This window comes from Zootoca vivipara, chromosome 6 (genome assembly GCF_963506605.1).
Source record: "Zootoca vivipara chromosome 6, rZooViv1.1, whole genome shotgun sequence".
In the NCBI taxonomy this organism is placed as follows: Eukaryota; Metazoa; Chordata; class Lepidosauria; order Squamata; family Lacertidae; genus Zootoca; species Zootoca vivipara.
In genome coordinates this window covers 94,470,782-94,542,006 of record NC_083281.1, presented here as the reverse complement: position 1 = coordinate 94,542,006, position 71,225 = coordinate 94,470,782, and the positions used below count along the sequence as shown (strand labels likewise).

Below are 71,225 nucleotides of genomic sequence, written 5' to 3'. Positions count from 1 at the left end.
GGTTCATGCCAACAGTCCTTGTAGCTCAGCATCCAGTTCTCACAAGGACCACCCAGATGCCTTCGGGAAGCCACAAGCCACACCTAAGTGTAACAGCAGCACTCTCCCCACTTGGGATCCCCAGCGACTGGGATTTAGAGGCACACTGTGGGCAGCCAGGATAAGGAGGTGGCACCAGGGGTGGAGGAAGCCGCTCTGGCACTCGGAGCGGCACCTGGGGGCGGGGCATTGCCACGTAGCGTGCATGTGCGATGTCACCATGCACAACGCATGCATGCTGCACAGCAGCGGCGCCGGCAAACCGCTCCAACGCCATGTGGGGACGGCACTGGGGCCTTTTGGTTGCGGCAGCAGCCACAAGCACAGGACCTCGGCACTATCCCCGCACGGCACTGGAGCGGCGTCGCATCGCCTCGCTTGCTACGCCTCTGGGCAGTAGTCCATTCTTGCTGAATTTTTGGGGAGACTGATTATGAAGCTGGAGGGTACCATTCAGCAGGCAGATGTGGAAATATTAATCAACTGGATACTTTTCCTGGTATGGAAATTAAGTTATTGGGCGAGAGGCCAGCTGCACCTGCTTAATGTTTTGACATTTCTGGTGGCAGTTAAAGGCCAGGAGCTGGCCCAAACAAGAAAAGGTGGCAACGCACGGCAGAGAATGTGCAATGCTCAAGACTTAGCAACCCATAGAAGGTCAGATTTATCATCACAAGCAATCCATGGGGACGTTCTCCTGCACAAGCCTAACTGAAATGAACAAGAACTAAATGGGAGCCTTCCCTGATTTTAATTTGCTTCCCTAAATTGCTACTGCCTGTTAAGTGAATGCAGCTTAAATTAGTGTTAAAGTAACAGAAGCAGGGGCCTTGTAAAAAAAGAGAAAGTTGGTAACCCGGTCCACATTTGCACCAAGAGTTGTTGCCTTTTTTATTGACTCTAGTCATCTTCTACTTCTGACACCCAGAAATTTAAGAGGTGAAACTTTCTGTTTTCTCATGATCTCCTAGCAAATTAAAGCTTACCAAACTACTGTATGAAAGGCACCAGAACAGGGATCATAGAATTGTAGTGTTGGAAGGAACCATGAGGGTCATCTAGCCCTGCCCCCAGAGTGCTGGGGCAACCCGATCAGATGGGTGGCATATAAGTACATCATCATCATTATTATTATTATTGGAATCTTTTGTCCAATGTGGGGCTTGAGATTGAGAGTCTCATACTCTACCAGCTGAGCAGAAGCCGTAAAAAAGGTTGGCAACCCAATATGAGTGGGTTTTAAAGTAAGCAAAGGCAAATTTGCACCACCTCCACACCTAGCTCCCTCCCAGTCTTGCCTTGGGCCTTTTGGGCCCATAACTGAAAGGAGAGCATCCATTTGACTCATCAGGAGTTTCAGAGGGGAACTTGCCCCTTTTGATACCAAAAACATGCTTTCTTCGCACACTGGGGCTTGACTCAAATCAGAGTGCCTAGTCAGAGTGAAAGAGAAATTTCATTTGCAAATAACCACAGATTTCAACCCCGCTCGAAATTAAAGGAAGGAAGACCAAATATTTACAGGAGGGTTTCTGTGTGGCCATTGAGTGGCTGTCGAGGTTGCCAACTTTTCCAGGCAGGGCTTGTGTGGCCATTAGGATGAAAATACAGTGGTACCTTGGGTTACAGACACTTCAGGTTACAAACGCTTCAGGTTACAGACTCCATAAATCTAGAAATAGTACCTCAGGTTAAGAATTTTGCTTCAGGATGAGAACAGAAATTGTGCGGCAACAGCAGGAGGCCCCATTAGCTAAAGTGGTACCTCAGGTTAAGAACAGTTTCAGGTTAAGAACGGACCTCCCTGCTCCCCCCCCTTACACTGCAGCGTAAAGATGCAATGATGGACAGGAATTTATTCCAAACAGCTGGACTAAATTGTGGAAGGCCTGATTTCTCAATGCATACACACACCCTGCAACTCTCCATGGCTCTATGGCTTTTCAAACAGCCCCTGTTTTTGCATCTTTAGCAGTGCCTTGTTTTGCAGACAATAGCAATAGAGAGTATTTGTCTCAGTAGGTCCCAAAGTGGGCGATATTTCCCCCTGAGGAGTTGTGGGATTACTTGGGGGGCACTGAGGCAAGGGGGCAGCAAAGGGAGGGGTATTGTAAATTGTTATCATGCTTTGAAAAGCTGGCATCAGTACCGGGTAGATAAAGTTCATCAATTTTGTTGATTTTGAATAAATGCAATTAATTGTTGCTGTTCTGAATTTAATTGTGTTATTATCTTCCTTAGTGGGTTGTGCAAACTGCTATTCTGAATGCTTTTTATAGGGTAGGGGGCAGAGGGAACCAAGGGGGCGATGGACTGAAAAGGTTTGGGAACCACTGAATTATCAGAATGCTGTGAAAAGCTTGCCTGGCTAGTTTCGACATATCAAGCTGCTGTTAAAGGCACAAGAGCTGAGTGGTGAAGGTTTCTGGTCAGCTAGCAACCTGGCCTGCTCCTCTGACCCCAATGCCTCACCATTGCAATGCTGCTATTTGCTTTAGTTTGAAAAGTGCCTTAGTCTTCCACTTCAAAAACAACGAATAAAAAGTAAATAAAAATTTTAAAAATTGCATTAACGGCTTGCATGTTTTATCTACATATCTCACTGACTCATGAATCACCTTTCTGTTAAATAACATTCTGAAAGCACACCATCACCCACTCATTTTGCAGATGGAAAGACTGAGGCTGAGAGAAAGCAGTTTGCCTAAAGCTGTCCAGCAAATTCCGAGCAGAAGTGAAATTTGAACCCAGGACTCCTACCTGTAACTTTACCTGAGAATTATGATCATCTAGTGAGTTCAGTACAGTATCTCCAAATCTGGAAGAGTTGTGTAAACCAAATGAAAAACAACAAAGCCAGTGGACCAGATGGGATACCTGCCAAAATCTTCAAAGTGGGTGGAATTGAACTTACACAACAACTTCACAAGCTCATCGAAAAAATCTGGGAAAGAGAAGAGATCCCAGCAGACTTTAGGGATGCCAAAATTATCAATCTCTTTTTAAAAGGTGACAGAACTGATTGTGGAAACTATCAAGGCATCTCTCTATTAGCTGCGGCCGGCAAAATTCTTGCAAGGATCTTAGCAAACCGTCTGGTAACAATATCCGAGGTGACACTTCCTGAATCCCAAAATGGTTTTCGGCCTTCTAGGGGGACAGTGGACATGATTTTAAACACCACTCGACAGCTTCAAGAAAAATGCAGAGAGCAAAACCAACCCCTGTATATGGCATTTATTGACCTGACTAAGACTTTCGTAATGCCCTGTGGACTGTCTTTCTGAAAATTGGCTGCCCAGATAAATTTGTAAGCATCATTCGGCTCCTCCATGATAATATGACAGCAACAATCACATATAACAATGGCTCTCAAAGTGAACCATTCACAGTGGGATCAGGTGTTAAACAGGGTTGTGTTATCTTATGCACAGGCATCAGTCAGCACCAAATGTCAGTCACACACAACTTGTTCAGTTCACACACCATGCATTTCCCGCCAAGTCACACACATTTTGATTCCATGCGTTCACAATGTGCGGCAGATTTCACACTTAAAGAAACAGCCACCAATGATCACTACAAGACAAGCAGGAGTGCTCATAAATTTGAATCCATCTCATGCTGGGGAGTTTCCTGCTGGATTGTGCTCCAGGTTAATTAGCATGTTGGGGTGTGTGTGTGTGTGTGTGTGTGTGTGTGTGTCCTGTTTGGATTTTCAGACCCTGAAACAATCCAGACCAGACTCTTCTCCTATAAGTGGTTATGTTTCATTTTGAGCTTAGACAACTATAGCTGTTTCCCCCAGAGGAAGTGGTCACACGAACTGTGTTTTAAACCTGAAACTATCAATGACAACCGAAAAGCATATTTTGGTCTCTCACTGTACTGGCCAAGGCCACAAACAGGAAACTTAAACTAATAATAATCTCATTTTGTTGTTGTTTAGTCGTTTAGTCGTGTCCAACTCTTCGTGACCCCATGGACCATAGCACGCCAGGCACTCCTGTCTTGCACTGCCTCCCGCAGTTTGGTCAAACTCATGTCCGTAGCTTCGAGAACACTGTCCAACCATCTTGTCCTCTGTCGTCCCCTTCTCCTAGTGCCCTCCATCTTTCCCAACATCAGGGTCTTTTCTAAGGATTCTTCTCTTCTCATGAGGTGGCCAAAGTATTGGAGCCTCAGCTTCACGAACTGTCCTTCCAGGGAGCACTCAGGGCTGATTTCCTTAAGAATGGATAGGTTTGATCTTCTTGCAGTCCATGGGACTCTCAAGAGTCTCCTCCAGCACCATAATTCAAAAGCATCAATTCTTCGGCGATCAGCCTTCTTTATGGTCCAGCTCTCACTTCCATACATCACTACTGGGAAAACCATAGTTTTAACTATACGGACCTTTGTCGGCAAGGTGATGTCTCTGCTTTTTAAGATGCTGTCTAGGTTTGTCATTGCTTTTCTCCCAAGAAGCAGGCGTCTTTTAATTTCGTGACTGCTGTCACCATCTGCAGTGATCAAGGAGCCCAAGAAAGTAAAATCTCTCACTGCCTCCATTTCTTCCCCTTCTATTTGCCAGGAGGTGATGGGACCAGTGGCCATGATCTTGGTTTTTTTGATGTTGAGCTTCAGACCATATTTTGCGCTGTCCTCTTTCACCCTCATTAAAAGGTTCTTTAATTCCTCCTCACTTTCTGCCATCAAGGTTGTGTCATCTGCATATCTGAGGTTGTTGATATTTCTTCCGGCAATCTTAATTCCGGCTTGGGATTCATCTAGTCCAGCCTTTCGCATGATGAATTCTGCATATAAGTTAAATAAGCAGGGAGACAATATACAACCTTGTCGTACTCCTTTCCCAATTTTGAACCAATCAGTTGTTCCATATCCAGTTCTAACTGTAGCTTCTTGTCCCACATAGAGATTTCTCAGGAGACAGATGAGGTGATCAGGCACTCCCATTTCTTTAAGAACTTGCCAAAGTTTGCTGTGGTCGACACAGTCAAAGGCTTTTGCATAGTCAATGAAGCAGAAGTAGACGTTTTTCTGGAACTCTCTAGCTTTCTCCATAATCCAGCGCATGTTTGCTATTTGGTCTCTGGTTCCTCTGCCCTTTCGAAATCCAGCTTGCACTTCTGGGAGTTCTCGGTCCACATACTGCCTAAGCCTGCCTTGTAGAATTTTAAGCATAACCTTGCTAGCGTGTGAAATGAGCGCAATTGTGCGGTAGTTGGAGCATTCTTTGGCACTGCCCTTCTTTGGAATTATAATCTCATAATAATACCCAATGAGAGAGAGAGAAAGAGAGAGAGCAGAACAGCCCTGCTGTTGAATTTTTCTTGTACTGTTTTCAACCCTTTTTTCTATAAAGATAGCAAAGGGGAAGTTCCAGAGCCCAGAATAAGCAGGATATTGAGCATCAACAACACCAAACTCCGAAATCAGGGCCCCGGCTACACTGCTCGCTTCCTCCAATGCAGATTACATTTCCCCATAATGTGCTCCTGGAAAGCTGGGCAGAATCCCTCTGGCAAATGCTTTGCTTGTGGACTCTGCCTCCCTCTGGTGGCAAAGAGCTCAATAACTTGAGAAATTAAAGTGACACATACAGGCTGCAGGCAAAAAAGTAACAGCTGAAGGTGAAGAAGATCAACGTAGCATTTTTTACATATTGGTGTGTGTACTGGTGCACCTGGCAAAAGTCTGAAAGCGTCTTTGCTGTTCTGGAATATTACACCTATATTTTAATATCCTGGAGTAAGCAACAACATTAACAGTCGTTAACAGTCATCAACAGGTTTACCACTCCTATCAGCCCATCACCCATTCCCACCCACCCCCACCACCCTCTGAATATACATAAGGGTCTGGTGACTTCTGTTTCAGTGTATCTGATGAAGTGTGCATGCACACGAAAGCTCATACCAAAATAAAAACTTAGTTGGTCTTTAAGGTGCTACTGAAGGAATTTTTTTATTTTGTTTCGACTCAGACCAACACGGCTACCTACCTGTAACTACAACAAAATAAAAACACAGTTCTGCATGCCAGGGGAAAGTCCACTGTTATCAGTGGCTATTGCTTAGTGCCAGTGTCGTTATAAATAATCCATTTGCTCCCTCACTCACCCTGCCCACTTCCAGGAGCAGTCTTCCCAAATATTTACAAATTCCAAAACTGCAAATATTTCCCAAATATTTACAATTTATTTAAGCAGGAGGAATAAAGAGAAAATCGGAAATATTGATGGTAGGACTGCAACATTCAGTTAATTGTAAATGATGTTGGTGGATGTTGCTTTTGCTTTGTTTCAACTGATCCCAGCTCTCGCTTTCCTCCCAATGCAAACAGTAGCCTTGGTCATGGGTGCATTATTGGATCCCAACAGTGTGGAAGGCATAAATTTCCCCCTCCTGGCCCACAAATCTGCATGGGGAGGGGTACACTGTGTTCTGAGGGGGGGGCTGCTCCTTTTCCTTATGGGATACCCAAGAACCCATACAGAGTCTTTTTGTAGGTTCTCTATTGGTAGGGGGACCCAGGTGGCGCTGTGGGTTAAACCACTGAGCCTAGGGCTTGCTGATCAGAAGGTCGACGGTTCGAATCCCTGTGGCGGGGTGAGCTCCTGTTGCTCGGTCCCAGCTCCTGCCAACCTAACAGTTCGAAAGCACATCAAAATGCAAGTAGATAAATAGGAACCGCTACAGCGGGAAGGTAAACGGCGTTTCCATGTGCTGCTCTGGTTTGCCAGAAGCGGCTTTGTCATGCTGGCCACATGACCTGGAAGCTATACGCCGGCTCCCTCGACCAATAACGCGAGATGAGCGCCGCAACTCCAGAGGCGGTCACGACTGGACCTAATGGTCAGGGGTCCCTTTACCTTTACTTTACTATTGGTAGGAGAAAATAACAGATACCAACCAGAGTATATTGAGAAGCATAGCAGCTAGTAAGCCTGATCTTTATTAAAGTTGTTGCAACAGATGCTCCCAACGCACACAGGAGGGGGGAGGGACCCCGAACCATGCACACAAGCCCTTATACAGTGGTGCCTCAGGTTAAGAACTTAATTCGTTCCGGAGGTCTGTTCTTAATCTGAAACTGTTCTTAACCTGAGGTACCACTTTAGCTAATGGGGCCTCCTGCTGCTGCTGCGCCGCCAGAGCACGATTTCTGTTCTCATCCTGAAGCAAAGTTCTTAACCCGAGGTACTATTTCTGGGTTAGTGGAGTCTGTAACCTGAAGCATTTGTAACCCGAGGTACCACTGTACAGTGGAACCTCGGTTTATGAACACCTCGGTTTATGAATTTTCGGTTTATGAACGCCGCGGACCCATCTGGAACGGATTAATTCACTTTCCATTACTTTTAATGGGAAAGTTCGCTTCAGTTTATGAACGCTTCAGTTTATGAACAGACTTCCGGAAACAATTACACCCATGTTTCAGTTTATGAACGCTTCAGTTTAAGTACTCCGCGGACCCGTCTGGAACGGATTAATCCACTTTCCATTACTTTCAATGGGAAGGTTCGCTTCAGTTTATGAACGGTTACTTCGCGGACCGTCTGGAACGGATTAATCCACTTTCCATTACTTTCAATGGGAAAGTTCGCTTCAGTTTATGAACGCTTCAGTTTATGAACAGACTTCCGGAACCAATTGTGTTCATAAACCGAGGTACCACTGTATAGACATTTTAAATGGCCCACCCTGGAGCCCAAGACCACCACCCCAATACATCATAAATACACCACAGAAGAGAAGAAGCTGTCTACAGCATAAAACCTGTCTGCCAGGTTACCTGAGAATGATAACGGATTACATTATTTGGGCAGTCTGGCCCCATTCCTTTGTAATGGTAAATACTCAGTTCCTGAGTCCAGGTCACAGGCTTGTTGTTGTTTAGTCGTTTAGTCGTGTCCGACTCTTCGTGACCCCATGGACCAGAGCACGCCAGGCACTCCTGTCTTGCACTGCCTCCCGCAGTTTGGTCAGACTCATGTTGGTAGCTTCAAGAACACTGTCCAACCATCTCGTCCTCTGCCGTCCCCTTCTCCTAGTGCCCTCCATCTTTCCCAACATCAGGGTCTTTTCCAGGGAGTCTTCTCTTCTCATGATGTGGCCAAAGTATTGGAGCCTCAGCTTCACGATCTGTCCTTCCAGTGAGCACTCAGGGCTGATTTCCTTCAGAATCTAATAATGCGCTGCTCTTTAAAGGTATTTCCAATCCAATGTCTGGTGCATCAGGGAGGCCTCTCTGAATCCAATGTTGAGGGACCCCCCCCCCAGGGCTCTGGGTTGACACCTGATGAAGAATTGCTGGAACTGTCAGAGGAGGAAGTGGACACGACAGCAATTTTAGTTGCAATCCATGAAAATTTGGGGGGGTTTGCTCAAAAGCCATTTCTTTCTGCTAGTGCAGGTTCAGTTTCCAATTTCCAGTGAGAACTCTGGCCACTTAGAGCAAATGACTATTATCACTTTCATTTTCGAACTAAAGAATGTTGACTGATTCACTTAGGAGAAACCAGCTGTATTCCTGGAAATGCAGTTAGAGGTGGAGGGATCCAATCCAACAACAGATATGGCATGAGCAGCACAAGTCAGGTCAGTTTCCAAAACATAAATTCAAAATGCCATCACTGCCTGGGGGATAAAATCTATTAATAGCCAGATTCACTGCAATATACTGGCCAGATCTTGTGCTGTGCCTGCTGCAATCATGCCTGTTTTCCAGGGAGGTTTTCAAACTCTGCGATAAATAGTGGCACAGGTCCTCCACACAGGGTTGCCCACACCGACAAAGTCTGTCTGCATAATGTACTTTGCTGTAGCGTCCATCCAACACCGCCGAGGGCATCAATTGGGATCGTAATTCTGTGAAAGCAATTCTAAGCACGGCAAGTGGGAGCTTTGACAGGTAACTGGCCCGGTTATGCTCCGTTTTAATAAGTGGGAACCATGGCAAGCTCTTGGTAGAAGCCATCATGGTTAGATCCCTTTCTGCATCGGACCTAAAGAGACAATCTCTTAAGTGCCTCTTGTCCATCTTCTTTGTCACCTGAAAATCTTGTAATTGGTAATACAGTACCAGAAATATTGGAATGGAGATCTAAGCTGTATGAGTATATGACAATGGCAAAATTAAAATTAACAGCAATAATAAAGGGGCGGGGGCTCCATTCAAAAACTGAAGGAAGAATGGAAAATTGTAGAAGTGTATATGGCAAAATATGGAAAGGAAAATTAAATAAGTGTGAGCAGAAATGAGTAATGCTCGCAAGGAGAAAAATGTAAAATAGAAAGGGAAATTATATTATACAGTAACACATATAACGCAACAGAAAACTTATACGTAAGATTAAAAGAGATCGTACATGGGTGAGGGAAGTTAGGAGAGGGAGAGACTAGTAGGGGAGGAGGGAAAGGGAGGGGGGAAAGGATTAGGTTGAGATAAAGTGGCAGTACTGGGATTAGTTCTCTTTGATTCTCATTTATCAATGGCTGTATATCATTTTGTGGAATATCCTGCTATTCTGTTTGCTCTGTTTATTTTGTTTATTATATTTTGGAATACTTTGGGGATATTTTGGAGCATTTTGTAAAATTATAAGAACTGCAATAAAATAAAGTGAAATTCAAAAAAGAGAAAAGAAAATCTTGAAATTGGTATTGGGACAAGAGGCGTTGGATAGTCCTTCCAGCATTTGGTCTGTTTCGGTTCTGTGTGTGGCATAGCGGGGAATCTCTCCTCTGAAAGAAATTGAAGTCTTTTCACATAATTTAAGCACAGGTAATCAATTCTAGCCCGTATTGTCACGTCCATTTCCACGCAGAGAAGAGCAGCTGGGGTCCCATTGGGGAGCGAGAGCACTTTCCTGAGGAATTTGTTCTGCACTATTTCTAAGGCTTTGTTGGCATTTGGGTCCTTGCCCCATAACCCTACTCCATGAAGCATCTGGCAAAGATTTTCAGCACAGGTTCCAATAGCTGACCACCCGCCATAAAATAGAATTTCATCAATGCCCCACAAGTTTCTGCACTTTGAGTTTTGTAGCCTCGATGTGCCCCTTCCATGATAGTGTCTCAGTGAAAAGGATTCCCAGATATCTGAAGCATATTTGCTCCACGTTCTGCTGATCCATTTTCCATTTGAATCTGGGACTATGCTTCCTAAAGACCATAATTTTGGTCTTGGAGTAATTCACGATGAAAGCAGATTGTTAAGACCTAATTAAGAGAGTGATAGAAGCACCACATCATCGGCGTACAGCAGGCAAGATATCTTCCTATTACTAATTGATGGGGCAGGGGATTGCTAGCTGTGGCACCCTATCATTTATATAAAAGTTAAAAAGTGTGGGAGCCAATATGCAGCCTTGTTTCACGCTTCTTGATGTCTTGAATGGTTCTGAGAGACCTCCCTTTAAGCCCACTCTGACTCGTGTTTTGGTACCACTATACAGTTCACAAATTAATAATAAGAGCCATGGGTCTCATTTCTCCCACAGCCTATTACGATTGAATCGAAAGCAGCAGATAGGTCAATTAAGGCAGTGAACAGGTTACATTTGCTTTGATTGATATATTTGTTAATATTATGAGACAATGTAAAGCACTGGTCAGTAGTGCTATATCCAGCTCTGAACCCTGCTTGTTCCTCATGTAAGGTATTATTTTCACTTAGCCAATCTGTTAATTTGGTGAGCGGATGACGAGCATAGAGTTTAGAGGGAATGTCCAACAAACTAATGGGGCCGTAATTTTGGAGGAGGGTTTTATACCCTTTTTTTGTAAATTGGCACAATGATATTCAATTTCCAGCTGGCTGGCATTTGAGCTGTAGGTATTTATGTGGGTGTAGAGCTTTGCCAGGATGAGTTGCCACCAGTCCATATGAGTCTTAAATAGTTCTGGCAGCATCATATCCTCACCTGGTGCTTCATTTAGTTTTAGTCTCTCTGCCAGAGATTTTATCTCTACAGGGGTCACCGCTTGCCACTCAGGAAAACCATTTGGAAGTACATTCAAACCAATTTATATGTCATATGGATACCCAATATGAACTACAACATATGACTGAATACATTGAACTGATGTTGGATTGAATCACGAGTGATATTATGTTTATGGTTGTGTTATTTAAGTTATTCTGTGTTATATGTTTATAAATTAGTGATTATAGCTGCCGGTTATGCTTGTTGTATAATTGATACTTGCTACTCGTAACCTAGGTTTTTGTGGTGTGTGGTACACTCAGGAAAACCCAACAGGTTGATGGTCACCTCAGCATCAAGTGAATGCCCTGTCTGTTCTCCATAAAGTTCCACCTAGTAATCCACCCAACGTTGTGCTGATATAGTGGCTTCTGGTGTTGATCTTGATTCATTCATGCCCCGAGACACCAGAAGCCAAAACTTGTCCTCTCTTCGCTCAGCCACTGCCAGCAAATGTGTGAAAAATTGCATAGCAACATGTTCTGCATAGAAGCATATTTAGAGAAATTTGCACTAAAATGCTGGTGAATTGTCATAAAGACTTTGAAAAAAAAACTTATGTGGAGAACTGACTTTAATACTGGGAAAAGATGAGAAACTAAGAGAAACTGAAATTGTCACATTTGTCCACAGCTTTATACAAATGTGAAGTAATATTAAGATTTGACAATGAAAGCTATCAAGTACACTGAAACAGTGCAAAGTACGGTAAACTTATTGGGTCAACAGGAAAGAGGAACGGGTGGAGTCTTGCTAGCATGGGCTGGAAGCCAGGACACAGAAGTCATGGATGTGGTCCTGGGGGTGTGGCCCTGGCCCTGGCTCAAGTTACGTCCACACACACAATAGACTGGAAATTCCCCTAGCACAAAGCAAGGTGCATCTTGTGATAATGTGAAAGGAAACCACACACAAGCCCCACACTTCCATGATTAATGTTTAACTCCCGGGAGTGCCCCAGGCAGCTCAGTAAAAACAGCTCGCTTCCCTGGCATGGCAACATAAACTCCAGCCTATCACCCAGCGCGCGGCACCAAAGTCTTCAGCCTTATTGACAAAGGAAGGGAGAGGAAGAGAGGAACAGCAGCCTCCTGGCAAGTGATGGGGGCCTGCATTTGCCCCTTGGAGGGTAAGAACTGGCTGGGGGTTTCGAGGAAGGGCCCTGGGTGAAAATGCAAAGGTGTTTCTGGTGGGTCAAGGTCAGGTGATGGAGGACACCTCAGGTATGGGACTTGTTACCTGAAGCTTAACTGAAGAACTGCTTCAGTTTTGACAGGGGGCTGCCTTGCTGCTCATTATGCTCAAAGGCTATGGCTGAGGTCTGGATCTGTGTCAGGGAAGAGCTCTGAAAAACGTTCTCCTTTCCAGGGTGCAGTCCTGAAGGAAAATGTTCAGAAAAACCAAGTGTGCCTCTGAATGTACACATCACTGTGTGCATCTCCCTCAGCATGGAGAAACAACTGTCAGCCTCAGCACAACGAGGAATTAATGGATGGAATTCACTGCCACAAGTTGTGGGGGCAAGCACCGGACTACTGTACAGTGCTTTTATAAAATTGATGTTGGTTTATATATATTAGCAACTGTGCCTTAATGTAACATTTTAATATGTAACTGGGTTTTTGTAATATTTTGTTTAAATTGTCTGTTGTTGCTTCAGTTTTCTGTACACTGCTTAGAGATCATTTAAATATATTAAGTGGTAAAGGAATTAAATAATCAATCAATCAATCATGTGTACTCCAGGATGTAAAGACATCTGAGGTGGCTGCTCCAAGCTCAGACTTTTTGCAAAGCCATCCTTGTGTCCCTATACAAATAATTTAAGAACTTTCACCACTTTGAATCTTACCTAAGTTTTGCTGCCTGTGATTTCTGAATGCTGTATGGAAAAGCACATGAAACTGACCTTTGAAGAGTTTGTAAATAAGCCATTTTAAACTTACCAAATGCCTGGTCTTTTTCTATGTTAAGTCGAGTAGAAGGGAAGGAATATTTTAAAGGTCTAACAGCTTATATTTCCACGCTTTACTTTGCTGCATGTTTTGTGTCTACTGGGGTTCTCTCACCCTGAAACCTGAATCTTGGCATCCAGGGAAATCTTTTACATATCATTTTTATTAAGTGTTTATGGGGATGGTATGGGGGTGGTTTTGGAGGTTGTTGTATGATAAAAATTCTCCAAAAGGCAACAGTGAACAAAGCATGCCATTCATTGCTCCTCTGCCAAAATTTCTGCTTTGAATGGTCTCCAAGACCACATTTATTTTCTCACTGAAACTCTGGATAAGAACTTAATCATGAATGTTCTTTGAGTCTAGCGTAGCACAGTGTTCTTCTAATGGAGAGCAGGGGCTTTGAGCTGGGAAGCCTCTTGTTTGGACCTTACTTTAGGCATCAAGTGGCTTCTTGGTGGCCCCAGCAGGATGCCAACACTACGGCCTTTTCCCAGGCATTTTATAATGCAACACAGTAATAGCACAAGGTCTCAAACTTTTACATTTTCACCCAGACATAAAGTAACGCCACAGAAATCTTTTCCAAAGCACAAAGCATAGACAGAGTGACATACACATAGCATTTCCTCAGAGAGCTCAAGGTGCCTCACACTTAGCCTGAGAGATAGTGACTGAGCCAAATTCATCCAGCTTGCTTCATGATTAAGCGGGAATTTGAACCCTGGTCAACTTTACTTTTCTTTTAAAGAAATATTTTTACCAGATCCACTCTGGCTCTCCAACAAGTGAATTTACCGCACACAAATAACAATCTACTGAATGTCAAACGCTCAAGATCATTTAAAGAGAAAGCGTCAGAAAACAATTATGGATTGTCTAAGGAAAAGGCAATATGCTGAAATATTTTTCTTCAGGGTTCAGGATTTCTCCTTCTGTCCCTCTCCAACCTGTCATTTCAGTGCCCCTATCAGAACAATAAAGGATTGTGGCGATGATGTTCTGATAACAGTAACCGCCAACTGCTCAAATGACATCTGGGATCAGGGACTGAAAGAGAAGCTGTTTTCTTCGTAAACTATAGCCCATTTTCACATACAGTCAGGGGCGTACCCAGGATCAAAATTAGGGGGGGGCAAGGGGCGGGGGCAAGGGGCGGGAGGGGAGGGGCCACAGTGGGAATATGGGCGGGGCTACGTGGCCTGCGTCCTCCCAGCTCTTCTGAGGAGGCAGCCCCAGGCTCTTGTTCCCGGCGCGAAGCTCCAGAGGCGCGCGGGGAACGCAAGCCTGGGGCTGCCTCCTCCGCACCTCCCAGGTCTTCCGAGGAGGCGGCCCCAAGCTCCCGTTCCCGGCGCGAAGCTCCAGAGGTGCGCGGGGAACGCGAGCCTGTGGCTGCCTCCTCCACTTACACTCCCCGCTCCCGCTTAGCGCTCCTCCGCTTACGCTCCCCTCGCGCCTCTGGAGCTTTGCGCTGGGAGCCGGAGCCTGGGGCTGCCACGCTGCGCCCCTTAGCCTTTTGCTTCTGGGGGGGGGCAATTGCCCCCTCCTGCCCCCCTGCCCACGGCACTGGTCGCCCCTCTGGGCAGCTCGCCCCATCCCCCGGGTGCGCTGTTTCCCTCCGTCTCTTACGTTTACACCCCACCGCTTTTGCAGCTCGATAGTGGGAGGGGGAGAGGAGAAAGTGCGATGGGTTATGGAAAGGGGAAAGGGCAGCTGGCTTCTAGAGTAGGGCAGCTGCCCTAACTTGCCCCGTGGTGGGTACGCCCTTGCATACAGTTTAGCTCTCACACACAGACACACACACCAAAGAAAGCAAACAACCCTCATGAAGGCAGTTAGGCAGAGCAATGGTGGCAGGACCAATGAAACCTCACTCTAAATTGGTTGAATGGATTTTATGTGTGAGGAGGCAGAGCACAGGCTCATCAGATGAGGCCAGATGATCATGAAATGGACTTTATGCCTACATGATTTTAGGGGTATACAAAGTTCAGGGCCTTTTTTCAGCTGGAACTTGCCGGAACTCAGTTCTGGCCCCTCTCAGGTGGGTGCCATTGCCATTATAACAGGACCAGGGAAGGGTTCATAGTGAGTTCCAGCACCTCTTTTTCTTAAAAAAAAAATAGCACTGACAAAGTTGATATCTAAGCTTGGAGCTTATTTATCTGTACAAAATATTTCTATACCACGATAAGTTGCAGGAGTTCAGCTGGGAGCCAGTTGTGGGGGCGCCTGGTTGTGCCCCTCTCAGGATTTTGCACCCAGGGCCACCGCCCCCCCCCCCATCTACGCCACTGCACACAGTTTTCCAACGTCTGTGAATTAAATGCATTAACATTAACCTGAGACATTTGCAGTCCAGTTGTCCTATAGTAGCATATATAACTGATTTATGTAATTGATCAACTTTTTGTAATTCATATTTCTTGGGCATAGCTGAATCCAGTTTAATAAACTGGAATATTTATGTTCTATATATATCTGATGTAAAACTATAGGGAAGTTATTTTTGCAAATTATATTTCTAGTTGCTTAAACAAAAAACCACAAACCTGCATATGGTTCAGTCATTTGAAGAACTGTTGCCTCTTGTAGACTGAGGGGTTTCAGTTTTGTATGCAGGAGATGTTACTACTGCATGATAAATGGAAAGCAAACCCAACCAGGATCTTGTCCTGCCGGTAGTGACACCTAATGGTAGTCTCACATTTTGCGGGATCTTGAGCAACATGCTAAGCGTGCTTCTTTGTGGTAGAGAAAGTCAGAGCAGAACATGGATGTCATTAAAAGCACAGTGTGTACATAATGTTAGGCACAGAATTCCACTTCCTGAGAATCCTGCCACGGTGACTGGGGAGATGAGCAGCGTTTCTCATCATTCCTGTCATGAGACCTTTTGCAAGGAAAGTGCCTTTTGCAAGGAAACTGTAGCGTGCACCCTTATAATTTTATTAATCATGGTGTCCCTTATGTCTCCCACAGGTTCAGATGGCCCAAGCCAGCCTCCCAATGGTCCCCTCTTTTTCCACCCTTACCTCAAAGGCTCCCAGGTAATTATGGACGAGTCCCACTGCATAGCGAGCAGAACAGCCACATTTTGCAACGGCATTGTCTTCTCCAGCCGGCCTATTGAACTTTATGAGAAGGTGACTTTGAAAATCTTAAAGGAAGAAAGCAGGTGGACTGGGGGCCTAAGGGTGGGCTTCACTTGGCAGGATCCCTCCCTCCTGGAGCCCAGTGTGCTGCCTCCCTATATTTGCCCAGACCTGGTAAACCAAGGGAGGTGTCGTGCAGGTGTCTTACCGGAAGAATGTGAAGCAGAAGGCACCATTGTCAGCTTCTGGGTGGACAACCAAGGCTATGTTTACTGCAGCACCAATGAGAAGCCAGAGGGTTTCCTGGTGATAAGTGGCGTCTTGGTCACAAGCCCTCTCTGGGCTGTTGTGGACATCTATGGAAGGACCAAGGCACTCCAGCTTTTGGGTAAGCAACTGAAGCATCTAAACTCAGGGGTGGGGGAATCTTGTTCAGCATGAGGGCCACATTCCCTCATAAGCAGCCTTCTGTGGGCCACAGGCTGGTAATGAGGTGGACCAATAGCAAAGAGTGGGAGGGGTGATTGACTGTTTTCGTGCAGCAGCCTACATCTCAGCCATACAAAAGGTCAAGATTTCTCCACCCACCCTTCTCTCCAGCCAGGCACATTATCACAGTTCAGGTATGCTTTCCAGCTGGGGAAAGCCCTTGAGCATGGTGTATGGTGTGGCCTGGCAAGAAGGCATGGGCTGTTGATGGGTAAAGGCCGCACTTGAGATGCAGCATCCTCAAGTCTCTCTCGTTCCCTTTCAGATCCCTCCAGCCTACCAACAAATGCTGATGAGCTCAGCCTTCTTCAGCAGAGTGGTGAGTATCTAGAAAAGCTGTGAGTTGCCCTCAATTTCCTCTCATTATTTCCTCCCAGAAACAAGCCCTTCCAGGGCGCTTCAGTGGCCACTGAAGTGCAAATTTCACTTTTATTGTTTTGTTGTTTTTTGTTTTGAAAAAAAATATAGCTTCAATGGAGCTGTTATTTTGTATTTCATCCTTTGTATTTTGTCTTATTGGTCCATTGACCACAATCAACATCTAACTGACTAAATACATACTACAAAAAGACACCATACTTTTTTGTTTTTCTCCCACAAGGGCACAGACCCTGCACAGGTCACCTTTGGAACTCCCTATCACAGTGCTTGTCAACCTTTTTGAGTCCACGGCTCCCTTGACCAACCATATTCTTTCTGTGGCTCCCCTGTGGAAGCCACTTACCCTGGGGTTCCGTTACAGGGTGTGAGTAAGTGGGGATTTGCCCATTCCGCCCTGCCCCTTGTCAGTGCTGCTTTCGTCCTTGTAAGTGGGAGCACACTGCTCTGTAGGGCTGAGCTGATGCACTCCATATGGCAGCCACAGCCTACTTTTCCCCAAATCAGCATGCACATGATGTTGGGGGGGGGAGTGGAGAGGGAAAATGAGATTAAGATCCAAAGCAAAAATACTTTGTGTGAGGGACAGGGGATATCGCGAAGTCCCTCCCCTCCTGAGTTCAAGCCCGTCCCCGAGCAAAGGGGAAAGCAGGGAGAGTTCCGATTCCAGTGGGGAAGCAGGAAGTCGTGTCCGAGGCTCAGGCAAGGTAGAGGAGCCAGGGTCCCAGGTGGGACAGGAAGGGGCAAGCAAGGGGGGAAGACCCATCCCTCCAACTCCAGAATTACGCAGGAAGAGGAGGGGCAAGAGGATGGGTCTGCCAAAGCTTTTGTGTTGGAGAAAGACGCGCCAAAAGCCATTAGGAGGTTCTGAAACCGACTGACAACATCGCTCCGTGTAAATAGCAATGACTTGAGCACTGTAAATACGCAGCACCAATAAAAGAATAAAATGCAGAGCTGCGTAGCGTCGTTACTCTGAAGTAGTCCACTCCGGCCACTGTGACAGCAACCTCCTAATCATTTTTGGGCTACTTCGGAGTTGCCGGGATGAGCGTGTCCGAGGCGGAGAAGTGGCGGCAGATCGCTGAGCAAGCCCAGCTAGAACTGCAACAGCTGTCGCTGCAGGCGCAGGGAGAATTGAAGGCAGCTAAAGAGGAGACTAAGAAGGTCCAGGACGACCGGCTACAACTTGCGGAACAGGTGAGAGAGCTCCAGGAAAAAGAGCAGCATTTAAGGGCGGTGGCGGTAGACCTCCAAAACAAGCTGGATGCAGAGAAAAACAAGGCGGGAGGGGCTCCCCAAGTCCAAGTGCTGCCAGGAAGGAGAGCAGGGACCCTTGTAAGCAAGTTCAATGGAGACCCGAAGGAGTTTCAGGGCTTTGAGACTGAGATCGTGTATGCTCTTGAGCTGCACCAGAATGAGTTCCCCGATGATGAGCACAGAGTAGCGTTTATTGTGGAACATCTCACCGGAGCAGCCAGGGAGTGGCTAAGACCATTAATCGCAACCAAGAATCCTTGCATGAAAAATGTCCAACAATTTCTAGAAGGTTTGAGGACGATGTATTCGTCCGATAGTCATTTGGACCAGACTAAGGAGGAACTGCATAATTTACGCCAAGGAAATATGACAGTTCGCGCATATTGGGCGAAATTCACCATGCTGGTGCACAGACTGGGGTGGGTTTTGGATTCGCCTCCCATGCAAGCTGCGTTTTACTTGGGTTTGAGCGAGGAGGTGAAGGATGAACTCTCGAGAGGTCCAAAGCCCAGTACTATGGATCAGCTGAGCAAAGCAGCTCTGGCGGTGGGGGTGAGGCAGGAATCCCGGTGGAACGACAAGCAAGCGACGCGCGCAAAGCGGGCTTGGTTCCCACGGTCGCAGGAGAAGCCACTCCCTCAACAACCATTTCAGGCCACGCCTGGAGCCAGCCAGGACCAGGAGCCCATGCAGATTGATAGCGCGCGCGCGCGGGCTTTTCAAACCCCAGCGGCGCCAAGACGCAAGGAGGGAAGGGGCGGGAATTGCTTTCTCTGCAACTCACCCCAGCATCTCGTCAGAGACTGCCCACATCGCAGGGAGTGGCAAGGAAAGGCGGGAACGGTTGTGCCCTCCCCCACTGACGCAGCACCACAGCAGGGAAACGGGAAAGCCTGGCTGCAGGAGACAAGGGGCAGCAGCCAGGCACAGTCAGCAGACAACAGCCCCAGCCCGCCCACCCGCACAGAGAGGTGCAGAGCCAGCCCACCCCTCCCAGAGCAGGAGTGGTTCTAGAAGTGACGCTAACGCTCCCAAATGGCTATCCCCTGACGGTCCTCGCCTTAATTGACAGTGGGGCGTCCGCCAACTTCTTCTCGAGAAGCTTTGCAGAAGAGCACCAAATCCAGCTTTTGCAGTTGGATTTTCCTCTGCACGTAGCAACCATTGACGGCAGGGAGCTGCTGGGAGGGGCCATCACACATCAAACCCCCCCCATGAGAATGACGGTGGGAAGGCACTCAGAGACACTGGCGTTCAACGTCACCACCATCTCAGACCCCCCCATCGTCTTGGGCATGAGCTGGCTGGCGCGCCACGACCCCTCCATCAGTTGGCACCAGAGGTGCATCACGTTTGGGTCAGACTTTTGTCTGGAACATTGCATGCAGCACCAACCAGGGGAGGGGCCTCCGATAGCCACGGTGGCCACCATGCATATCAAAGGGGGTGAGGCAATACCCAAGCAGTACTGGGACCTGCAGGAGGTCTTCAGCGAAGCGGAGTCCGACCACCTACCCCCGCACAGGCCTTTTGACTGCCAGATCAACCTGGTGCCAGGGGCGACGATACCCCCAGCCAAGCTGTACGCCATGTCAGACCAGGAGCTGGAGGATCTGCGCGCTTTCATCGACAAGAACCTCAAGCGGGGGTTCATAAGGGAAAGTAAGGCAGCAGGGGGCAGCCCGGTCTTCTGGGTGGACAAGAAAGACACGCAACAGCGCCGTCTTGTGGTGGACTTTAGACGGCTGAATTCGGTGACAGAGCCCGTGGCTTTCCCCATGCCCAGAGTGGATGATCTCCTGACAGCGGCACGCAGGGGCAAGATTTTCACCAAGCTGGACCTAAGGGGGGCGTACAACTTGATCAGGATCCGGGAAGGAGATGAATGGAAAACCACGATGTTCACGCCTCTGGGCTCTTTTGAATATCTGGTGATGCCCTTCGGTTTGCAAGGGGGCTCAGCATGCTTCCAGGCCTTCATGCACCACGTCCTGGGGTCCCTCCTCTTCAGGAAATGCTTGGTCTTCCTAGATGACATCCTTATCTACTCGAATGACCCAGTGCAGCATGTGAAAGATGTCAGAGAGGTGTTGCAACGCCTGAAGGAGCACCACCTGTATGTGAAGCTGGAGAAGTGCAAGTTTCACACCAAAGAGGTGGACTTCCTGGGCTACAAGCTGTCAGACAAGGGGCTGGCGATGGACAAGGACAAGGTGCAGGCCATCCTGGACTGGCACAGCCCCAGGACGCGCAAAGATGCCCAACGCCTACTAGGCTTCGCTAACTTCTACAGGAAGTTCATCAAGAACTTCTCTCGCGTTACGGCTCCCATCACGGACTGCCTGAGAGGCAAGCAGAAGTTCAAGTGGACACCAGAGGCGCAAGCAGCGTTCGAAAGCCTCAAGAGAGTGTTCGCCTCAGACCAAAACCTGTTCCATGTGGTGCAGGACGCGCCCCTACGCATTGAGACAGATGCTTCTGAAAAAGCTGTGGGCGCAATTTTGTTGCAACTGGACGCCAACAGGGAGTGGAGACCCTGTGCCTTCTTCTCCAGGAAGCTGACACAGCCTGAACGCAACTACACAGTGTTTGATAGGGAACTTCTTGCGATCTACGCTGCGTTCCAGCACTGGCGACACTTCCTGGTGGGCGCGAAGCACCCCATCCAGGTGTGCACAGACCACAAGAACCTGGAGTTCTGGAGAACTGCCAGGGTGCTCAACCAGCGGCAGATACGGTGGGCAGAGTTCTTCTCGAACTTCAACTTCTCCATCCACTACATCCCGGGGGAGCAGAATGTCAGGGCGGATGCCCTCTCCCGCAAGCCAGAGTACATGGAGGAGGAGGCGCCACCAGCCCCAAGGCACATTTTCCCCCCGTCGGCATGGTCCTGCGGAGCAGCTGTGGTGAGCGAGGCAGAACTCACAGCACTGACGGCAGCGGATGAATTTGCCAACCGCATCTTCAGAGAACTGAGAGGGGGGAGGGAGCAGGCAAAAGACTTTGCAGAACGCAGAGGGCTGCTTTTCTACAAGGGTGCGCTGTACCTACCCACCACCCAGCTTCGACGTACGGTCCTCAAGCAGATGCACGACAACCCTACAGCGGGGCATTTTGGAAGGGACAAAACCGCTCACCTAGTCATGAGACACTTCTGGTGGCCAGGGGTGCGGGAAGATGTTCGAGACTATGTAAGGGGCTGTACCACCTGCCAGCGGGCGAAGGTGGTCAGAGCAGCGCCACCAGGGTTGCTGGAGCCCTTAGCCACACCACACAGGCCGTGGGAAGTGGTGTCCATGGACTTCATCACAGATCTGCCTTCGTCCAGGGGTAAGACTGCAGTGTTGGTGGTGGTGGACCTCATGTCCAAAATGTGTCACTTTATACCGTGTGCCAGGGCAGTCTCGGCAGAAGAGACAGCCAAACTGTTTGTTGATCACATTTTCAGACTGCATGGATTACCTTTAAGGGTTATTTCGGATCGTGGCCGCCAATTTGTTTCCAGGTTCTGGCGGCGGCTCATGAACCTCCTGCAGGTGGAGGTCAGCTTGTCGACGGCTAGACACCCGCAGACCAACGGACAAGCGGAGAGGGTCAACGCCATTCTGCAGCAGTACCTGAGATGCTACGTCAGCCAGCGGCAAACGGACTGGGTGGATCGCTTGCCACTAGCAGAATTTGCCTACAACAATGCAGTGCACGTCTCCACAGGGGTGTCGCCCTTTAAGGCCAATTACGGGCGCGACCTCAGATCTTTCCCAGAGAGGGAGAGGGAGGAGGAGGAGGAGGAGGGCCCACAGGCTGAGGATTGGGCAGAGGAACTGGAGACGGTGCACCAGCAGCTCAGAGAACACTTGGAGAGGGCCAAGGAAGCGTACAAAAAGGGGGCAGATCGCCACAGGCGACAAGGGGAGGTCATCAGGGTGGGGGACAAGGTGTGGTTGTCCTCGGAGGGCCTTCCCACCAGAGGGAGGTGCAAAAAGCTGGCACCCAAAAGGCTGGGCCCCTTCACGGTCACGCAACAGGTAAACCCGGTGGCATACAGGCTGGCACTGCCAGAGGACATGAGGGTGCATCCAGTGTTTCATAGATCGCTGCTGTCGCCGTACAGGGAAAGCAGCAGGCTCCGAGACAGCGAACAAACCCCCGAGGGAGGGGGGGAGAGGGAAGGCAGGGAGCAACTCAATGAGGCCACGGCCATCCTGGATTCAAGGTGGGGGGTGGGGGGACTGGAGTACCTCATGGCATGGGAGGATGCTCCACCGTCCCAGAATGAATGGGTCCCAGCCACTCAGATACAGGAGGAATTCTTGGTGGAAGAATTTCACGCCCTCTTTCCCCACAGACCCAAGCCCTGGCACATGGAAAGGGAGGGGGAGGAGGAGGAGGCACGGGAGAGCAGCTCACCATGGCGCTGGGAAGCGGAGTTTGAGGAACCAGAGGATGAGGTATGGGTGTCACCGAGATCCACCCAGTCAGAGGAAGGAGCAGATTGGCAGAACGTTTTTACCCCCACCAGCTCTGACGCCACGGACTTTTTGGGATTCCCGTCCGCCCAGGCGGAAGGGGGGGGCTCGCAGGACTGGGGGGAGGTATTCACACCAACGGGCTCGGAGAGCACTGAGTTCTTAGGCTTCCAGTCGTCACCGACACATGGGGGGGGCCTGGGGAGGGGTGAAGGAGAGCTTGGGAGGGGGGTGGATGTGAGGGACAGGGGATATCGCGAAGTCCCTCCCCTCCTGAGTTCAAGCCCGTCCCCGAGCAAAGGGGAAAGCAGGGAGAGTTCCGATTCCAGTGGGGAAGCAGGAAGTCGTGTCCGAGGCTCAGGCAAGGTAGAGGAGCCAGGGTCCCAGGTGGGACAGGAAGGGGCAAGCAAGGGGGGAAGACCCATCCCTCCAACTCCAGAATTACGCAGGAAGAGGAGGGGCAAGAGGATGGGTCTGCCAAAGCTTTTGTGTTGGAGAAAGACGCGCCAAAAGCCATTAGGAGGTTCTGAAACCGACTGACAACATCGCTCCGTGTAAATAGCAATGACTTGAGCACTGTAAATACGCAGCACCAATAAAAGAATAAAATGCAGAGCTGCGTAGCGTCGTTACTCTGAAGTAGTCCACTCCGGCCACTGTGACACTTTGCTATTGCAGGGAAGGAATAACACACATGCAGGACACACATGCAGACATGGTCCTTCCCTGATGGGTCCTCTTTGTCCCCATAAAGCTGGGTGACTGTTAAAGAGCAGGAGGGCTGCCTGGGGGGAGAGGTGGAGAAAACGAGAGGGGAGGGATGTTAGGGGTAGCAGGACAGGGAAACACGGAAGATACTCCTCACTTTCAGGGTTATTTTTTAATCCCTCCTTACAGAGCACACACGTCCAGGCAGTGGTGTAGCGAGCCGCCGTGACACCCGGGGCGGCAAATTGCCATGCACCGGGGGGGGGGCGCCGCCGCTACGTAACGACGCATGCGTTGTTACGTAGCGGGGTATTGCTGCCGCCGCCCCCCCAGCGACTCCAAAGCCACGTGCCTCCAGCTTCAAACTCCAGGTAAAACTCCTGGAGTTTGGAGTTGGAGGAGCGTGGCTTTGGAAGCGCGGGGGGCAGCAATACCCCGCCACGTAACGGTGTATACGCATACCCAGTAAAAAGTCTGCTCCGGCCAGAGTGCGCTGGTGAGCGGGTCGGATTTTAGGAGCTCCGAGAGACGGGAGACTCCTGTGTGCTGCACGCGAGCTGGTGGGGGTGAGCAGCGCTAATTTTAACCCCCTGAAGCAGCCAAACGCGGGGTTCGGCTGAGAGGAATAAGAAGCGGCGCCTGAAGGCAGAACTCCGGGCTTGCACCCCCCTCCTTTTTGGGGGTGTAAGCGGAGGAGAGGAGCCGGCGCAAAACTAATCAGCGGAGCAGCAGAAGCGCCCCAAAACCTGCCCAGCGAGCACTCAGACCCCTCGGCTAAAGGGGGCTTTGAAGGGAAAACGGCTTGGCGAGACAAAGAGTTTAAGAGGGAGAGAAACAGACGCGAGCCGGGCAAAGAGGGCCGTGGACTATTTCATGCACCGTGGAAGAACTTGCGGAGTAAGCCTGCTTTTATTGTCACTTCGATCTTTTGATTAAAGAGACTGCATAGAATATAAAGTAAACTTTTCACCAGGGGAAGGAGAAGTTTTATTCTGATCGGAATTGTCTATTAGAAGTTTAAAATAATCTCCCTTACTCAGCCAGCACGTCTAAGTGGAGGCTGAAGAGATAATTTATAACAACAATTCTTTATGAACGTTTTATTAGACACCCGTGTAGAGGAAATAAAGATTGTTTTACTTACCTTCTAAATTGGAATTTAAATTGGAAAAGAGGGTGAGGACCAAGAAAATGGAGGATTGATTTTGCAGAGTCACCAGAGACTGCCAGCTTCCCCTTTCTTCACGGAAGTGAGAGAAACAAAAGGGAATAGGAGAAAGGAGCATAACTGACTGTGGGGTGGTGCGCTGACACCTAGTGGCTAAAATAGAAATTGCGCCCAGAATTAATAAATAAAGGGTAAATAGAAGAAAACAGAGGAAAGACCATTCTGAACTGACACCTAAGTGAACCAGATGAGTCTGTAATAACTCCGGGGGGGCTCCCAGAAAGAAAGAGAAACCTCAGAAGTGAAACCATTCAGAGAGAAGAGAGATAAGTAATGACAGGATCTAGGACTTCATCAAGAAGAGCACAAGCAACAATGGCGGCAAATTCAACAAACAACCAAAAGAGACTGTCAATAGCGCCAGAGAATGACTCACTGACAGACATCAAGGATCTCATAACCGAAATGGGTAAATCCCTAAATGAGAAATTGGACTCAGGCAATAAATCTCTAAATGAGAAATTAGATTTAATGGGATCAAAGATAGAACAAAACTCCAGAGTAATAACAGAGATGTCTGATCAAATTAAAGAACTCAGTGGCAAAAATAAAGAACTGGACAGAGCCGTGAAAGAAATGAATGCAAAATTGAATAAACAGGAGGAATCATTAAAAACAATAGTGGCAGAAAATAAAGAGATGCAAAAAGAACAAAGGAAGGAGGAAAAAGAAAGAGATGAGATGAAGAAATTACATGAAGATTTAGCAGACCAGATCGCGATGCTTGAATTGAAAACAAATGCTCTGACCCTTCGCTTGAGAGGCGTGCCAGAGAGATCTAATGAGCGGGTGGATGAGAAAATCGTGAATGAGCTAGCTGCCTGGCTGCAAGTAGAGGCGGACGACCTGTGGCTGGACGTGGACAGGATTTATAGAATAAGAATTGACAAAAAGAAGAATGATAAAGCGATAGGAGATTGTATGGTGCATTTGAATTCTGCCCTACTCAAAGACAAAATACTTCAGATGAAAAAACGAAAAGAACTTGTAATAGAAGGGCGAACAGTGGACATCTACAAAGAACTGCCCAAGAGAATCCGGCTGAAAAGGCAGAGATACAAGATGTTGACCGATATTCTGAGGAAAAAGAAAGCATGGTATGTGTGGGAGTATCCGGAGGGACTTTCTTTTATTTTCAAAGGGAAGAAGAAAACTATAAAATCATCAGAAGAGGCGGAAAAGTTCAGTAAAAGGAACTGGAAAGAATTGTTAGGAGAGAAGGGAGAAAACAGTGGAGAGGAAGAGCTGGCAGCGGCGGGAGACGAGTAAGAAGACAGTAGAGACTTGTGTGTTTAATTTTGGGGTTTTTTTTCTTTTCTTTTCTTTTTCTATTTTCTGTTCTTGGAAGATCTCTCTCTATTCATTAATCTATTTGATTGTGTAAGTTGTTGGGGAATTTAGTTCTTATTTTAAAACTGACGAAGGCTACGGCCAGGTTAAAGCTTAATAAATCAAATATAGTAGTAAAGAAATGAATCTTAATGTAATCTCATGGAACATCAATGGTCTGAATAATAAGCTTAAAAGGAATAAGGTGGAGCATGTCTTGAAAAAGGGTGGATGGAAAATAATTTGTCTCCAAGAGACCCACATATCGAAAAAACATGAAAGAATATTGAATAACAAGCGTTTGGGTAATGAATATGCCTCCTCAAATGAGAAAAAAAAGAAGGGAGTAGTGACATACATTGATCCTAAAATCAGAGCAGAAAAAATCTTCCAAGATGATGAAGGAAGAGTAGTGGCGGTAAAGTTATATCTATCTGAGGGAAATGTGGTAGTGGTAAATATATATGCTCCAAACGGAGGTAAAACAGATTTTTTTAAGAAACTATGGAGTCAATTAGGTGAATGGGTTGAAGATGAAGAAATCATACTAGCTGGAGACTTTAACGGAGTAGTGAAACCGGACTTAGATAGATCGAACAAAGGGAAAAAATACGAGGGGAAGTTGCCTGAGCTGTTTTTTAGATTAACAGAAAGTTATGGATTACAAGATTGCTGGAGGCTAAGGAACCCGGAGGAGAAAAAATATACATTCTACTCAGAAGTACAGAAATCGGCAGCAAGAATTGACAATATATGGCTTACATATAAATTATTAATCAAATTAGAGAAGTGTGAAATTATGATAAAATCATTAACAGACCACAATCCAGTAATGCTAAGTTTAAAGGAGGGCTATAAGAGAAAGACTAGATGGAGGCTGGATGAGGGGATTCTTAACGATGAAGAATTTGTAAGTAAGGTTAAAAATTCGATAAAAGAATTTTTCCAAATAAACAAGACGGGAGAAATAGGGGTGGAAGTAACGTGGGACGCTAGCAAAGCCTTTATACGAGGTCTATATATTCAACAGAAAAATAAAATAAAGAGACAACGAGAAAATAGCCAAAACATGATAAAAAAGAAAATTGAAGAAAAGGAAAAAGAATTGGCAAAAAATCCCAAAGATTCAAAAATAGTATCTGAGCTTAAAATTTTACAAACGGAATTATCAATGCTATTGGGACAAGAAATTGAAAAGAAAATTAAATGGGCCAAACAAAAAACCTTTGAGATGGGAGGAAGAGTAGGTAAAATGCTGGCGTGGCAGTTGAAAAAGAAACAAGATGAAAGAATAATCACAAATATTAGGATGGATGGGAAAAATTGGGCAAAAAAAGAGGATATATATAAGTGCTTTGTTAAATATTATGAGAAATTATACAAGGGAGACCAAATTGACAGGGAGGAATTAGATAAGTACATTGCAGGCCACAAATTAGATAAAATAGATGATAGAGAAAAAGAGTTGTTAAACAAACCAATTTCACTGCAGGAGGTATATGAAGTCATAGGTAAGTTAAAATCGGGGAAATCTCCGGGTACGGATGGCCTCACTAGCCAACATTACAAATTGTTTAAGGAAGAGCTAGGAGAAGTGTATGTTGAATTAGTAAACAAAATAATGGAAAAAGAAATTATACCCAAATCATGGCAAGAAGCCTTTATAACCCTTATACCAAAAGGAGATAAGAAATTAGACCAAGTTGAAAATTTTAGACCCATTTCTTTGCTAAATATCGATTACAAAATATTCGCAGGAATTATGGCCAGTAGATTAAAAATTGTATTGAATAGGTTGATAGGAAGTGAACAACAGGGTTTTCTCCCTAAAAGAAAAATGAATACCAATGTCAGGATTTTGATAAATTTGATAGAATATCTAGACTGGAACCCCGGCCGAGGAACTGCCCTGATATTCCTAGATGCCGAGAAGGCTTTCGATAACGTGAATTGGGACTTTATGAAAAGGATGGTGAGAGAATTGGGCATAGAAGGAAAATTTTTTAAAGGTATAAACGCAATATATCAAAAGCAAAAAGGAATATTGATTGTAAACGGGGACCTCTCTGGAGAGATAGAGATATCGAGGGGCACTCGGCAGGGGTGTCCACTTTCGCCACTCCTATTTATTTTGACAATTGAAAGTCTGTTAAAAGAGATAAAGGAGGATAAAAAGATTAAAGGAATAAAAGTAGGAGAAAACACATATAAAGCACGAGCCTTTGCAGACGATGTGGTCATAATATTGGAGGACCCCCTAGAAAACATGCACTATTTGAAAGAAATTCTGAATAATTATAGGAAAATATCGGGCTTTAAAATAAACAAGGGGAAAACTAAAATCATTACAAAAAATTTAAGGGAAAAAGATAAGAAGGAATTAGAGGAAAAAACAGGATGGGAAATAGCGAGAAAGGTTAAATATTTAGGAATTGAAATAACAGCTAAAAATGTAAATTTGTTTGGAAATAATTATGAAAAGAAATGGAAAGAAATAGAAAAAGATTTAGAAAGGTGGAACAATCTGCATCTGACAATGTCCGCGAGAATAGCGGCAATCAAAATGACAATATTGCCTAAATTATTGTTCCTATTTCAGATGCTACCAATCATTGACAAGAAGGAATGTTTTGAGAAATGGAGGAAAAGCCTAAGTAAATTTATATGGGAAAAAAAAAACACCAAGGATACAGTATAGATTACTGACGGATATAAAAGATAGAGGTGGATGGGGAGTACCGGACCTAAAACTTTATTATGATGCTGCGGGCTTGTGCTGGATAAAAGACTGGGTCGAATTGAGAAACAAAGAAATTTTAGATCTAGAGGGTTTCAATAATATCCGGGGCTGGCATAATTACTTATTAGAAGAAAAGAAAGGGGGATATAAAGAAATAACAAATCATGTTTTTAAGAAATCTTTATTAAAAATATGGGCCCAACACAAAAACATTCTGGAGCCGAAAACGCCCTGGTGGGCATCTCCCATAGAAATGACCATGATGATCAAAGATAGCAGACGAAAAATCTGGCCGATTTATTCAGATATTCTGGAAAAAAATGGAGAACAAATAAAGTTAAAATCATATCAACAGATGAAACAGGAATGTACAAGCTGGCTACACTATAATCAAATCCAAAGCATCTTCGAAAAACATAAAAAAATTGGCTTTCTGGGGAATAAATCAAAGCTGCAAGAATTATTAATGGAAAATGGGGATAAGGTAATGTCTAAATTATACAACTACCTCCTCGAATGGGAACTTAAAGATGAGGTGGTAAAGGTTACAATGGTGAGATGGGCCCAAGATATAGGAAGGCCTATATATAGTTGCCAATGGGAAAAAATGTGGAAGGAAGGGTTGAGATTCACGGCGTGCGCAAGTATAAAAGAAAATATATTAAAGCTGTTTTACAGATGGCACCTAACACCGGCTAAAATTGCGAAAATTAGCAAAAAGAATTCTAATATATGCTGGAAATGTAATAAAGAAATTGGCACCTATTACCACTGTTGGTGGGAATGCGATGAAATTCGAAAGTTCTGGAACAATGTCTATGAAAAATTGAAAAAGATGTTAAAGCTAACATTTGAAAAAAGACCTGAATTATTTCTATTGAATATGGTTCCGAATAATATCCCAGAAGAGAAAAAGAATGTATTGTTGTATGCAATTGTAGCAGCTAGACTACTTATAGCCCAGAACTGGAAAGGAGGGAAAGTACCATCAATTTATGAATGGCAGGAAAAATTAGTAGAGCTTATGAATTTGGCCAAGATGACTGCGGCAATTAGAAATATCCCTAAACAAAAATATATAATTGAATGGAAATGTGTAGAGGAGTATTTCAAAAAAGAAAAATTTAATACCGATTTGGTGATTTGCTTAAATTGAAAAAGAAGCAGGAAATTTTATTAGCTATAATGATGTAACTGATGAAATAAAGAGTGAGATGTAAGTTAAAGCAAGAATAGAGGGAAAGAAAAAAAGGAAAGCGATGCATGAATAGTAGGAAGTATTTCCGTTGTATTTTATTTTCTTCTTTGTGTATTTTGTGTTTTATATATGTAAGTATTTTAGCCTTATTTTTGTTTCTTTATTAATTTATTAGTTTATTAGTTTACTTAAGTCTTATTTGAAGTACCGAAATTATGATTTGAGTTATGGGTTGGACTAAGTTAAGTCAAATTATGTTAATTTTCTACTTGGTTAATTTTGTTAATTTGTTAAATTGTTATTCTGTTAATTTACTTATTGATTTGTTAATTTGCTTATTGTTTATTTGATTTTTTGCTTTGTTTACTTTGAATTGTTTGCAGAACCGAAATAAAGTTTTTTTTTAAATAAAAAAAAAAGTCTGCTCTGGGGAGGCTGGAGGCTCGGCTTGGGAGTCACAGGGGTGGGGGTGCCAAGTGGCACCCCCCCCGAGAGTGGAACCCGGGGCGAACCGCCCCCTCATTGCAATTCCCTTGCATCCAGGAAGACAAACCACCAAGCTACTTTGCTATTTTCTTGCATTTCTCAAGCCCTCTGTGTAAAACTAAGGAACTGTTAGTTACTAAAGCTGGGAAGGGTTTTTGTTTGTGGGGGGTGGAGAGAGATTAAGAAGATAAACAGTCATGAAAAAGTGTTTCCCCACTTTCTTACTGCTATTTTATTTTGGGAAGATAATGGGCTGCAAGTTAAAGTTGTCTGCTCTTCTGAACGTTCCTCAGAGAAAGACAGAGAGATATGGACTTCAAGCTAATGAAAGGATGGTCCCCCAGGGCTCCCCTGAACATTTCTCAAATCACACCAGGGTGCCACAGCACACTGGTTGAAAACCAGTGCTCAATCATATAAAGATATTGGGATGAGCCAACTACGGGCAGAGGATAAATTCTGTTTAGTTCACATTTTATTGTAAATCTACCCAATTCACACTTCCTGAAACAGCAGGTGAATTGTTCCATTCAAAATTTGTGCAGTTCTCCAACCTCCAAAAAAGGTTTTAAATGCGCAAGACAAGCCACTCACCAACCCCCACCAGCTCCCCCTAGACTCACTCACTCTAGTCCAGTAGCTGAATCAGCAACAGAACAGATTAATTCTTATTAATAAATGCAGCTGAAAACAAGATTGCCGTGTGGACAGTGAGTGCAAGCAAAGTACTGTCCAAGCCTTTACTTTGTCCCTCTAGCAGCATTCCCTCCATCCTCAGAGAACACAAATGGCATGTGATAAGTCCAAAGGCTACTGCTGCTTCCTCACCTGGCTGGCTTTAGAACTATGGCTAGGCTCTTTGTGCACAAAAAGAGGCTCCCGTGGACATGTGCAGAGTGCCATTCCCTCCCCCGTTGGGTCAAGGGTAGTCAGTGGTGGGAGAGCCAGGTAGACAGAGCAGAGAGCTAGGCAGGGCTTCCTCTTCTGCTCAATTCTGGCTGCTGTCATTCTGATCACCCCCTACTGGTGCTCATCTAGTACAGAGAGAAAAGTTGGCGAGTGCTCAGAACTCATTACAGTATTTTTTAAAAAAATTGCAAGCTGATGTGGAAACATGACAAAGTGAAGCTAAGCTTGCAAAACCAAAATTGACAGACTTGTCCATATTAAAGTCTGCCCATCCCTGCCCCCTTGTGTTTAGATAGCGTAAGTAGGAAGAAGAGTGTGCTGAAGAAGGATTTCTATGTTTCTTATTCCGTGTCTTTTGTGCATCTCCAGAGTCCACCTGTGGGGATTTCCTTGCCCTTCCTGAGGAATGCGCTGTATGCTTCGGGCAAAAAGCCAACACAGTGATGCTTCCTTGCTGTCATGCCAACTTCTGCTCCCACTGCTCACTGGAAATTTTCCATACCACCCGTTGCTGCCCATTGTGCCGGCAGGAAGTAAAGAAAATTATTCCCATCTCTGTTTTGGCAAAAGGAGAGAGCCCAGAAGTCTGGCTGGAATAAGCAAAGAATAGCCAGCCCCTGTGGTGTCAAAAGTATGTACTATCAAAGCTCCTGAAATATTTCAAATCTTGATGGGAACCTGCTGAGGTGGAGAAGACAAAGGCTGACTTTAAAAGAGAGATGCACAACGAAGAGATCACTGTGGCAGAGAAGAGGGGCTGCTGAGATCTTTCTCTCTCACTCTCCATAGCCCGAGAGGGAGGTGTATAAAAAGGACTCTCCGTAATAAGACACTTTTGCCTTTAAAAAGCAGAGAACCATGGTGCTAGATTTAGAACATTGGCATCTAAATTCAACAGTAGGACTGAAGCGTGTTAAGGAGAAAGGGGCTTGTGGCTTGAGGGATCAAGCAGATGTTGAAAATATCCAAGGGGGAAGTGAAGACTGCACTGGGAGCAGAGTGAAGAATACCCTTTATTAACCACACATTTCAGCAGTAATTTTCTCTCCCATGCAATATCAGTGTTACAGTTTAACCAACGCCATTGTAAACTGCTTTTCATGCACACCTCAATCTCACAGCCATGCAATATCTTTTAGGCTGTTAGATAGGAACAAGCAGATGACAGGTAAACCAAGGCAGGTGCAAAGTTTATGTCCCTTGAGAGAGAGACTCTCCAAACAGGGCAAAATGGATGGAATTTTCAAAGGGCAGGAGAAACACAACCCTATCATGAATTGATAGGAGTCAAAAGTGCTGGGAAGCTGGTTAGGAGATTCCAAAAGGGGCAGGGTCACATGGGCAGTAGGAGCAGCATAAAGCAGCCTTCTGCCCTCCAGGTGTTTTGTAGTACAATGCCCATTAAGCCAAGGGGTGGCTGGGGTTGGTGAGGGTTGTAGAGTTGTCTGGAGGGCACCAGGTTGGAGAAGCCTTGCATCATCAGCATCATAAACTTTATTGCACTAGCCAAAGGCCATGGCATCATTCACAAAAGAAACAAAAACACCCAACTCTGTCATTGAGACAACCAATGACTCTTCTTTTGGGGAAGGTAACACATTCCAGTAAGGCTGTTTGATCATGCAAGTATCAGACAAGAACTAACAATGTTTGATTACCTATCTGAAAATACAAGAACTGCTTCCTATCCAGGGCTATCTGCATCTGTTAGCTGCTATTATTCCGCAGGTACTACGGGTTTTCATCATTCCACTTTATGTGTTTGTTTTTATATATTTTTCTATGCCTTTGTAAACTATTTTTCTTTATATAATAAAAACATTTTCTATAAAATTTTGTGCATTTCTTTGTTGTAGGTTGGTTCAACTGTGTGGGGAATAGTCTCATATTTATAGGCACATTTATAGGGTTTTGTGCCAATCCTATTCAAAAATACATTCTGTACTGTACTGATCTAAAGAGACTAACAGAAAGAGTCTCATGCAACACAACCAAAAGGTCTCTTGTCATCCAGCATTCTTTTCCACTTATGCCTAGATGTTTTGGGGAAGCCCCTAAGCTGGGCATAAAGACATGTTTGTCGTAATTACGGTAATTTAGGCCTTGTGGAAAGAATGTAGTAACTGGCTTCAACATCCCGCTCATCAATTTAAGTGACCAAGAGAAGTGTGTGTGTGTGTGTGTGGTGTGTTAATCCACATCCCTTGTTTTAATTGTTGGGGCAAACCTCAGATGGGGGACATGTTGTTGTTGTTGTTGTTGTACTACCACCTCCCCATCTTGTTCCCCCCCAAACAGATCCATTAGTTTTCCCTAATAGGAAAATCTCCAACCAAGTGGTAATTTGAGCTGCCCTTTTCAGCATCACCTACCCAAACCTTTTTGAGACAGCAGAGAAAGGCTCCATGCAATGTATTCAAAATACTGTCACCCACAGTGTTTATCGTTCTGTTCCTGTTAGGCTCTCCTCTGGTTATTCCTACCACCGAATTTACAACACAAGGCTGCACAGCAAGTTGAAACGGCCAGTTCCAGTTCACCAGCCCTCTGTGATCTGTCTCAAGCACTCTACGCATGCCAGGTGACAATGGCACCTATATCAAATAAGGGACTGTGGGGGGCATTCCACTGATACCAAGCATCACCTCCTGTTAGGTTGTCCATTAAACTCATCCTGATTATAGTCTTGGGAGGGGGTTGGGAAGAGAAGTGGGAGGTTTTTCAGCAAAGCAACTATGGAACCATAAACTGGCATAATACTTGGCAGGCAGCTGTAGTCACAAAACAGGAAGTGGATATTTCATAACACTTACATAAACCTGAACACACAATAAACCTGAGCGAAGCAAGCCAGGCTGTGAGGAATAAGGTTGAATGGAACAAACAAGGCCACATTAGCCCATTCACAAGTCATGTTGGTTGGGCTGAGGATCTTCTGGCCAAATCCAGAAAGCTCAACTTTGAGGTTCAGCTAGGGGTTTTGAGGACACAGATTCATTTGGTGCTGAGGGTAAGTTTTTGTGAGCCAGCCCCACTGAAATTAACTTGAGATATGCTAATAAGCTCTTGCATATCTTCTATTCATTTTGGTGGGATTGGCTCACATAAACCAGCCTGGAGATTGGGCCCCATTTATTTCACTTCTGTCCCTCCCTCCCTTCATAAAATGGATCATCCCAGGACAGCTTACAGCACACTAAAATACAGTCAGAACAGTAAAAAAGGTAATTTAGTGGGAAAGGGACATACGGTATTTGGTTTCCCCATCTTGGGTACCCAAGGACAAGGAGGAATCTGGAAAAACCCAACATACCATTCTTCACAGGCAGCAACTTGACTTGAGCATAAAATGCAAAGGGTTGAGGGTCCCATACTCTCCAAAGAATATGTGCACCTTTATTTAAAAGAAATCTCCCCTCACCTTATGTTGCCACTTAAATTTCCCTGCCTAATAAATTCAGTGATTGTGGTAATCACAGTACTGCGTTTTGGAAGTCAGTGGAATTTGCCATGCCATGTTTCCAGCTCTGAAGCTGAAGCAATATGAGTCATCCAAGGTTGTAAAAAGTTTATAAGGTGCCGTGCCAAGTTAAACAGAGCAATAATGAGAAAGCCATTAAAATGAGATCATTGAGATCTATGGGGACAGTAAAACAATCACATGAACTACGATCACATGAACCTTCTCAGTTATCACTATTGCATTAGCAATGTAGCCAGGTGCCAAGATGAGTGGAGAATTTCCTTAAACTCACATGCTTTGGTCTATTTCTGCCCTTGTTTCTACATATATAGAGGCTGGCACAAATCATGTTTACATAACATGAAACATCAAGGTAAAGCAGAAGCATGATTTGCCAATTGAGTAACTAAGCAAGAGTGTGTGAACAGGCATAATGTGATTAGATAGGCATTACTGTGAAACAGAAAGGCATTAGCAAGAGCAAAAATGAAACTGCACACTAGAAAAATAAGGTCCAAGTGAAACAGAGAAGTACATTTATCTATTTAGTTAGTTATAAAAATAGTTACCGTATACAGGATACCACCGTATCAAAGAAATACATTGCAATGGTTTACAATGATAGAAAAACAAAGCCAAACAATAACACCATAAAAAGTTAAAAAGATTTTTAAAACAAGTTAGAAGAAAAAAGAAATTAACAACAAACATCAATAGTACTTTTAATTTCCTGCATAGGCCTGGTGCTAGAGTCCAGATACTCATGCTAGCCCATTCACCAGTTACAGTTTTCTCACACACAAATAAAATTCCAAAAGGATGTGGAGGGTCACATTGTTTATTCCTTACAAAAAACACACATTTGCACAAATATATCAGTATATTCATATATTCAATGATAGAGGAGGTCATAGGAAGAGAGCAAAAAGACATATAGGAGAGTTTTTATATGTACAGGAACTGAATACTCATGTTAAAATAAAGCAAACTGAATACATGTAGCAGGTCTTAGCTGTGATCACAATCAGATAGTGGGAGAGGGAAGTTGCAGAATTCAGAAGAGAATTAACACTAATGGCACTCTTTTCCTGACTTCCCATAGTTTCAAGTCTTGGAATCACAAATTGTTTAATCAAGAACATGTACTGATGTTGCTGATGGCCTCCTCAGGCTCTGATGGTCGCGTGTGTTAGATATAAATTCCATCCTAGGTTGACCAAGATTTTCTTATTCTGCCCCAGTGGCACACATTAATCTCCTTGCAGCACTAAGACTTCAGACAAGTCTTCCACACCTTCTAGCTTCAGGTTCTGGAGACAAAGGGGAAGCAGGGATCAAAAAACATATCAAGCTTTGAAATTTCCACATATGCAGGAAGCGTGGAAAAGAAGATATCATGGACTTGTTTGCCAAGGCCAAGATGCTTATCACAGCATTGCCTGTGTAGGCCAGGAAGAACCCATTCTCTCCAACTTGTCGTTGATGTTATTCAAGTTCCTGCCTTTATCACGTACCTTTTCATTTGCCAGATGCAGGAGGCAAGCAAATGCCAGTGGTGCAGACAAGTTCTTTGCCATCGTGGAAGGCAGTCTGTGAAAGAGAAAAATCAAGCTGAGAAATAGATCAAATACTTTGGGCATGATCACATTAAGCCACAAACCATGGACTACCATTGAACAAGCATTACATGTTGCTAAATAATACTCCCTGCTTTTCCCTCTTTGTCAGGCCAGCAGCAACAAACCATGAGCCTTGGCTAAGCATGACATGTAAACTGATGCTCAGGCTGTGGCTTCCAGCTCAATGTAAGAAGGAACAAAATAGGAGCACATCCAAAACATTTACAGTAAACCATGGTTTATGACTTATAGCAGGGGTGGCCAACTCCCAAGAGACTGCAATCTACTTTCAGAATTAAAATCTGCCAATGATCTACCCACATTTTGGGGGGTTCAGATCAAAGTTTTTGAACTTTGAGGAAAGGAAGGTGCTGAGGAAAGGAAGCCAGAGATCGAACAGCGATCTACCAAAACCTCGCGGGGATCTACCAGTAGATCGCAATCGACCTGTTGGACATCCCTGATTTATAGGGTTGAGTGAATGTGGCCTTAGTTAATAAGAGAGCTCACATCGTGCATTGCACAAACTCACTTTCCCCCTACTAAACAGATCTGGCAGCTATTCGTTCAGAAACCTACCAAACTTGTTTGACCAGTAGCAACAGTGGAGCAAAAGAAATGTGTGCACCCCTGGAAACAGAAGCTTGCCACCCAGACAAGCTTGCCACTTTTGTTCTCTTATGAACTATTATCCAACTCCAGCCATGGGCTGCAATCTTAAACATACCTTCTAGGAATACAACTGGTAAGCATGCATTCTATTAAGAGTACTTTGCACTTCTAGCGTTCTGGTGGAAGGCTAGGTCAGCATACTAGTTGACTTGACTACCTTAGCAGGTTATCAGCAAGACAGCTACTCACAGCTGGGTTATTTTGCAATGGGATAAAACAGGAAGACCTGCTGCATCCCAATCTATGCGTTCTTTTGAATTCTACAACCAACATTCCACTTGCAGAGCACAATCATGTCAGTGACTCAAGGTTGATTTTTTGAATGGTTATTTTGCAAACAGGAAAATTTGATGACTAATTGAAGAATTGAAGATACATTCAGCAACTTGGGAGCCAATGGCAACATATGAAGCACACTTTAAATCATGGGTAGGCAAACTAAGGCCCGGGGGCCGGATCCGGCCCAATCACCTTCTAAATCCAGCCCGCGGACAATCATCGTGTTTTTACATGAGTAGAATGTGTCCTTTTATTTAAAATGCATCTCTGGGCTATTTGTGGGGCATAGGAATTCGTTCACCCCCCCCCCAAAAAAATATAGTCCGGCCCCCCACAAGGTCTGAGGGACAGTGGACTGGTCCCTTGCTGAAAAAGTATGCTGACCCCTGCTTTAAATGGACCCCTGTGTGGTGGTTGGCTCCAATGCTTCAGCCAAAGGATTGAGGTGTAAATGTGTCTCTTTTCCTGGCATCCTAGTCAAAGTCCTGGTGATCTGAAGTACCTATGACATAGATCCTTGATAACGCTGCTGAAGACCTTCTGACCAGATACGACTGAAGAGTTAGCATCTTTCTCCATGACTTCATTCTGTGAAAGTAAGTTTGAAATATTAAAGGTCACCTAGTAAACAAACTGCAAGCCTGTGAAGCAGATACTGTCATGTTTTAAACTTCTGTACTATGTGTCCGTTGGGATGCAGGTGGTGCTGTGGGTTAAACCGCAGAGCCTAGGGCTTGCCAATCAGAATGTTGGCGGTTCGAATCCCTGTGACGGGGTGAGCTCCCGTTGCTCGGTCCCAGCTCCTGCCAACCTAGCAGTTCGAAAGCACGTCATAGTGCAAATAGATAAATAGGTACCGCTCCAAGCAGGAAGGTAAACGGCGTTTCCGTACGCTGCTCTGGTTTGCCAGAAGCTGCTTTGTCATGCTGGCCACATGACCTGGAAGCTGTATACCGGCTCCCTCGGCCAATAGCACGAGATGAGCGCTGCAACCCCAGAGTCGGTCACAACTGGACCTAATTGTCAGAGGTCCCTTTACCTTTACCATGTGTCCAGTGCTTTTAATATTACCTACCTCAGAAGGTTGTTGGAAGAATTACCATTTGAACACCTGCAAGTACTATATACAGTATAAATATTAAGTAGTATATTACTGCTATGACAGATTCTCTGCCTAAAATCAGGGTGTGTGCCAACTGCAGGAATATGCAAAGACAGAAAGCAGCATTAAATGAAATACAACCATAGGTGTGAAATCCTGTGTGTACTGCAGGTACATACAATTCAGAACTCAGCTTTATAAGAATTCTGGCTTTGTTAAAAAGCAAGACTCTAATCCTTATGTTTACCAAGACATACTTGAGCCAGAAGTAGGGGGTGTGAGGAGGGGTAAGATTTCTAGTACCCTGCATAGCAGTGTGGTCCTCCCTGTGATTAGCAAAGTCAATTAGATATTTTTAAAATAGATCACAGAATTCAGCCTTTTAAGTCCAGAGTTCACACAGCCCTGAATCCCAGTTTTCTGCTGGTATTGCTGAACCAAGGAAGCAAATGGCTCCATGTGACATTAAGAGTCACCTGGCTGAGATAAAAACAGGATGAGAGCCTGTCTGTCTGGGATGGCGGGTGGGCCAAGGCGTCACTGGGTAAGGCATTCTGGGTTTCCTGGGGCTGCATACCTCTTGCTCAGTTTCATTTGTCTGGGCATCAGTCAGGAGCAACCACATGCCCTGCTTTAGCCTCTTCATGTCCATCTTTTTGGCAGTCTTTGCATACTGAATATCAATCTTGTTCACCTAGAAGAGCAGAGAAAAAGGAACAGAGCTAGCCAAAGACCATCCAGTTAGAAGGGAAATCTTCAACCCCGCCCCTTATGGCATCAAGGCACAGGCTACTCCCTACCCCCTTGGGCTTGCTATTTAAACTAAACCCAAGAGTTCAATAAGAAAGAGCACAGAAACAGAGGAAGCTAGTGACCGTCATTTTTATTTTGAATAAACACGTATACCTTCTTGGCACCGAAAACACCAACTACCTCTTAGCCCAAACAATAGGGGAGAGAACTAAGTTTTCATCCACCTAGCTTCACCTGGAATTGGCAAGCATATACCCCCACCCCCACCCCCACCATAACACAAGGACTCTGAACCGTGCGGAAGACAGATCCATCTAGGCACAAGACTACCTTATATGCCAGGGGTGGGGAGGTGTTTCAATCCAGAGGGCCACACTCCCTACCAGAGGTCACATGTGGTGGTAGGTGTAGACAGAGTAAAAGATGGTGGAGCAATGAATGTTAAGTTTTATCTTTGGGCAGTAGCCTAATCTCTAAACACAAATACAAGACATCCACAAACACACCCACCCACCCACCACCCTCTATCCTCCAACCAGGCAGACAAGAAGCATGATCAGAGGTCAAGGACACATTCCAGCCAGGCAAAGACAACCAAGGTGGGTGTAAAGCAAGCCCTGCGAGGGCTGTGGCCTGGGAAGAGTCCTGAGGGCCAGCTAGATCCCTGGAGGGCTGCAGCCAGGTCCCAAACATAAGGCTCCCCAGCCCTGCCTTATGCAACGGGGTGGCAGGGAAAGAGAGCTGCCTTGGCCTACACAGCAAGTGTGACAAAAGCCTGGAGCAGCAGAATGGAACTGTAGTTTTTTTCAAAGTAGCATAGCATGAGCCACAGACAGGTTCCAGTGCCACCAACAATATCGCTACAGGTGAAATGTGTGCCACACCTTCAGCTCAGCCCCCCTCGTAGCGCACAACAGACATAAGCCTTAAAGAAAGGAGCTGCTTTGCAGGCCATGCATCCTACACCAGTACTTGCCTTCTGTGGCTCAGCCACCAGGTTCAATTCCCCATAGGTGGTGATGTTGGCCCCAGGGATGCCTCCATGGAGCTCTCTCTCCTGCCCTGCCTCTCCTGCAGGATAGGCTGTCATTTCAAACATCCCATTCTGGCCCACAAAGTCCACAGGAATGTCGTCGTCATCACTGTCACCATCCTGAGTGGGGGGGGGGGGAGAGAGGGAGGGAAGCCAAACAGCCAGTTAAGCTAGAGAGCTAGGAAGAAGAAGAAGAAGAAGAAGAAGAAGAAGAAGAAGAAGAAGAAGAAGAAGAAGAAGAAGAAGAAGAAGAAGAAGAAGAAGAAGAAGAAGAAGAAGAAGAAGAAGAAGAGGAGGAGCTTGGATTTGATATTCCGCTTTATCACTACCCGAAGGAGTCTCAAGGTGGCTGGCATTCTCCTTTCCCTTCCTCCCCCACAACAAACACTCTGTAAGGTAGACCTAGCCCAAGGTCACCCAGCAGCTGCATGTGGAGGAGCAGAGATGCGAACCCAGTTCCCCAGATTACGAGTCTACCGCTCTTAGCCACTACACCACACTGGCTAGGAAACACGCAACGCCCCTCACCCACACATTCAAGCAACATTCCCTGTCTCCCCAACTTTTTTCTGCAGAGTTGCTCCAACTTTTTGAACTCGGATTCCCCACCCCTCTCTAAAACTAATCTACCTTCAAGGATTTCATCTTTATGCTAAGGCATAAAAGGAACTCTTGGATTAAGCCAAGTGGATATTGAGGATATGAAAGCCTTTGGAATGCAGGGAAGATTTCCAAACGCCTTCAGACACTGGAGAACCCAGTTAGTTGTACTAAAAGAAAAAGGTCCCATAAGATCTCCTGTATCCTCCTCCACCAGAGACAATGCATCAGCTACAAGGCACCAATAACTGTGTAAACTAGAGATAAAACTACATAAAAGGGATGTTTTTGCTGCCTCAAGATTTTAACCACTTGAGACATATTGGTTTGCAATTCCATAAGGTGGTTTCCCATGGATGAACACAAATGAGGTCATCCATTCTACTTGCTAAAGACTTTACAGCCAGCTAATGGAATAATCCTTAAACAAGCTTAACCAATGACATATTCTACTGAGCTCTTGCAGTGAGATCTGAATGAGGTCATCCAGGGGACTGCAGTGAGGAGTCATCAATATGTTGACAATGCTCAGCTTTATCTCTTTTACATCTCATCCAGGTGGAGGTGGTTCTGGACTGGTGCCTGGAGGCACTAATGGACTGGATGACAGCTAATGAAGTGAAGCTCAGTTCAAACAGGGCAGAGGTGCTGTTGGTGGGTGGTTCATCTGTTCAGGAGGATAGTGTTCAGCCTGTTGTGGATGGGGTTGTACTCTGCCACAATAGTCAGGCACACAGATTGGGGGAGGTTTACAGCCCCATCATTGTCACTAGAGTCTCAAGTGGATTCAGGGGGCAGAGTACCTTAGACAATCCAGGCTCATTGGCTCTTCCAGACAGAGATAGCTTACCCTCTACTACCCATGCTCTGATAATGTCAAGGTTGTGTTACTGCTCTACGTGAGGCCAAGGATAGCAATGAAGCAATGAAAAAGCTTCTGTTAACTGTCTAGCATCTGCAGTCTGAGCTAATGAAGACCAGAAGGTAGGATCTCTCCTGTTTTAGTCCCAGCTTCATTGGCTTCCTGTTTGCTTCCAGGCTCAATTCAAATTGCTTTAATTCATGTTTTAAAGCCATGTCTTTGGAGCCAAGTATCTATTGGAGTTTCTTCTCCCACTTCAAACCCCCTCATGCTAAGATGTGCATATGAGGCTTTTCTCAGTAGTAAGGGTACCCAGGAGACAGCCTTTGTAAATGGTGGTGCTGCAGCAACGGCAGAAGCTGTGCAATGCCCTCCCCAGGAAGACACCCATTTTGTCTAGTACCCAAATTATAGCAAAGTGCCCATCACCACCCTAGGCTTTCAGATATCTGAAGCTTTAAACTCTTAAGCTGGTGTTGTTTCTGGTTGGCATTTATCATGTGCTGGTCTTTTAGTCAGATTTGTGGTTTTTACTCTTTTGTACCCAGGTGGCGCTGTGGGTTAAACCACTGTGCTGCTTGGGCTTGCCGATTGGAAGGTCAGCGGTTTGAATCCCCGCAGCGGGGTGAACTCCCGTTGTTCGGTCCCTGCTCCTGCCAACTTAGCAGTTCATCTAAATGCAAGTCACATGACCTGGAAGCTGTCTGCGGGCAAATACTGGCTCCCTCGGCTTATATAGCGAGATGAGCGCCACAACCTCAGAGTCGGACACGACTGGACCTGATGGTCAGGGGCCCCTTTACCTTACTCTTTTGTAAGTTGCCCGGGGAATAAATTTCCCAAAATAGGTAGTCCACATAGCCAATTTTCAATAAGGCTGCAATCCTAACCCCACTTACCCAGGAGAAATCCCCAGTGAATCCCTAAGTATGTACATCCAAGTAGAAAATGGTTAGATTGCACTGTAAGCCAAACTACGTATGACCTTAACAATATTACGGTATCACTCATGGTTCTATTTCCCTCTTCTTCATCCATTGTTTCAGTGATGCTGTTAAGTCTTCACATACAATATTATTGGTTATGCCTTTCAAATCACATACAGAATACAGTTACTAATTGTATTCTAGTAACATTCACTCAGAGTAGACCCAGTGAAATTAATAGACCTAAGTCAGTTTAACACAACCCCAAACATTTAAAGCACAAGAGATGGTATTCAATCCTAGTCCTACTCACTGAAGTTAATGGCCACGACTAATTCCGGCTTGTTCATCTCCATGTGTCTACTCGGTTGGATTTAGTTGAATAAAATTTTATATCACTTTAATAGTTATGGCTTCTCCCAAAGAATACTGGGAACTGTAGTTTAAAGGTACCGGGAACTGTTAGGACACCCATGGTTGCCCCAGAGAGCTAAAATTCCCAAAGTTTCCCGGGAAAAGGGACTAATTGTTAAACCAATCTAGAAATTGTAGCTCTGTGAGGGGAACAGGGTCTGCTAATAACTCCCAGCACACTTAAGCTACAGTCCCCAGGATTATTGGGGGAAGCCAAGGCTGTTCAAAGTAGGGTAATGACCACTGTTTCCAGGAATATCTTTCGTTTAAGACTTTTGTGAGCGAGCTGAGAGTTTGTTTGGACCCTGGGAGAGAACCCAGAGGCTGAGAGGGAGGGTGTGTCAGAAGGGAAATGAAATGATATTGATGCAAGTGTGTGTGCGTGTGTGTAACTTTGTTTAATGTAACATTTTTATTTAGCTGTGTATTTTTTAATATTTAAGTTGTCTGTTGTTGCTTCTCTTTTGCACACCCCTTAGAGAAGCTGTCTGTGCCATGGTTGCAAAATATTATCCCCTTTCTGAGGTCCAGACAATGTGGGATTATTCCTTATTCTAGTTAGGGTCCCTCAGTTGCTTGAGCGCCTTTCGAGGTCCTTCAGATAATGTTGCACTGAGGCAGAACCGACAAAAGCCACCGAGGTTGTTAACCAATAGGAAGGCTGCTAAACCTCTCTGCCCAGATTGGCAGCCAGCTTCTATAAGACTCACAAAAAACCTTCATATAAGAAAGGGTGCAATCCACAGTAGTGTTTCTCTGATCTTTGCAGCTTACCTGCAATGCAGGACAGAAATTGGAGGTGTCATTGGGGTTGTTGTAATCATACTCTTCGACCTCACTGTCGTGACTGGACGAGTCACCCTGCAGTGGCACCTTTGACAGCTGCAGAAACCAAAGACTTGGGTGACTTAGGACATCAGTCACTAATGGGAAAGAACATTAAACTAAAACACACTCAGTCCAGAAATTGCCTCAGCACACCCTTCTGCCCAGAGCAGCTGACTGATAACCAAACGAAGCTGATACTGCAGTAATGACAAGGGGAGGCAAGGCAGGAGTGTTGCATGGCATTGAGAAAGCTTACCCTATTGGCTGGCTTAAGAAAGAGGCGGGTGAGGTTGTCTGGATCATAGTGGAAGTCTGCAGGAAGAGTTTTGCTTTTCTTGTTTTGACTTTCAAGGGTTGACTTGGACAGAGTAGTAGCTGCCTGTTTGAGAAAAGCAGAAGCTCACAGAAAAATCAAGCACTCCCATCCAAATATCACCTTTCTAAACCTTAAGTTTATACTTGGGACTGGAATCAAATCTGATTTGCATATGCTTTCGTTTATCAAGACATACTTCAGCACCTCCTGTAGTACCTTAGCACTGCAGTTTGGGAATCAATGATATAGGGCAACACACCAATAGTCTGTGAGCTAAGAAGGCAAGAACAAATGTTGCAAAAGGTAGGAAAAGTAAAGTAATCTGGAGATATTTCCTCAAAACTGCAGTCCCTGCATTGATTGATTCAACTAGCTTGAATTTTAGACCTACTCCGATTATATAAAAAAGAATGCATGATTATTATAAATGCTAACACTTATCAAGTCAAGGCTGCTTATAAGAACTAAGAGTTCTTAATTTGTAATGGGAATATTCACACGCTGTCACCCAGAGCCACACTTTCCAAAACACTGGTTTAGAACCAAGACAGCTTCTTTGGATTTAGGTGGAAAGGAGAAATAAGAGCTGGGTGTCATCAGCACCGAACCCCCAAACTCTGGACAAACTTTCCCAGAGGTTTCACCTAAGTGTTAAATAGCACAGAGGACAGAACAGGATCCTGAGGGGCTCTAGAAGTTCCCCAGCACCACCTTCTGGGTTCACCCCCTCCAGGAAGGAACAGAGTACACTGTAAAACAGTGCCTCCAAGTTCCATCCCAGCAAGGTGGTCCAGAAGGATATCATAGTATAGTAAGTTGATAGTACAAGAGCCACCAAGAGGTCCAGAACTCCTCCGGTCCAGTTCCTAGCATAAAGTAGTCACCAAGGAGACCAAAGCAGTCTCTGTCCCATAACCAGGCCTGAAACCAAACTGAAATGGATCTAGATTATCAGTCTTTTCCAGAAACCCCTAGAGCTGAGAAGCCATCAGACACTTCAGTACCTTGCCCCCAAATGGCATTTCCCTGTTTCTCCGAAAATAAGACGTAGCCATAAAATAAGCCATAGCAGGATTTTTAAGCATTCAATGAATATAAGCCATACCCAGAAAATAAGCCATAGTGATAGGCAGTTTAACCTTGTAGGTTAAACTGAACCATACTTATAATAATAATAATAATAAAAGACATCCCCTGAAAATAAGCCATAGTGTTTTGTTTTGTTTTTAAGGGAAAATAAATATAAGACGGTGTCTTATTTTTGGAGAAACATGGTAAATGGTATTTTGGAGACTGGCCAATAATTATCCAGTACAGTGGGATTCAGGGAGGGCTTTTTCAACAGAGGTCTTATAACTGTCTCCTTTAGGTGTGCTGGAACGCTGCCTTGTTGTAAGGAGGCATTGACCACTCCCTCCACCCACTCAGCCAATCCCCCACTGGCCCTTTTGATAAGTCAGAAAGGGCAAGAATCCAGAATACATGCAGTAGCTCTCACATTTTCAAGGATCCTAGTCTACATCCTCAGGCTGTACAAGTTGATAAGTATCCACTGGATAAGCAGAGGCCAAAGTTACATCCACTGGACCTGTATCAACTGTAGTGTCCAAGTCAGAACAGATTTGAGTGATTTAGTCAGCAAAGTGCTGAGCAACCTGTTCACGGAGAGCTGTCAAGTGGTCTAAATTATGACATGGGCCTTTGTAAAAGACCCCTGACCACTTGAAACAGCTCCACTGAACTGAATCAGCTCCTTGCTGATGCAATGGAGGCAAGGGGGGGGGAGAATACTTTTTCACTGCTTTCACTGCCACAGAGTAGGTCTTCAAAGAGGTTCTAGCCTGTGTTCTGTCAGACTCATTTAGAGTTTCCCAAAAACGTTGCTCTAGTTGCCTTCTCCTACTGCTGACTGTCCTCAACATGTTGTATTCAAAGGCTTGCCTTCTCTAAACATGGGACTTCTCCAAAGTTGTAATGGGTAGCAGCAGTTGACAAGATCTATCCTTCTATATATATAAAAATGTAGGCATTGCGCACGCAGATGTAACAGCCTTTCTCCATAACCGCTGAACTCTAATGTAACAAATTTGGCCACAACGTTCCATGCCCATCAGTGAGGGATCTGGCATAATTTTTTCCCCAGAAAAGCAAACCTTTCATACCTAAAATAATGATGAAACACAAAAAAGTGGCGTCCAAATTAGACGTCACCAGCAGAAGCTCTGAAGACTCCAGCAGCATCCAATAGAAAGGCAGATCGCCCACTGCTGCCTGCAAAGCCACACCACCAGATGACATCACAAAATTCCACAGCAACCAACTGAAAACAGGCCTTTTGCAGCAACAAGGCCCAACATTGCCAAGTGGAGGTAGGGGGCTGCCTGGGGGGGGGGCGAACAGGGGGCAGGGATAGGTAATGGGTCAGAACAGGGTGGGGGAAGACACAGGGATGAAACCTGCCCTCTCCACAGTATCTCGTCTTGGCTTTGCAGAGTGGCTTTGCTGAGTGGATTTAGGGGCCTGCCTGGGTAGGGGATGGGGGGGCAAATAGGCCGCAGCATAGAATCAACTGAATATGGGCCTTTTACAGGGCCGTGCCTTTGGGTAGAATAAATGTTATTTCACATAACACACGTGGGTAGGGGAGTCAGGGTTGGGACAGGGCAAAATTTTACAGAACATGCGTATTGGGGGAATGATTGTGTGCAAAATGAACGGGTCACAGGGATAACGGGGGGGGGGGGGGTTAGACAGAGGAGAGGAGGGAAATCACAGGGATAAGCCAGGGGTGGGAGGAAGAGGGGGCATAATAGGTCATGGATCAGGACAGAGTTGGGGGATTCACAGGGATGAGGGAGGGGGATGAGGGGGGAATCACAGGGATATGTGGGGGGGGGGTGAGGGGAGGAGTGGGGGAATCACAGGGATATGTCATGGATCAGCACAGGGTAGGGGAAATCACACAAATAACCCAAAGCAACGTGTGGCAGGGCCAGCTAGTTATTCTATTAAATATTTTTAAACTGTTTTTAAAGCTAGTAATTAGTGTTAACAACCACCCACATACACGTCCCTATCAAGAGTTAAAATCATACCCTTGTTTTGCAGAAGTAAGGCTCAAAATCAATCTCATCTTCAAAGTTTATCTCAAATACTTTTTTGGCAGCCTTTCTTTTGTTTGCTTTCTCAGGGTTGGCATCACCTGTGAAGAGTGAGTAGGAGCAACTGAGTGGAAGATGTTGCTGGATCTGCTACAGATGGTTAACAAGGGTTTATTAATCGGTGCTGCTGCTTGTTTCAGAGTGATTCCTAAAATGTTGAACATCGCCTCAGTTGTCTCTATTACAATCTCTATTACATACCACCTCACCTTGGAACTCTCAAACCTAATTCGAGGGTCAGGATAAGCTTTGACAATGCTTTGCTTTGACTGAGTCACATCTGAAGAGCCATGAACTGTGGATTTCATGTTCTGAGAAGATTTGCATTTCCAAATTCTACACAGGACCTATAAAGCTGTAGGTCAATATGCAAGCAGAAAGCTAGGGAACGAACTCCCACGACTCCCTTCACATCCTTACCTTTATGGTGAGGCTTGAACCGCCAGTGCTCTGGGCCTGCCCACATGGACATGGTTCGGGGGCTGAAGTAAGAATACTCGCTGGGCTTCAGGGACAAATGAAGTGACATGGACCTGACATCTCCTTCCCCCAGGGGAACCACTTCTTTTCTGGAAGAAGTACATACACACGCCTGATTATAAAATTCACCAGTTTTATTCATTCTCACCAAGATTTTATTCTATTTGTAAAACAAAGCTTCCTCAAGGGTTTTTTTAATTCTCCCCACCATTTTAATTATTTTTATGAATCATTCCCTGTGAAGCATCCTGAAGTGATTTCACAATGAAGAAAAACATTCAGAGTAAAACATATAATACATAGTTCATAAACCTTTGAAATCCACTCTTAATTGAATGTAAACAAGAAAGTCATAGGCCAACACAATACAAATACAGTGGTACCTCAACTTACGAACGACTCAACAACCGAATTTTTCGACTTACGAATGGGGGTAATGGCCGCGCGCTTACGAATGTCTAGATAGGGTTGCTTCGACTTACGAATTTTTCCATTTCCAATGCATTCCTATGGGAAATCGCGTTTCCAATGGCGTTTTTCGACTTATGAAGGTGCCTTCGGAATGGATTAAATTCGTAAATCGAAGCACCACTGAAAGAGTCATTTCAGTTCAGCAGAGTTATATACAACAGAACAACACACACCCAATGTTAATCCCACATTACCCCTCTACAATAAACTAGAAAAGTGTTAAAATATAATAAAATGCAAATCCCACTCCCTGCCCCCCATCCCATTTTTGGAACCTGGCTCATTTTCCTTGTTGCCAGAGTAAATCTGGCTATTTGGATGGTAATGAAGACATCTTTGCATGCAAGCAATACATAGATCACAATGGGTCTGCCTGACAGAGATTGGAGGCTACAAGACTTGTGTAACTATGGTGCTTGTATAAGGGACCACTTAACAGGTTATGGGAGACATTCTCAACCTCACTGGATGAGTTGAGATTATGAAACGTTCCATCCAGTAAAGCAGAGGGCATATACTGGAGGCATAAGGCTGGAAATGATTTTCTTGAAGGAGCAGCGGTATGGATTTTAAAACAATTTTCCAAAACTTCAAATCCAATTCTAATACTTACGGGGATTTAGAAGGCTTGTTGAAAGAAAAAGATCTTCAACGGGTGCTAAAACACAATAGAGACCATGCCTATTTGAGGCGAGTTCCAGAGGGTAGGCACCACCACACGAAAGGCCTGATTCCTACACAAACCATCCAAACCTGGACATACCTTAACATTCCTGGTGTTAGTCTACATGACTCCACCTTTTTGGAGAACTCTCCAAGGTCCTTCTCAACCGTCTCGTCCGGGATGTCAGCATCAAAATCGTTCTCTGCTGGGTCCTCAGAATAGTCTCCAGGGTCACTATCAGTCTCTGCATTGATGTCAAATGCCTGGTCACTCTTCTTAAATTTATCCAACAAAGCAGTCACTGACTGAAAACAGAATAAAATGTAAAAGGAAAATCCTTCTGGAGGCAGAGAGAAGACTGACAACAACACAATTAGTGTATAAATTGTGTGACTTCAACACAGAAAGGGGGGAACATATGAATAGCTGCTAAATTGTATACAAGAACAAAATGCATTTTAATTCCACAAACAAGAATAGGCAATAAAAATAAGATTACAAAAATACAAAATGAATCTCATCCACCCAAAATGATGCCTATACATCAATCTGATGTGATAAAAGTAGAAACAAAACTCACTTCAGTCTCCAAAAGATCTTCCTCAGGATCCAAGGAATTTGTCACAAAAAGTTAGTTGACCTATTTAGATATGGTTACAGGTAGGTAGCCGTGTTGGTCTGGGTCGAAGTAAAATAAAAAAAAATTCAGTAGTAGTAGTTGGTCTTTAAGGTGCTACTGAAGGAATTTTTTTATTTTACTATTTAGATATGTAAGCCAGCTATATGTAAGGTAAATGACTAATTGCACCCATAAAGCTACCATGCCCACATGGCGAACATGAAGATATGAAGAACATTTTAAAATATGGTGCTTTTATACTAAGCACCCAAACATATACACTTTTAGGATAACCTCTAAATATCAGAGTCCAGATGTCACCTATTCAACGTAATAGCAATGTGCAAATGTGAGGCTATAGGTACCTCTGCCTGCAAGATTAAATGGTTGGCAATGAAGCTTCAGAAACATTTTTGAAAAAAAACACAACCACCATGAAATGCAGGCAATTACGGGCTAGAAACTGAAATAGCTTTGAATCCCATTGTGTAACCAGTTCACTTTATTCACTGCAACAGCCGGCTTGACATACCTCGTTATGGGTTTCACTGTCCCACTGGGTAAATAAGAAGCCAGCCAATGAAGGGCAAATGGGGCGCTTTTCAGCACACTGCAGAAGGATGGCTAGAAAGGAAGACGAGAGGAGTTGGAGATTCCAAGCCATAACTGCCCCTCTCTTATGCTACCATGTTTCCCAAGAGATGAGAACTCTGGACGAAAAGAACTCATGGGTGATCTTCATAGGCCCCCGATCTTTGCACTACTAGTAGTAATTTATATCCTTGATCACTGGTAACCTGGCTGAGGCCCTGGTATCAGGGGGGCTTGGTACCATGTCTCCCCAACCCTCCACTCATTCAGTTTCTACTCCCTGCAGACTTCAAGGATACAGGCACCTGCTGTAGCCACAGCTGCTCCATCTTTGATACTTGCAAAGGGATGGACAAAAGAGAGCCTTCTGTTGAGGGTAAACTCATTTTTGGAGCCTGGCACATGATATCTCTTCCCCAGGGCATTAAATGAAGCAAACATTCCCCACTCCCTACCAAATCAAAGTAGAAAGAAGATGTGGTATCAAGCCTCCTTTTGCCCTGCAAGTATCTCTTTCTTTATAAAGCTTAGCTCCTGTGAACACTCAGACTGGTTCTGCCTCCAGAGGTAAAGCAGCATGATTCATCTATCACCGCAAAATGGAAAGGTCTCAATATATATGTGACCCCACCTATCCTATCCTGGCTTGTTTCTCAGCCTACTCAAAATGAAACATTACTGCACCTAGAAGATGGAGAGTTAGCAACTGTTAGCACCTACACTTAAAGCCTGTCACTTTCACGTGAGAAGATGTTGGCGGCTCAGCAGTCATAGAAGAAGGCAGGGGGATGACCATGGAATCAAACAGAACTTCACTGAGAAAGCTGTGTACATGAAGCATAGTGAGGAAAACACCAGCCGTACTGCACTCATCAAAGGAGGCTGCTGTTCTCTGGAACATGGGATCAACCTGGTTGGGTAGGGGGAAAACAACAGGAGCTCAGGTTCAAATATCAAGTTCAATGAAACTTTGCAAATGCTGCTTAACATTCACTGTTTGGACCAGTAGCAAAGGTTCCATGTCCCCAAACATGTTCCCAGAAGTATGTCATGTAAAGCTAATCACACATCAAGGGAAGGAAACAGAAGCCACCAAATATTTCCTTCTCACTTCTCATCCCTTTTCCACCCACCATAGCAAAAAGGCACATGGTTTTACTCATAAGATATTTTTTACATCAAGCCTCTTCAGTGATTAACTAATACAACTGACTGCCTACTAAGTGATCAAAAATATATACCTCAATATGAAGCAACACATTTTGAATTATTATGGAAAGTGCAAGAACCTACCATTACAGACGAAAAGGTCCCATGCTTTACTAGGTCTTCAAATATTTTATCTCCCTAGTACAACAAAGGACAAACAAAAGCATCCTTTGCTGAGCCCTAAAAATTAAGATTTGCCTCCTTTAAAAATGAACTCAACTGATTTCTCACCTTAACTATAGATTCCTCATCCGTGGCTTCAATTGGAAATAAATAAATAAATAAATAAATAAATAAATGAATAAATAAAGTATTACTTGCCCTTCATCCTAAGGTCTTAGGGCAGTTTACAACAATTTACAAAGCATACAATCACATTCATAGGAGCCAACTCCTAGGAGCTGAGGAGTCTTCACCCCCCCAATAAAATATTTGAGGGGGTCTGAACACCCTAAAGTTGATGGGCACTGTGTTTCAAGTGGTGTTCATGCACCATGTCATGTGATCCATTATGCAGGGCAGGGCTTCCTTGCCCCCCCCCCAATATTTTATTCAAGTTGGCACCCCTGAGCATGTTATGCTAGCCTTCACATCCCATGTAGAAATGGTCTGAGGCCACCCTAAGATCACAGGCTGCATGGGAACACAATGGCACCAATGGTGCAGGATTCCAGCTCCTGTGGAAAGTCTATGCACTTAGATATCCATAGATAGGCTTTCCCCTGCATACATCCAGACTTCATGCATGGACATTGGCCCCACAGCTCCTTTCTGTGTGTCAAGGGAGCTTAAGCTACTGGTCATTGATACCAACCCAGTTGCACTCTCCAGACTGTGAACTTGCTCTGCCCATGAGCAAGGAAGCACTAACTTCTCACTTTGTCAGATACTCTACACATTGTGTGCAGGTGTATGCCAGACATAGAACAGTGGAACAACATTCCACTCCCTAAAGGTGCGAAAATTCCTGCATTGCAGGGGGTTGGACTAGATGACCCTCTAGGCACCTTCCAACTCTACAGTTCTATGATTCTATGAAAAGGATGGATCCCCACAGGAGCACAGGACAGTTGTAATGAACCGACCAACAAAGATGAACCTGTTGTTCCTCCACCACCCAGATTTCTGCTTTAATTTCTCCAACTATTCTCCCAGAAGATGCTGTAGGCAGATAGTCAACCAACTACTTTAGGAAGGGGGTGTTTGAGAAATGTCCTTCGGAGCAGGTTCTCTCACCTCACACCTATGATCTTCGTCGGAGATATTAATATTATTCAGATTCCGTTCAATAGTTTTGTACTGGTGCTTCCTCTTGCTCAGATGTGTTTTGGAACTCTCAGAATCCACAACCCCTCCACCTACAAGAATGGTCACAACTCAAGATCGTCATCATCATCATCATCCAGGTGCAAGTAGTTTCCAGCAATACTCAGTTACAAAGTCCAACTGTTCTGCTATCTTGCATCATTTACAGGTGAAAAAGAAATAATCTCTCCTGTTCCTTTACACTAATGGATCTTCCCATCTCCTCAATTATGCTTTGACTATCTCAAAAAAATATTGCAAGTCACTTTCATGACATGAGATTTATACTTGTACCTACTGACAAATGCAGGGAAGAGAACGTAACTATGAAAGGGTTTTCTGACACAGGTAAGTAGAGCTGCTTGCAAATACAGTACAGTCTTTGGTGGGTTGGATGTTATTCAACTTCCCATTCAAAATAAAACAAAAACCCATAGGCGATATATTGGAGACACAAGGCTGTGAAGACTTTCCCAGAAAGGAGGCACCATAAGGGATACAAATTAATTATCCAAGGTGAATGTCAGTTTATATGGTGTGTACCAATAAGAAGACATTTGTGTGGTTGAATACAAATCCCACTTGTTTAAAAACAAAAACTAGAGATGCTGAGAACTGATCTGGGACTGTGTGTCCCACAAATAGTGATGTGGATCTGGGAAATTTTAAATTGAAATTTTCCCAGAGAATATTCTATTTTCAGCTTCCATTGGAAGAGTTTCTGATGCCCTGGTGAGTAATCTAATTTAGCATGTTTCTTTTACTTTTTAGTAAAGCAACAACAACAAAAATGGTATGTTTTAGTCTCAACACAGCACAAGTATTAGACCTGATATATTTGAGGGGAGAAATTAAAGCACACTTAATGTGGTTTAACATTTTATTATGTATAATCTTTTACTGAAATATTTGTAAAAATCTAAAGACAGGCAATAGTATGTACTGCCTTAATACTGTTTCAAGTAAACAGCATTAAGGCAGTACATACTATTTTATGTCTTTAAACACTAAAAACTTCACTCCGTAACAGATTTCAGTTACCCAAATAACTTTGCATGTGTTGACTCAATCATCTGAAATATATTAATTAGAACTTGCAACGGCCAAGCTTGCCTTATCTTGTTTGACATCAATTCATAGTTACTAATGAAACAGATTTTTTCCACCCCACATTTCCTACAGCTGTGCTATGGGCCATCCCCACCTATGCTATTCCAAATCCCATGCTCAGCTCATTGTGTTAAACAGCACACCTGTATTCAGACCATCCACAGGCTCTGCAGTTGCAGAATGTTTGCCCAGCCCTCCAAGAACTCTGTAAACATCTGCATGGACAGCGTCAACTTTTGCTGCATAGATCTTTGCACTGGCATCCAGGGTACCAGCTGCTACCTGTAAGGGGGAATGTTAAGAAAGAAGTTAACAGTGGAACTAAACTTTGAGTGGGCTACTATGAAAGTACAGACTACTTGTCAACAAAATAAGAGAAAGCTTCCTTTTCTTTTCTTTTCTTTACCTTGCTTCCCAGACTTTCCACCTGCCCTCCTCATACCCTGGGCTTCTGTCTCAGGCATAGTAGCCATTATTTAAATATACCCAACTATTCCTTTTCGGCCTGGTTGTTCCTCAGTCAAAACAATCTTCCCTCACAATGGCTTTTGGCATCCTGGAACTAGCCTTTCAAAGTCTGGCAAATCCAACCTGAACCCTCCATACATGAATGTGTGGTACTGCTAGGTAGAATATGGTGGCAGGCAGGCAGTTTTCGCTTTCTGCAATAGATCAGTAAGCAAGCTCTTCCAGAGGGGGCATTTTTAAAAATTTGCTGCGTGGAGCACACTAGGAAGAATAGCAGTGTTTCAACACATGACCCTCAAAGAAGCGGAGTGTAAGAAGAAACCCAGGACTCTCCAAAAGTTACCAGAAGTCGATATGCAGATCATGCCCAACCTTTTCTGTGCACATTCTCTGTCACAGGAAACACATCAGGAAGGCCTCTAACCTTAAAGTTGGTGGGCTCAGAGTCCTTTTGTTTGAGTATTTCTGTCATGTAGTCGATAAGGTGCAAACCAAATACATTCTTCGTGGTGATTTTCTGGAAGAGGGAACAGCAAGTTGACATTATTGACAGCTACATTCTTCATCCTGGAATCTACAGTAAACAATAATCTTAGAATCTGCAACAAGTTCATCTAAATCCTGTGCGAAGAAAGGTCTAATTCTACAATCCACTTAAATGATACAAAATTTATGAAAACTTACTTTATTTGTATCATTAATTCTCCTTCAAGTTAACATGTATAAGTTTAATAAGCTATGCAGGAGGAAAGATGGTCAGTATTCTGAAGGTATAAATCTAAATTCAGAAGCATTTTTACATTTATATGAAATCATGGAATACAAGCAGTTCTGCCTGTAGTAGCCAGAGCGGCTCTTGATAAGGGTGTGTCTTTGAAGTTAATGCTAGACTTACTTACATTTTCTGTTGAAAGTTTGATGCATGTGGAATAATGATCTGCAATTTGGGCATTTGACAATTGTGGAATTGCTGGCAATGATGTTTCTGCTTGCCTAAAACAAAGAAACAAGCAAAGCAGTGTAGTATAGCAAGAAATATATATCTCTCTCTCACATACACAGACAAAATATCGATGCTTGGGCAAACCACTTACTTGTTGGACGGGGACTTTATAAACAGAGGTGACTCGGTGCTAAACTGCAAGTCAACCACTCTGGAGCGCCGACGCTGCTTCCTCTCTCGCTCATCATCATTCCCAGGGCAGTTTTGCAGCACAGGGGTGCCTGTGGCACTAAGAGGCTGCCGCCTAGTGCCAGGGGACACAAAGACACTGTCGAAAGAGGCATTTCCTTTAGAGCCGGCAGACTGCGGCGTTGAGGCACTCATTGTTGCTAGGAGGGAAACAACAGCTAATGAGATCTACAATTCCTTGGTAACGACAATTGCATTGGCTTCCAGTTCATTTCTGACCACAATTAAAAGTACTGGTTTGATGTCTATCATGCCGCAGCACTCCTGCTCTATGCCCTCTTTGAGTGGTTTTGTCTGCCTAGAAATGTGTTTGTGTGCAAACCTCTGGATTTTATGTGGCTGGAGTGTAGCCTACTGCACAGGGTATAGTCACATTGCTACACCCACTTTCCCCTCTCTGGACTCGCCTACTTATTGACTCCCACCTGTGCCCATCACTGGAAGGCTGCCCATGAGAGAAAGGAGTCCTTGAGCTGAAATAGGTTCCCTAAACTAAAGTAACTCATTAGAGCCGATGATGTGGGCAAGAAAAGGGTTCTTTCGCACACTTTAGGGCCAGGATACATGAAATACCATCTTCTCCAGTATGAAACTTGCTGACAGTTGTACCTTGATTTTTGAACAGCTTAGTTCTTGAACGTTTTGGCTCCCAAACGCCGCAAACCCAGTGACTGTTCTGGTTTGCAAACTATTTTGGGAAGCTGAACGTCCAACAGGGCTTCAAACGTCTTGGAAGTCGAACTGACTTCTGGAACGGATTCGTTCAACTTCCAAGGTACGACTGTATTAGATTCAGGGAAAAGGGTCTTTTCCATGTTCTGCACTTGAGGTATGGCTGGTAGAAATTTTTTGGGGGGGGTCCTTCCCTGGCTGCACCCAGGCTTTGGAATTGCCTTTTTCACTGCTGCTGCACACTGGCCAACGTCTTGGGGTCATGGTGGATAGCTCAATGGAAGGTCTCAGTCCTGGTCCATCACCTCCATTTCAGATCCCATGAGCATGTACATGGAATTATTATTTTTTGCTTCAACATGCAGCAGCTTGCGCTTGTTTATAATGAATTGCATTTCATATTTTACTGCCCTCAGCTTAGAGGCCCTTTCAGGAACTCTTTACAATCTCTTTTTGATTTAACGTCTTGGCCTCCTCACTGATCACTCCAAACTCTACATCATGTATGAAGTAAAAAAGCACAGGTCAACCGCACACCTCTATCTATATGCGTCACCATCAACAGCAGGAGTAACTGGGAGCTCCCAGTAGCTCCCACAATTTTCCCTAGACAAACGTGACCACAAGCCAGCCTCTCTCAAACTTGGGTCCCGAGCTGTTACTGGACTACAACTCCCATCATCCGCAGCTAATAGGACCAGTTGTCAGGGGTGGTGGGAGTTGTAGCCCAGCAACATTTGGGGACCCAAGTCTGAGGCTGCTTGAAAGCTGCAGAGGCCATAACATTAAATCATGAGGATGTGCAGCAGGCAGCCTCCCTATGAGGCTCACAGGTGTCCCAGGACATCTCAAAGTAGCTGTCTAGAATTTCAGAAATAGACTGGAAAGAGAAGTTGCTGAATTGCAACATTACCAAACTGAAAAGAGATGAGAGTGGCGCTGTGGGTTAAACCACAGAGCCTAGGGCTTGCCGATCAGAAGGTCGGTGGTTCGAATCCCCGCGACGGGGTGAGCTCCCATTGTTCGGTCCCTGCTCCTGCCAACCTAGCAGTTTGAAAGTACGAAGTGCAAGTAGATAAATAGGTACCGCTCCGGCGGGAAGGTGAACAGTGTTTCCGTGTCCTTCTCTGGTTCGCCAGAAGCGGCTTAGTCATGCTGGCCACATGACCCGGAAGCTGTACGCCGGCTACCTTGGCCAGTAAAGTGAGATGAGCACTGCAAACCCTGTTGTCCGCAACTGGACCTAACCGTCAGGGATCCCTTTACCTTTACCAAACTTAAAACCATGGAAAGACCTGGTCTGAATAGAGACATTGGAGTCTTATCTCATTATACATAATAAAGCTATTTTTAGCCATCTTACCCCTTGCTTTTCCCTCTAAGACCAATTGCAGTAGTTAACAGTCGTCAACAGGTTTACCATACCTATCAGCCAATCACCCATTCCCACCACCCTTCTGAGTAATACCCCTCCCCACCCTCTCACTATATATAAGGGTCTGATGACTTCTGTTTCAGTGTATCTGAAGAAGTGTGCATGCACACAAAAGCTCATACCAAGAACAAACTTAGTTGGTCTCTAAGGTGCTACTGGAAGGAATTTTTTCATTTAGGTGTTCTTAAGTTCAATGTCTTTGTCCATGGAGATTTTACTTTCTTGGGTTCCATGATCACTGCAGATGGTGACAGCAGTCACGAAATTGAAATATGCCTGCTTCTTGGGGGGAAAGCAATGACAAACCTAGACAGCATCTTAAAAAGCAGAGACATCACCTTGCCAACAAAGGTCCGTATAGTTAAAGCTATGGTTTTCCCAGTAGTGATGTATGGAAGTGAGAGCTGGACCATAAAGAAGGCTGATCGCCAAAGAATTGATGCTTTTGAATTATGGTGCTGGAGGGGACTGCAAGAAGATCAAACCTATCCATTCTGAAGGAAACCAGCCCTGAGTGCTCCCTGGAAGGACAGATCCTGAACCTGAGGCTCCAATACTTTGGCCACCTCATGAAAAGAGAAGACTCCCTGGAAAAGACCCTGATGTTGGGAAAGATGGAGGGCACTAGGAGAAGGGGACGACAGAGGACAAGATGGTTGGACAGTGTTCTTGAAGCTACGAACATGAGTTTGACCAAACTGCGGGAGGCAGTGCAAGACAGGAGTGCCTGGCGTGCTGTGTTCCATGGGATCACGAAGAGTCGGACACGACTAAACAACAAAGTTCAATGTGCACAGTTGCTGGCTGCCACAACCAAAGCTCAAGCCCGAAGACTGAAAAGCTTCCTCCTTCAGAGCGCGTCCGGCAGCCACGATTCCGCCGGCGCGAGGACTGTGCGCGTCCCCAGCCAAGATAAGAAGCTCCGCGCCTCCATGAATCTCTTTCCCCAATATGAGCAGCCTTCGGACGACGCTTGCGCCCGCCAATCAATGTCGCTTCTTTCAAAAGTTCTCCCTCGCGCATTTCACCGCTCCCTATTGGCCAAGCCTTTCCACTGTCGACCAATCAGCTTCTTACAGCGTCTCTTTTCCGCCCCCCGCTCCCCCCCCCACCCCGTGTAGGCGCCTCTGAATGTGGGGAAAGGCTTGAGGCAGCCGCGGCGTGCTTTGCCTTACGCATACCTTTAATTACCCGATTAGCTGCCCTTAACTTACCTTCCCTCCGCCGCGTGGTAAGCCACCGGTTCACAGTTCCCAACCGGCAACCATTTTCCGCGTCACAATCGCAGTTTCTCCCGTGACGTCAGCGCGCAGTTAACGGGTGGCGCGAGGCTAGGCGCGTGCCACGTGGGAGGAGCTAGAGAGAACAGAGTTATGAAAAGGATAGAGAGTCTATTCCTGGAATTTCCGAGTTTAATACATCTCTCAACTGTGATCTAAAAAATAGGACTGTCCTTAATACAGTAAATGCAGATTGTATTAGGTATTTCTTTTTTGATAAATGAAATACTTTGTAGATAATTAAAAACAACAAAAGTGTAACAAGCTGGTGGGCTGCATACACATCAAATATTTAAACATTTGACTTTCCCCAATCAATCATGGGAATTGTAGTTTACCCCTCACAAAGCGACCAAAAAGCTACAATTTCCAGATTCTTAGAAGTTGCCAGCTAAAAATTCATATTAAAATGCATAGCATCAGAAAAATGATAAAATTTGAGAGAGTGTGTGTACCAGCTGGCATATCTTAACAAATATTTGTTAATGCATAGTTTTAAAGAGATAACTGAATAAGCAGCCTATATATGTTGTCGTATGTACATGTTTTCATGATCATAATATATAAGAGCTGATTTTTTTTTTAAATACTTTTACTTAATTTCTGGACTTGTTTTTTGAATGGTTCTTTTTAATTCTGATGTGATATTTATATTTTGTTTATGAGTAAATGCTTTATACAATGTTATAAGAAAAAAAACTGCTCCTTTCCCTTATGGGGTAACCAAGAGCCCGTATAGAGTCCCTAAGTGGGTTCCTTATCGGTAGGAGAAAATATACCGGTCGACTTTTGAAATTGTCCACCCTGTAGCTCAAGACCACCCTCCAAAACATCATACATATATCACAGAAGAGGCAGTCTACAGCGGAATTCCTGCCTGCCAGGATAACTGATAATGGTCACTGATTGCATCACCTGGGCAGCCTGGCCATTCTTTTGTGATGGTTAATACTTTAGTTCCTGAATCCAGGTCACAGGCTCACCCTATTCATACACAAATACGCTCTTAAGGCAGGTAAGCAAAAGACAATGGAGAGGCTTTCCCATTTCCTTCCTCCTTGCAAATAAATATTTGAGATCAATTTGGGAGAGTCAAAATGGTTTCAGGATTGCTCTCCTGTACTATTTCAGACACTGGTTTATATACATATGTATGTGTTTGCCTTGTACTTTTAAGAACTTTATATTTGAGCCATTAGAATTCTTATGACAACAATATATTCCATTTTGTAATTACCTGTAGAAATATTTTTAAATTATAGATTTCCCTGATAAAGGCCGGGAGTACCGGTAGTCCAAAAAACACTGGATCAAAAATAATTTTCTTTTTCTTACCCTATGCTTTTTGCTCTTTGCACTTCTAGGGCTGGTTCCTCAATTAAATAAACTTTAGTTGAGTTGTATCATATGAGCCATAGCCAATTAATAAATTAATGAATCAGTTAAGCCAGAGTGGCATAAATTATTAGAATTTGGGGCTAGGTCCTGGGGGACCTGGGTTCAAATTCCTTCCTGCTCTGCCATGAAATTCACTGGTAATTGTGAGCCAGTCACATCTCATCCTAACCTCCCTCACAGGTTTGTTGGGAGAACTGGGTGCAGCACCTACAGCTCCTTGGAGGAAAGATGGGACATAAATTGTTGTTGTTTAGTCGTTTAGTCGTGTCTGACTATCCGTGACCCCATGGACCAGAGCACGCCAGGCACTCCTGTCTTCCACTGCCTCCCGCAGTTTGGTCAAACTCATGTTCGTAGCTTCGAGAACACTGTCCAACCATCTCGTCCTCTGTCGTCCCCTTCTCCTAGTGCCCTCCATCTTTCCCAACATCAGGGTCTTTCCCAAGGATTCTTCTCTTCTCATGAGGTGGCCAAAGTATTGGAGCCTCAGGTTCAGGATCTGTCCTTCCAGTGAGCACTCAGGGCTGATTTCCTTCATAATGGATAGGTTTGATCTTCTTGCAGTCCAGGGGACTTCTCCTCCAGCACCATAATTCAAAAGCATCCATTCTTCGGCAGGTACCTAATTTGGCATATGTGAGTGACGCAATAGTTCTGAAGCAGAAAGGTGATGGATGTGTGTAGCATAGCAGCAAGCTCAAGCACTATTTTCAAAAAGGCATTCCTTCTTGCGTGCATTCATAACAAGGAAAGAACAGTAATTTGTTTTGGCTTGGGTTGTTTTTAATCTGCTGCACTTTTAATTTGAAATTGAGTTGCTGCTTTTAACGTATTTTTATCTATTTCATTAAATGTATACACATTACTTATATGTATTATATAATAATAATGATCTGCTTAATGATCTGCTCTATAATCTTTCCTGGTATTGATGTCAGGCTGACTGGGCGGTAATTGTTTGGGTCCTCCCTTTCCCCCTTTTTGAAAATAGGGACAACATTTGCCCTCCTCCAGGCTGCAGGGACTTCGCCTGTTCTCCAGGAATTCTCAAAGATAACTGCCATTGGTTCTGAAATCACCTCTGTGAAGGGGCTTAAATAACTTAGAGAAGTTATGTTTTGACCAAACATGATCTACCTGGAGGAGGAACCGGCAAGCCACTCTAGTATCCCTGCCAAGAAAACTCCATGGACAAAGACAACAGGCATATAAAAGTTATGACGCTGGAAGATGAGCCCCTCAGGTTGGAAGGCGTCCAACATGCTACTGAGGAAGAGCGGAGGACAAGTACAAGTAGATTCAGAGCTAATGAAGCGGCTGGGCCAAAGCCGAAAGGTCGCTCAGTTGTGGATATGCCTGGAAGCAAAAGGAAAGCCCAATGCTGTAAAGAAAAATATTGCATAGGAACCTGGAATGTAAGAACCATGAATGAAGGTAAGCTGGATGTGGTAAAAAATGAGATGGCAAGAATAAATATTGACATCCTGGGCATCAGTGAACTAAAATGGACGGGAATGGGCGAATTCAGTTTGGATGCCTATCATCATCATCATCATCATCATTATTCTTTATTCAACAATCAGTCAGAAAAGATACATTTCTCAGTACAAGATTAAAACATCTAAGACATCTTTAAAAAGCTCTAAAATAAAATATGGGCAGCACTAGTAAAAGCTATACAGATAACCCCACATCAATGCAGTCGATTTTAGTTTTACGACGCTTGAGAGCTAGGAAGAGAAATTTGGCCACCAAGAAAGCTGTTTTCCCAGTGGGATTATACAACAAATATACAACCTGACTTTCTCTGGATAGAGAGCTGAGCTGAGATAGGCATGGGGCTATGAGATATTCTCTTAAATCTACATAGAAAGGGCAACTCAGGAGGACAAGGAGAAGGGGACAACAGAGGATGAGGTGGTTGGACAGTGTTCTCGAAGCTACCAACATGACTCTGGCCAAACTGCGGGAGGCAGTGGAAGACAGGAGTGCCTGGCGTGCTCTGGTCCATGGGGTCACGAAGAGTCAGACATGACTAAACTACTAAACAACAACAACAACAAAGTATGGTCAGGGGTTCCTTTACCTTTGTTGTTGTTGTTTAGTCCTTTAGTCATGTCCGACTCTTCGTGACCCCATGGACTAGAGCATGCCAGGCACTCCTGTCTTCCCTTTCCCTTTACCTTACTTTATAATATGATCAAGGGACACCCAGAAAGTATAAAACAAAGCAGGTACATAAGAACATGAGTCATTCGCACACACTTGATGCTTTTGGTCCCATTTAGAGAAGATATTTATCCATATTCTGCAAATAAAAGCATATATTTTGATGCTATACTATACTATTCTAAACTGGAATGTTTAAATGTTTCTTTGATTGTCCCACCACACTTGGCATCCTCTCCTGCCACACCATTTGAAACAGAGTGATGTGAGCTGGAAGCTAGAAGTGGAAGAGGCAGGCTGGGGAGCCAGAGAGAGTGGTGCTTGATTTCTGTTTGAAGGTTGCAACTACAGTGGTACCTCGGGTTACAAACTTAATTAGTTCCGGGGGTCCATTCTTAACCCGAAACCGTTCTTAACCTGAGGCACTAATGGGGCTTCCCACTGCCGCCGCCACGCAATTTCTGTTCTCATCCTGGGGCAAAGTTCTCAACTCGAGGTACTACTTCCGGGTTAGCGGAGTTTCTAACCTGAAGTGTTTGTAACCCAAGGTATCACTGTATGGGAGAAGCAAGGTCTCTTGTAGGCTTAGGTCAGGGGTAGGCAACCTAAGGCCCATGGGCCACAAGCGGCCCACTGGGGTCGTTTAACCGGCCCACGAGCCACCCGCTCAATGAGCCCTCGCGCGCTGCTGTAAACCGGCACAGCACAGTGCGTGGACTCGCTTCCGCGGTGCCGGAAATCACGTCTGCGCAGACACGGCCACGTGCGTTCATGCATGCGCATGATTAGGCACGCGGAGGGATCTCCACTGGAGTGAACTGGCCCAGGCGAGGTAAACCTTGCCAACTACTGGCTTAGGTGGTATATATGTGTAAATAAACCATAAATCCTAAAGACACCTCAGCCTTCACTGTGCCCAGTACTTTTTTTCTTGGAGATTTTTTTTTGGGGGGGGGTACTTTCATTTTCCTACTCATATTGAAATACTGCACCTCAATGAGGCCATACTTAGAGTCACAAAATGTTTAGTGGTATGCATGTTTAGGGGTAAAGCACTGGCTGTGCCTCATTCAGAAGGAAACACGAAGCCTGGACAAGTGCCAGGAGGCTCCTGCGCAGCCATTTATTTAGGACTCCCTGCTCTCCAGGCATGCAAGCTTTTCACAGCACCTACACATCCTCCTCCAAATGCCACCTCATATCCACCACACCCCCAATTTAACCCACATCTACCATTTCCACAAGTTTTTAAACTTGCTAGATTTCCCACATAAACTAAAAGGGAAAATAATATAGGATGGCATTCTGAAGAGGGCATTGTATGGCTGCTGTTCAAAAATTGCATGCATAACCAGCCTTGAATCCATGGTAGACTGCTGTCCTTAGAAACCTTTGCAGGGATACATTGTGCAGTTCTTATTCTGAAGAGAATAAAAAATGGTCTGGTGGTTCCCATTCATTTGAATGAGGCATGTGCAAGACAGCTTTCTAACTCAGTGGTAGGAAGCCTGTGGCCTCCCAGGTGTTGCTGGACTACAACTCCCATCAGCCCCTGGCCATGCTGGTTGGGGCTGATGGGAGTCCAACAGTATATGGCTGGTCAGAAGCTACCCACCCCTGTTCAAGCGGCTTGCTGTGCCCCATGTTAATTCATTTCTTTGGATTTTCTGCCACAGGCACCATGTGTGTTGAGTACAGCCCCTGCACACAGTGTGACAGTGCTGCCAGAGTTAGGGATTGACACACTTGTTTTGTTTTCAGACCAAGACAGATTAGTGACCCCTCCTTCCATCTCATGTTCCATTGAAAAAACAGCTGGGGAAGTTGCAAATGCAGCCCTGTGGCCATTAGATGCCTGTGGTTAGTTTATGGGTTTTCTAAAGGTAGACCTAGAGAAGCAGTGAAACACAGTGGCTTCATTGGAGGCCTGGCAGGCATTTAAGAACACAGTTTGCTGGAACCTTTATTTCAAGTCTAATATAGCAAATTCGTTTGGAACTGGAGCATATAAAAATACAGAAGAGTAGTTGGCACTAAGAATGTAAACCAGCATGGTTCGATGGGCCCTTTTACAGCCTCACCTGCCTTTTAGCAGATCAATCTGGAGCATGGGAACCTTGTGAAGATACCCACATGGCACCATCCCAGGATCAGTGATGCTCCTGATAAGCCAGCTTTGTTTCATTGCCGGCCATAGCCCTATGCCTTTCCAACCCTGTTAGGGTACGTGGGTCTATGAAGAGCCACAAAAGGCTGGTCTTTCTAACAGAGCTGACTTTTGCTACTGCCGGTACCCTGTCAACAGAGCCCTCACAGCTTGTACAACCTCTGCAAACTCCTTCATTGCCTTGGCGTGAAGCTTTGGGTCCTCTGCCAAGTGCCTGAAAAGATTCACGGGTGTCGCACTCCGGAGGGCCTTAGGCATAGGGATCTGGATGGGCAAGGAGATGTTACCAATAAGGAAATGCTGAAGATATATCTCCTGCAGGGCGGTGTGCATGTACAAGAGGATGTCCTGAAGTCTTCGCGCAAAGCTCTCAGGGCCCCAGTCCAACGGGGGCTGAAAGAGCAAGAGGTGCATCAGGCAAGTCTTGTAGTGATAGTTGGTGAGCACCATGTTCTTACCCTCTGATGGGCTGGACTCTTTGAAATAGATTATGATCTGGAGACATTTCAGGTGGCAGCTCTCCTCTGGGACTCGCTGGCTCACCCACTTAAAAAAAAGCAACTCCTGGACAGCAAAGGACTTCTGCCAGACAGTGCCAGTCAAACGATCTATCTCAGCAGCTTGGGTGGCCAGGAAGACCAAGGAGTCTCCTTGCTGCACCCCGAGTATGATGTCAATAGAGACGGACCTGCCCGACCGGAATGCCAATTTCAGTCGGCATGTTGAATTAGAAGGCTGAGGCACAAGGTCAAGGTTGTACTTGGGCTGGATTCTGGGCCAGGCCTTGCCCACCAGGCCTTGGAACCAGTGGATGGTTTTCTCCACATCCAAGTGGGAGCTGGTGCACAAAACGTGGACAAGGAAGATTCCTTGCTTGTCACTGCTCAGTTCTTGCTCTGGATGGTGAAGGAAACACACCACGTCCCCCAGGAGCCTCTCTCTCTTGCACACACATTCTGTCTCCACCAAGATGTGTCCATGTGTGCTTGGGGCACCCTCAGATTCACTAGTTTCAATGTGGAAAGAGTGTCCCTTGGGTGGCAGTACGGGCACGAGAACGCGGAAAGCTTTGGAAGGCTTCTGTGTGTGCCATCCTTCAAAGGCACTGTCCACCCCGATGCAATTCTCCAGCACAGGGAGGGTGTTCTGGTAGGGAAGGGCTCCCCGACAAGCCTCCAGCAAGTCATTCACAAAGCTCTCTACAAAATCACACATGTTGCTCAAGTCACTGGTTTCCAGGTCAACGTGCTGGTCATAGAAGGCCTCCAGCATTTTTTGCTTGGGTTCGTCATATTCGGGTTCCATGTCAGTGTCGTCATAGTCTTCTTCATTGGTGGTGGTGCTGGAGCTGTCTGTGCTGGAGTCATAACTGGGCTCCTTCTCTATGGTGTGTCTGCAGCACCCAAACAGGATGAGAATGACCAGCCCGACGTAGTGCCACCCATCCCAGGTTCCATCCTCTGCTGCCACATCGGTTGTCCCCCAATCCTCCCGGCTCTGCCTTGGGTCCCAGCTCCAGCCCTTCTGGTCAAGTTCTGTCTGCAGGCGTCCCATTTCCATTTCCATCAGCTTCTCATGCTCCTGGAGCCGGCCCAGTGTGGCTGAGTCTGTGTGGTCACTGACCATCAGGGGGTGATGAACTAGAGCTAGCACCGCCAGGAAGATGAGGGGGCCCAAGGCCATCTCTAAAGCAGATGTCCCTGGAGAAAAACACGAGAGAGAGAAAAGGATCCAAACTGATGACAAAGAAGATTTCTCAGCAAGGCTGCATGGATTCTGCCCTGGAGAAAAGACTGAATCCTGCAATCAGTATAAATCATATCAATTAAATTGTAAACATAGCTTATTTGCTAAGTGATTACCATTCTGTACATTCCCCACCCCCCTGGTATTGGTAACTGTGGGGAGTGGGAAGGAACTGGGGTTGGTGGGGTGGGGTGGAGCTGGATAGGAAACTTCTGGGATGTTTCTGCTCCTCCCACCCTTCAGGCACTTGTTACATGAGACCTGCTTGCACAGAGGTGTGATCCAAAGGGGGCTCAGCCAGCAGACCACCACTGAGCCAAGCAGTTCCGCCCCCTACAAACAATACCAGAACACATGTCAATCAGCTCAGAAAGTGGCAATAGGTAGCTTTCACATTGTCTGTTTCGCCCATGACAGCCAGTGCTTTTTTTTCCTTAAAAAAATGTTTAGGAGGAGTACAGTACCTCAGGTTACAGACGCTTCAGGTTACAGACTCCGCTAACCCAGAAATAGTACCTCGGGTTAAAAACTTTGCTTCAGGATGAGAACAGAAATTGCGCTGCGGTGCCAGCAGGAGGCCCCATTAGCTAAAGTGGTGCTTCAGGTTAAGAACAGTTTCAGGTTAAGAATGGACCTCCAGAATGAATTAAGTTCTTAACCCGAGGTACCACTGTACTCTCATTTTCCTACTCCTATTGAAATACTGCCCCTCAATGAGGCCAAACTTAGATTCACAAAATGTTTAGGGAGATGCGTGTCCCGGTGTCCCCCCAGAAAAAAAGCACTGGTGATAGCAATGGTGAAAGTCGGCAAAAGAATGAAAAGAGCAAGTTAAGGACACAAGAAGAGCTTGATTCAGCAGACCCATTCAGTCCAGCCTCCCGTTCTCATAGTGGCCAGCCACTTGCCTGTGAGAAACCTTCACAGCCGGACCTGAGCACAAGAGCTCTTTCCCTTCCTGTTTCCAGCAACTGGCAGTCAGAAGCATGACTGCTTCCAACCATGGAGGCAGAGCAGAGGCATTCTGGCTAGTGGCCATGGCAGCCTTCTCCTCTATGAATTTGTCTAGTCCTGTTTTAAAGCCATCCAACTCAGTGGTACATCCAAGTTCTCACTGTAACTGCTATCTAATAAGGAGCTAGCCAAATGGTATGTAAATCATCCCTATCCCTGCTAAGATTTGTCCTTTTCAGTTTATTGTTCTTCCGCCATTATTGTTCTGTGAGGGTCAAGACTCAAGGCGTTGGTGGCTGGGCCTGAAGCCCACCCCCCAGGGTGAGGGGTCTCTTGGTGGGAAAGGGTTTAATCTCCCTTGATAACAGATGGGGAGAGGTTACAGGTACGGTAGGTAGCCGTGTTGGTCTGACGTAGTCGAAACAAAAAAAAAATCCTTCCAGTAGCACCTTAGAGACCAACTAAGTTTGTCATTGGTATGAGCTTTCGTGTGCACGCACACTTCTTCAGAAGGGGAGAGGGTGTTTGTGTTATCTCAAGTGAGAGATGTTGGTTTTTTGTCTTTTCACCTGCTGGATTTGGACATGATGATGGGCTGTTGAATGTTCTGAGTGTTTTGCCAAAGTGAGAATTGAGTGGATGGTACTATGTAATTGTCAGAGGAGTGAGGGTGGCACTTAATTCCTGATTTTGTAATACAGTGGTACCTCGGGTTAAGAACTTAATTCGTTCCGGAGGTCCGTTCTTAATCTGAAACTGTTCTTAACCTAAAGCACCACTTTAGCTAATGGGGCCTCCCGCTGCCGCCACGCCACCACTGCACAATTTCTCTTCTCATCCTGAAGCAAAGTTCTTAAGCCGAGGTACTATTTCTGGGTTAGCGGAGTCTGTAACCTGAAGCATCTGTAACCTGAAGCGTCTGTAACCCGAGGTACCACTGTATTACATGTGGGGGGTTTTTTTGTAATAGTCATGTGGTCCTCATATATATATATTGCTGCTGTATTCTGATATATTTTCATTTTGCAAATGATTCACTTTTGTTTTTATTTTAGTTTTTAGAGATTTGCTGGTTAATTGTGTTACTACTACAAATGCGGGATTTTATCATTAACAGCTGTGTTGAATGTGGGATTTGTATTTTTTTATATAATGTATCTTGATTCTTGTTGATGTAAGCTGCTTGTGGTCAACAGTCCAGGGGCTGCATGCCAGTTGGTAGGTTGGGCAGGAGAGACTGAAAGTGGAAGGAGCACCCCATTTGCACAACAGACTGCCTTGCAGCTACACAAACACCGGAGGTTTCTACACATTCACCCACCCTTGTAGCTTGCCTCTAGCTGCCTGTCAAGATTGGCCAATCCCACCCCTCTCTATCACTTCCATTCCTACCTCTGGAGGCACACAGCTCTTAAAGGGGCAGAGCATCTTAGGCCAGGGCTGCTCCATGCCTCTCCTCCTCCCTGCTGGCACGGCACAACATACTCAAGTCACTCTTGTTCTTTAAGGCCTGGGCCTCCCCCAGCTCTCCCGCTGCCTTTGTGCAGCCCTGTTGGCTGCTACCTGCTGCACTGGTAGCTCATCCCCATTATTACTTGGCTGACTGTGAAGTCACATCTGCCCCAGCAGTCACATCTGCCCTTAAAAGGAGAGGGAAGCAGGTCCAGCTTCCCTTGCACTGCTCTGCATGGGTCTCTTGGCCACCAGGACTGCTCCTACTCACATCAGGCAAGAAGACAAGGCACCAGCGAGAATTTAGGCCAGCCTGGTGTCCTTCACCTGTTTTGGACTACAACTCCTATCTGCCCCAGCTGGTATGGCCATCTCTGTGCTATCTCTGTATCTGGTGGATAGGCCCAAAGGCATGTACCAAGCTGCAGCAGAGGGACCATAGCTGAAGGGTTGAGAGCTCAGCAGCAGAGCCCAGGCAAGGGTTCCAGGCTCAATCTCTGGCACCTCCTGCTTAAAAAGGGCAGTGGCGAACAGTGCCACTTTGCTGCCCAGGGCGGCACCCCCTGGGGGCGGGGCATCGCTCCGCAGTATGCAAGCATCCTGACACATGCTTCGTGACATCCACAGTCCTCCCGGGTTGGCGCTGCTGCTCTGCTCAGCCAGCGCGCTCTGAAGCAGACGGAGCAGGTTGCCAGGTGCTGGCGCCGGCGGCAAACCACAAGCAAGCCTCTCTGTGGCTTGCTCACAATTTGCCAGCGCTGCAACCCACTCCGTAGCACACTCTGCTTCTTCCTGCTCAGGCGGAGGAGGCGAGGGGCGGGCCAGGGGCGCTGCCCCCGCCAGAGTGGTGGAGCTAGGGGGCAGCCCGCCCCCTTTGCACCTCCATTGCTATGCGCCTGAAAAACGGATCAGGTAAGAGATGGCACAAAGGCCCTCAGCAGAAGGCCCTGGACTGCTGCTGCTGGTTAGAATAGGGCTGCCATATGTCTGGATCTTCCCGGACATTACTGGGATTTCAAGGGCGGAATTGACTTCCGGGGGGGGGGGGGATTTCCGAAAGGCGGTGCTTTGTCCTGGATCTTAGACAAGTCAATCAAAACAACATTGGGTTCAACAATTTTGGTGGTTTCCTTTAAAAAAGCTCAACAATTTTGGGATGTCCTGGTTTTTACTTTATGAAATATGGCAACCCTAAGTTAGAATAATAGACAATACTGAGCTAGATGTTGTTGTGTAGTGGGTCTTCAGTGATTTCAGCTCAGTGCAAATAAGAAGCAGGAGGCGAGGATCTGGTACAACATCTCTTTACTTCAAAGAACAAGTAAGAGGCAGAACACAGGGAATGGGGAAAACTAGGACTTATATAGTAACAGAGGACTAGCAGGGAAAAGATACATTTTGGCGGGAACCAATGGCAAGGATTCCCTCCAGCGTAAACCAATCCAGCAGCGGATCCAAATCCTGCACTCTGAACCAGCAAATGATATACGTTCCCGCTGGAACTTATGCATTCAAATAAACTCTGCAATACAATACAATAAACTCTATACTGTATATTATATTACAATACATACTTGGCTGTGCTATTACTTTAATACACAACACACCCCACACACACTTAGTGAGAATTACACACAAAGTCTTTCAGGGACTGTGGCTTCCTGCGACTTCTACTAGATAGAATCATAGAATCATAGAGTTGGAAGAGACCACAAGGGCCATCCAGTCCAACCCCCTGCCAAGCAGGAAAATCGTCTCACTTCAGGTGTTGCGACACTAGGGGTTTGAGGCTGAGGGGTCTCCCAGGAGTATCGGCTCCAGCTGTCCCTCCTAAAGCCCCCCCCCCAACTCATTATCTTCTGCCAGCTCTGTATTCCCAGCGGGGAGCTCACCTTCTGACTGCCCTGGTGGGTCATTAATCAGTGAAGGTGTCTCCACCTGACTCGGGGGCGGCAACTCATCATTTAATGTGGGGGTGTTTGGTCCCTCATCATCACTCCTGCTGGGTATTCTGTGCCTCAGCTGATCCACATGCCTACGCCAGACCTGACCCTGTGACAACGTGACATAATATGACACGGGACCGCTGGCCCGCGAAATGACCCCTGGAACCCAAATTGGACCTCTGGCATAATTCCTCACCCAAATGAGATCCTCTGGATTAAAGTATCTCGTTCTGTCTCCTTCGGGTTGTGGTGGCTCCCGTGCCGAACGGGAGGGCATCCTATCTGGATGCACAAAGTCCAGGGCTGTTACCAGCCTGCAACCTAACAGTAGCTCGGCTGGTGACTTTCCCGTGGCTGTGCATGGAGTGGCGTGCTGTAAGAACAGCATACGAGCTATTCGGGCTGCCCAGTCACCTTCCAGTAGACGGGAAATAGACCCTTTGCAGTTTGCACCATTCGTTCTGCTTGACCGTTAGTCGATGGATGAAAAGGGGCAGAGGTCACTCCTTGTATGAAATTGTCAGCGAGGAAAGCTCTGAACTCGCTTGACACGAATGCTGCCCCATTGTCTGACACCAACGTTCCTGGCAGACCAT

General features: G+C 45.3%; 3 protein-coding genes across 4 annotated transcripts; 1 reads left to right on the top strand and 2 right to left on the bottom strand.

The window, feature by feature from the left end:
* Positions 1–11,922: 11,922 nt before the first annotated feature.
* On the top strand, positions 11,923–33,107 carry NEURL3 (neuralized E3 ubiquitin protein ligase 3). Of its 2 annotated transcripts, XM_035117553.2 has the most exons (4): positions 11,923–12,161; positions 15,970–16,470; positions 16,837–16,890; positions 31,643–33,107. In XM_035117553.2, the coding sequence occupies exons 1-4, from the start codon at positions 12,134–12,136 to the stop codon at positions 31,870–31,872; spliced, it is 813 nt and encodes a 270-aa protein (XP_034973444.1). In that variant the 5' UTR covers positions 11,923–12,133; the 3' UTR covers positions 31,873–33,107. The 2 variants fall into 2 exon arrangements, with proteins under 2 accessions (XP_034973444.1, XP_034973443.1); XM_035117552.2 differs by lacking the exon at positions 11,923–12,161 and having other exon boundaries at positions 14,763–16,470.
* Positions 33,108–33,831: 724 nt separating this feature from the next.
* Positions 33,832–58,848, bottom strand: NCAPH (non-SMC condensin I complex subunit H). Its single transcript, XM_035117551.2, has 18 exons — positions 58,732–58,848; positions 55,313–55,550; positions 55,118–55,211; positions 54,643–54,735; positions 53,894–54,032; positions 52,572–52,693; positions 50,847–51,036; positions 50,068–50,159; positions 49,016–49,221; positions 47,722–47,870; positions 47,236–47,342; positions 44,081–44,203; positions 43,771–43,878; positions 40,138–40,314; positions 38,986–39,102; positions 37,809–37,894; positions 36,251–36,326; positions 33,832–36,046 (listed from the first exon to the last, which is right to left on the bottom strand). The coding sequence occupies exons 2-18, from the start codon at positions 55,543–55,545 to the stop codon at positions 35,987–35,989; spliced, it is 2,172 nt and encodes a 723-aa protein (XP_034973442.2). The 5' UTR covers positions 55,546–55,550; positions 58,732–58,848; the 3' UTR covers positions 33,832–35,986.
* A 5,797-nt stretch (positions 58,849–64,645) lies between these two features.
* Positions 64,646–66,214, bottom strand: ITPRIPL1 (ITPRIP like 1). The gene has a single exon (XM_035118862.1). It carries the CDS (start codon positions 66,212–66,214, stop codon positions 64,646–64,648), a length of 1,569 nt encoding a protein of 522 aa, XP_034974753.1.
* Positions 66,215–71,225: the final 5,011 nt, after the last annotated feature.

Coding starts and splice junctions, on each gene's coding strand:
- ITPRIPL1 (XM_035118862.1), bottom strand. CDS start 66,214: ATGGCCTTGGGCCCCCTCATCTTCCTGGCGGTGCTAGCTCTAGTTCAT.
- NEURL3 (XM_035117552.2), top strand. CDS start 15,633: ATGGAAAGCAAACCCAACCAGGATCTTGTCCTGCCGGTAGTGACACCT. Junction 16,471..16,836: donor CAAGGCACTCCAGCTTTTGG/GTAAGCAACTGA, acceptor GTTCCCTTTCAG/ATCCCTCCAGCCTACCAACA. Junction 16,891..31,642: donor CAGCCTTCTTCAGCAGAGTG/GTGAGTATCTAG, acceptor GTGCATCTCCAG/AGTCCACCTGTGGGGATTTC.
- NCAPH (XM_035117551.2), bottom strand. CDS start 55,545: ATGAGTGCCTCAACGCCGCAGTCTGCCGGCTCTAAAGGAAATGCCTCT. Junction 43,879..44,080: donor TTCTTAAGCCAGCCAATAGG/GTAAGCTTTCTC, acceptor TGGTTTCTGCAG/CTGTCAAAGGTGCCACTGCA. Junction 37,895..38,985: donor CAAATGAAACTGAGCAAGAG/GTATGCAGCCCC, acceptor TTACTTTCACAG/AATGAAGTCATGGAGAAAGA.